Here is a 72,089-nt window from a genome sequence, read left to right as displayed (position 1 = left end):
ATTATTCTTATTATTATTAATATTATTTTGATGTTATTATTATTAACATTATTATTACTTCTAGCACTATTATGTGTATTATTTTTATTGATATTATTAATTAGTTTTATCAATTACTATTTTCTATTACTATTATTATCAGTATTTTTATTATTATTAATATTCAGTATTATTATTAATATATTTTATAATTATAATTATTAATATAAATTATTTAAGAATTATGAAATCAGATGAATGAATAGGTATACATCACTTTCTGCTTTTTAATCTTTTTCTGCATCTCCTGTGCAAAATTTTGTTTATTGTCGATATCATTTCACAACATAACAAGAATCAATTAAAGATTGACATCAACCTCTTATATTTTTTTTTAGTTTCTTCTGTCCTTGTGGTCTTTTTTTTCCTGTCGACTCTATTCGCCATAGAACAATCAAGTTCACCAATGATATGGATAAGGTTAATCAATTCTATATCTTCAATAGTAATTATATCAACTAGTATCTGTTTAGGTCGATGAAATTAAACAGAAACAAGGCAGAAGTACGATACCCCTGTTCTTGCTTCATTTTTACAAAACCACGATTTCGAAAACCATTACAAAAAGTAAAAATCTAGTTTTGTTAAGATTATATTACAAATAATAGCTTTTAATTCCTCTTAATGAATCAGAATTTCGAAGTCAAAGTTTGAATTTTAAAAAGTCAAAAGATTGTTCTTCGCAAAAATTTGAATTACTTTTGATGTTTCTGATAAAATTTATGATCTATAAAGTTTACCTGAGGGATTTAATACCTTTTTCATGTTGTAATATTTGCTTAAAACGGTCTTAAATACAAAGTTTGATGTTGGAGTTCATCGTGTACTAGTGAGCTGCTGCTATTGCCTTTTTTTTTCTTTCTTTCTATTTCTGTTCTAATTAAATCAAAAACTCAATCTGGGTCATTCCTGTTTCTAGTATATGTCATAAAACAAACAACTAATTTGAAGTTAGAGAGGTTCCTAATCGATTGGGTTTTAATGTAGAAGAAATGGAAACAGAAGGGAGCAGAGTATATATTTTTAGTATAGATTCAATTCAGAAAAGCTGATACGGTTCCATGGTTATGAGTGAGGTTGTGTGAGCGAGAGGTTGGGAGTTCGAGTCCTGTCGGGAACATTTCTTTTTACTCAAAGCTCTTAAGGGTATATCCTCTTAACTTTATTTCTATTATTATTATTATTATTACTAGTAAATTACTATAATTATTATTATTAATGTTATGATTATTATGATTATAAATATTAATATTATTATTATTAGGATTGTTATTATTGTTATTATTATTATTAACTAGTATTATTGTTAAATGTGAGTATTATTATCATTATTTCAAATATTATCATTAACTTAGTTATTATTAATAGAATGTATTATTATTATTATTATTATTATTATTATTATTATTATTATTATTATTATGATTGTTATTATTAGTGTTATTATGAAAGATAACACAAGTTATTATTATTTTCATTAATAGTAGTGTTAATATCATCTTATAAGTATTAGTATTATTAGTATTATTATTATTAAGTGTTATAAATATATTGGTTATTATTATTATTATTATTATTATCACTAATAGTTGTATTATTATTATTATCATTATGATTAGGATTATTAATATGAAAATAATACAAGTTATCATTATTTTAGTATTAGTATCACTTTTGTAACTATTAGTATAATTATCATTATTATTAAACAAAAGTATCGTTATTAACAATATCATTATTATTATTAATATTATCATTTTAATAAAGTTATTATTAATATTATTAGTAAATTATTAATATCAAAACTATCATTTTTAAACAGATAAATATTTTGTACCTAAAATATACTTACTACATATACTAAAATTATATTAAAATTTCATATAACTAAATATATCAATTTTTTTAACATTAGTTACATAAATACATACAAATAACAAAACTATCGATTTTTAAGTATAACATTTAAACAACCACGTATATAAATATGGATATATTAATACAACTATATAAATAATAACCATTTTGAATATAAACACAAATTAAATATATATAACATATAAATTAAGATATATATTTGTTCGATTAAAATTATGTGTGTTAATATATATACAAATGATATAGGTTCGTGAATCTAAGGCCAACCCTACATTTGTTCAATATAGTCATATGTATTTTTACTACAAAATACATTAGGTGAGTTTCATTTGCCTTTTTACCTTTTATATTTTTGGGCTGAGAATACATGCGCTGCTTTTATAACTGTTTTACGAAATAGACACATGTACTTAAAACTACATTCTATGGCTGGATTATTAAACCGAATATGCCCCTTTTTAGTCTGGTTATCTAAGAATTAGGGAACATACACCCTAATTGACGCAAATCCTAAAGATAGATCTATTGGGCCCAACAAGCCCCATCCAAAGTACTGGATGCTTTAGTACTTCGAATTTATCATGTTCGAAGGGAGTCCCGGAATGATGGGGATATTCTATATGCATCTTGTTAAGGTCGGTTACCAGGTGTTCAATCCATATGAATGATTTTTGTCTCTATGCATGGGACGTATATTTATGAGTATCTTGTGGTCTATTATATTATTGAAAATAATTGTTTATGATAAACTAATGAACTCACCAACCTTTTGGTTGATACTTTAAAGCATGTTTATTCTCAGGTATGAAAGAAATCTTCCGCTGTGCATTTGCTCATTTTAGAGATATTACTTGGAGTCATTCATGACATAATTCAAAAGACGTTGCATTCGAGTCGTTGAGTTCATCAAGATTATTATTAAGTCATTCAGAGTTTGGATATATTATGAAAGGATATGCATATCTGTCAACTTTCGATGAAATGGAGTTTGTCTTTTAAAAACGAATGCAATGTTTGTAAAATGTATCATATAGAGCTCAAATACCTCGCGATGTAATCATATGTTATTGTATTCATTCTTATGGATTAGGACGGGTCGCTTCATATGCCTCGCCTAAATCCGATATACGGTTTAGGATTTATAGCCTTCCGAAAGTCACTACGCCCTTGTAACGTTGTGCTGAAATTTCTTACCTACTTGCACTTAAACCCTCTCCACGGTCAAACGAAGATGAATTAGGTTCTGAAAATTGGTCATCGGTTAGAGGACTCACATACGGAGCTATGGCCACTAGCCTCACATCATTTCAGTTTGTATAGAGGTCGTAGCAGCTGAACGAATTCAGCCTTTGTTTCGGTCTCTATCCTTGATTGAAAACTTACTTTACTTTTTATGTATGATGTTGATGATGATGATGATGATACTTAAGACTTAACTTATGTACTTTTAAACCTTTGGGAATGATTTACTGACTTAGTAACTTTTGACCTACGTTGAGGACCTTTCGGACCGACTTACTTGCTTACTTTTCTCGTATCGACTTTTACCGCACTTTCACTGTGAGTTATAGCTTCCCTTTTTACTTATACTATTTTTGGGACTGAGAATACATGCGCTTTTTATGTTTTACTTACTAGGCACGAGTACTTAAACTTTATATATGTTTGGGTTATATAGCGGTATAAACTTTCCCCTTAGCTCGGTAACGTTTAGTCATTGGTTTTTGAACCAGTGAACGCGAATCTTAGATATGGATCCATAGGGTTTGACATGCCCACTCGGGCTAGTCGCGCTAGCATTTAATGGGTGTTTAATACTTTGTAGACTTACGCACTAGCCAAGTGTACTTTTAGGGGGTGATATTATGTTAAGTTAGTTACCAAGTGCCCACGGATAAACATATACTTTTCATACTGTTTTGAAATACGAAATCTCGTGGCCTACCTCACATTACTGTTACAATTAAACTATAGCTTACCAACATTCATGTTGACTTTTAAGCATGTTATTTCTCAGGTGCTTAGACGTTTGATGCTTCCGCTGTAGTAGTCTCGCTGTTAGACTTGCCGTGTAGACTCCCGCTGCTTGTTTAGAGATGTCTCTGCATGAAGCATTTACTTTGCATTCACAATCTATGTTACTTTTGAACAATGAATTTGTAATGACCTTTGAGTCTCGTACTTATTTTATTGCTTCCTATTCGTAGAAGCACACTATCGTTTGTAAAACATTTGACGTCGGTAAAGACGTTACCCCTTTTTATGAATGCAAACTTATTTTAAAACAGCATATAGTGTTTGACCTTGTAATGATCCTGTTGTTGATGATCCGTACACGTTAATTTTGTACGGGGCGTCACATCTTCAATCATTACAACAAAACCCAAATTTAAATGAAAAAGCAAAAACAAAAATTATACAAACTGCAAACAAAATGTTATTGCAAAGTTTCCTAAACTTATAGGGGAAGAAAATGGATATACAAGAGGTTTTGTTACAAGATGCATCCAGTTCTAACTTAATGTCTTTTCAATAAACAATCATCACCATTCCCTTTTTTTTCTTTAACCTTAAACTAACAACTGTACTCGTTAATCAAATCGAAACCGGTACTCTAAATCAACTTCTGGTACTCGAAACCTTAAGATGGCAACTGTACTCGTTAAAATAACAAACATCCAGTTCTGATCTGACCTCCGTCACTTCGATCTGGACTTCTGGTACTCGAAACCGAAAGCACTATGATTATGATGAATCTTGTGATGACGATGATGAATCTAGCGATGATGATGGATCTGGCAATGATGATGAATATGGCGGTTAGTACACCCTAATATTTATTGTACAAAAGTGTAAATAAGGTGCATGAAGTGTGGGAAGCTGTGTGTAATTAAACTATGAGTAGAGACAGTTTAGATCATTGTGCGCACCGAACACATGTATGGGAGCACATCACGCACCCTTTCCAGCTGGCAGTTTCTATTTCTTTTAAATGGATATTTTAGAAGGGCTTTTTGGTAAATCACTTGTGGACGAGTTTAAGGCCACTAGATCAGATCTTGGGGTGACATTTACTCCACTTCCAACAACCTCATCCCTTCCACTTAAATTTTAGAGAGAGAGAGAGAGATTCCTAGTGTGAGAAAGCTCAAGCAAAGGAAGAAGAAGTTAGTTTCGGGTCCTAGCTTGAGTTATAAAGTTTTTCATCTCATCACTAGCTACGTTTTGATTGTGGTGGTAAGTACTAATCTTGATTTTCCTTAGATTAATTGTTTAAGGGTTAGGGTTTTTGGGATAGTGATGAATATAAAACCCATTGTTGGTGATTTTGGGGGGGTTTTTGGGTAAGATCGAGTCATGAGGACTCAAGAATGACTAACCTAGGGTTTCAAAGTAATAAACGGTTAGTTGAATCACTAGCTCACTTGTATTGTTAGTGAAAAGTGTTTCTAGGGTTCATAGTAGACTTGAAATGGGTCAAATGGTTAAGTTTGACCTAGCAGGATAAATTGGGTATGAAAACACCCTAGATGTGTATTGATGGGAGTCTTAGAACCTTAATCACTAGCTATTAGTGATTAGTTGGGGATTTGGACCTTGATTGTGTGATTCTAGTGCAATGAGGTCATAAATGCACTAGTGAATTTAACGGATGTATAATACGTGAATTAATTGGGCATTAAATTGTATTAGGTGACTCGCATTGAAGGTTACAAGTATTGTTGGAAATCTCACCAAGACGATAAGGTGAGTGGAATACTTATGTATGTATGTATATGATTTATGTACCCTTGTTATTTGTGTACATAGCCGTTTTGTGCACATGGTTGTGAGTATTGGCCATTATTAAGTGATGCCAAAGCCGTTTTGGAACACTTTGGGGTAATACCATAGCCGTTTTGAGATACCTCGGGGTTAGCATACCATAGCCGTTTTTGGGAGCTAATTGAATAGCCGGTTCTTACTCACACGTGATTCAAGTGATGCCATAGCCATTTTGGAACACTTAGGGGTAATATCATAGCCGTTTTGGGATACCTCGAGGTTAGCATACCATAACCATTTTTGGGAGCTAATTGAATAGCCGGTTCTTACTCACACGTGATTCAAGTGATGCCATAGCCGTTTTGGAACACTTGGGGGTGATGCCATAACCGTTTTGGGCATACCATAGCCATTTTTGGGAGCTAACGGTTGTTATGAACACCGATGACTTGTTCGCGAGGTCATTCCCTTGCGATATTGGTTAACCATGGTTGTTATTTGTTGATGTTAGCATTTAATTATTATTATGATTATACATGCTATTGATGTCGCTAGTTGTACGAATTAATGATACTAGCCTTGTTACGAGATGATATGCGATTATATGCATTATATGATGTTGTGGATGCGAGTAGGTAAGTTGTATATGCATGTATATATTTATTCTACTCACTAAGCGTTAGCTTACCCACTCGTTGTTTACCTTTTTAGGCTCTGGCTTGGATAAGGGCAAAGGTATTCGCTTGGATTAATGGCTCACGGGGGGTTTTAGCTTTTGGAAGTTCGACCAAGATATTGGTAGTTTAACCTCAAACACCATGCTCTAAGTGTCGTTTGGAAATTAAAATTTTTGTGGTCGAAACTCGTACTTCGTACTTAAGGGTATTTTGGGCGTATGTGGGCCCCGCGTTGTAAAACTCGTTTTATTATTGGAATGTGTTAGTTTTACTTGATATAACATGTTGTAAAAAGCGTTTCGTCTAAAAGTGCCGGGAAGTGGGAGATCTTTAAAAGAAAATCACGAAATTTGGACAACGGGCTGTCAGCCATGCTGCGCACCGCGAACAGACTGGGCTACGCGTCGCGCACCCAGTCTGGGAGGAACTGTTTGAAATTTTTTTTTATGGTTCATTTTTTGTTGGTTAATGGGTTGGGTCGTTACAAAAGCCTTTTGATTTTATGAAATGGTTATGTTTTTGAAACCCCTAGAATTTGGGGATTTTCTGCAAGTTTCAGATCTAAGAAAGGAGGAGAAGAAAAAGAAACCCTAACTGTGCTCTATGACGATGATGATGAATTTGGAGATGATGATGATGATGATGATGATGAATCTAGTTTGGTTTATGTTTTTGAAGTGAGGAGAAGAAAACTGTGATGCCCCGTACAAAATTAACGTGTACGGATCATCAACAACAGAATCATTACAAGGTCAAACACTATATGCTGTTTTAAAATAAGTTTGCATTCATAAAAAGGGGTAACGTCTTTACCGACGTTAAATGTTTTTACAAACGATAGTGTGCATCTACGAATAGGAAGTAATAACATAAGTACGAGACTCAAAGGTCATTACAAATTCATTGTTCAAAAGTAACATAGATTGTGAATGCAAAGTAAATGTTTCATGTAGAGACATCTCTAAACAAGCAGCGGGAGTCTACACAACAAGTCTAACAGTGAGACTACTACAGCGGAAGCATCAAACGTCTAAGCACCTGAGAAATAACATGCTTAAAATTCAACACGAATGTTGGTGAGCTATAGTTTAATTGTAACAGTAATGTGAGGTAGGCCACGAGATTTCGTATTTCAAAACAGTATGAAAAGTATATGTTTATCCGTGGGCACTTGGTAACTAACTTAACGTAATATCACCCTCTAAAAGTACACTTGGAGAGTGCGTAAGTCTACGAAGTATTAAACACCCGTTAAATGCTAGCGCGACTAGCCCGAGTGGGGATGTCAAACCCTATGGATCCATATCTAAGATTCGAATTCACCAGTTCAAAAACCAATGACTAAACGTTACCGAGCTAAGGGGAAAGTTTATGCCGTTATATAAACCACACATATATAAAGTTTAAGTACTCGTGCCTAGTAAGTAAAATATAAAAAGCGCATGTATTCTCAGTCCCAAAAATAGTTGAAGTAAAAAGAGATGCTATAACTCACAGTGAAAGTGCGGTAAAAGTCGATACGAGAAAAGTAAGCAAGTAAGTCGGTCCGAAAGGTCCTCAACCGAGGTCAAAAGTTACTAAGTCAGTAAATCATCCCAAAAGGGTTTAAAATTACGTAAGTTAAGTCTTAAGTATCATCATCAACAACATCATACGTAAAAAGTAAAGTAAGTTTTCAATCGAGGATAGAGACCTAAACAAAGGCTGATTTTGTTCAGCTGTTACGACCTCTATACAAACTGAAATGATGTGAGGCCAGTGGCCATGGCTCCATATGTGAGTCCTATAGCCGCTGACCAATTTTTAGAACCTAACTCGTCTTTGTTTGATCGTGGCGACGGTTTAAGTGCGAGTAGGTAAGAAATTTCAGCACAACGTTACAAGGGCGTAGTGACTTTCGGAAGGCTATAAATCCTAAACTGTACATCGGATTTAGGAGAGGCCTAAACGAAAAGTCATCTAATCGAACCAAACTATCTGGAAATAAAATTTTCCAGTAGCCTGATCAGACCTTGAAAACAGAAAGCAAGTGCTCCGGTGGGTTTTCCGGTGTTTGATGCTCATCACGATTCTCATCCTGGATGCGTATAAGCCTCAAGTATACAACTCTTAATGTTTTAGCATCACTTTAACCAAGGTTTAACCATAAACACACAAAGTTAAGACTAGGAAACAAATAACAACTCATGTACGAGTTTGAGCAAGATGATGAACCAAAGTTACATCAATTCCTAGTTTTAACTCAATCACAAGTTCTATTAAGCTATAAACTTTGAATCAAACTAAATAAGCAAGACCTTAAGCTATAGAGCTTAGATCTTAGCTAAATATTAAAGACCTTAGACTACAAAGTCTAGATCTCATGTTCTTGGTGAAACCCTAAGTCATAACACTTAGACTTTCAACTTTTACATAACTATAAGTTAGGAAACTTAGATCTTGTAAAGTAAGTGATCATAAGCTAATAAGCTTTCTCTTAAACAAAGTAGAAGATCATAAGTTACACAACTTAGATCAACCACAAAAATGAAACCCTAAGCTAGAGAGCTTGGATTCCTAACAACACTTATGAGATCTCAAGCTAGTAAACTTGCATCTTTTGTTTCTTGAAAACATAAGTCACAAATCTAAACTACAACAAACAAAAGAAGATCATAAGTTAACAAACTTTGATCTTATCTTAACTTTTTGTAGAAACATCAAGCTAGTAAGCTTGTATTTCAAACTTTCTTGAAGATCCATAAAGTAAAGTGTTGGATCTTCAAGTTACATGAAGATCATAAACATGGGTTTTGATCTTTAAACATAAATAAAGAGATCTTAAGTAAATAGACTTAGATCTAGCAAGATTATGAAGATTCAAAGCTAAGAAGCTTTAATCCATCATGTTCTTGAAAGCTTTTCAAAACAAAGTTTAAATCAACAAAAGTTATGAAAATTCAAGTTATAAAACTTGAATCTTTGCTCATGATGATGATGATTTATGAATTAAAGTTAAGAAAAGAAAGAAAAGAAGTAAGTTTTCAAACTTACAATTTGAGAGAGAATTCTAGAGTGAGAAAGTAGAGAGAAGTATGTGTTTGAGAAAATGAATGAAGAATGAGAGAAGTGGATGAAGTGTTGGTATTTATCAAAGAAAGAAAAAGAAAAAAAAATAAAAATAGGTGGGGATGGGGGTGGTGGCCAACGGTCATGGGGGGAAAGGGTGGGGGACCATCTTGGCCTTATGTGGTGTGGTGCATGGTGGTAGTACATGGTGATGGTGACATGTTAGGTAGTTTGAGACATCATGCAAGCTTTGGTACATAAGCATGCATAATACTTGTCTTATGGTTTCATGGGCTAAATCTTAATCACATGGGTTAATTAGTCCACTAACTAGCCCACTAAGTTGGGTGGGTTAGGCCATGGAAGTCCATTAAGGTGTTAAGTCCAATAAGGTAACTAGTAAGCCTTAGTAAACACTTAAGTATAATTAAGGTTGAAGCGACCCGTCCTAATCTATAAGGACGAATACAATAACATATGGTTACATTGCGAGGTTCTGACCTCTATATGGTACATTTTACAAACATTGCATTCGTTTTTGAAAGACAAACTTTCATTACATTGAAAGTTGACAGGTATGCATACCATTTCATAATATTCAACTATAAATGACCTAATCTGCTATTTACTTAATAATAATCTTTATTGGATTCAATGACTTAAATGCAACGTCTTTTGAAATATGCCATGAATGACTCCATATAATATCTTTAAAATGAGCAAATGCACATCGGAAGATTTCTTTCATACCTGAGAATAAACATGCTTTAAAGTGTCAACCAAAAGGTTGGTGAGTTTATTAGTTTATCGTAATCAATAATTTCCACAATTTTAATAGACCACAAGATTTCTATTTTCATTTTTCATAAACATCATCTCATATCAGGCATTTCGCACAAACTGCATAGAGATAAAAATCATTCATATGGTGAACACCTGGTAATCGACATTAACAAAACGCGTCTAGAATATCCCCATCATTCCGGGACTCTCATCGAACATGATAAAATTGAAGTACTAAAGCATCCGTAACCCGGATGTGGTTTGTTAGGCCCAATAGATCTATCTTTAGGATTCGCATCAATTAGGGTTTCTGTTCCCTAATTCTTAGATTACCAGACTAAAAAGGGTTATATTCGATTCGATAATCCAACCATAGAATGTGGTTTTGATTACTTGTGTCTATTCCGTAAAACATTTATAATAGTAGCGCATGTATTCTCAGTCCCAAAAATATATATTGCAAAAGTATTTAAAAAGGGAGCAAATGAGACTCACCAAACTGTATTTCGTAGCAATAATGCATATGACGGCACTGAACAAGTGCAAGGTTGGCCTCGGATTCACGAACCTATATTAAGTATATATATATTTATATGTGTTGGTCAATATCTGTTTAACAATTTAGGTCAAGTCGTAGTGTATCACAATCTTAATGCTCGAGACTGATATGCAAAAGTCAATAAAAGTCAACTTGACCCAGAATAACTTCTAAAATCTATACATGATTATTATATAACTTAAATATAGTCGTCTTATATATTTAAATATATTTAACAGATTTTATTAGAGTAAATAAAATAAATCATTTATTAATAAATAAAAATTTATATTAAAACTTATATATAATAAAAATATACTTTTATATATCTTAAGTAATAAAATTTATAAAGTTCTCTTAATATCATAAAAAGATAATGGTATGTATTACTAATGTAATTATATTACATGTGGTAAAATATCTTTGTATCATATATTCATTTAATAAAATAATATTGATAATAAGTAAAGTTGCACAATTTCATAATAATATTATTAATTATTTTTAATAATAATAAAATAATAATAATAATAATAATAATAATAATAATAATCTTTATATTTACTAATGATGATATTAATTATGATAAAATGGTAATTCTAATCATGATAATCTTAATATTAACGATATTTTTTTAATATTAACTGTAATAATAATAATATTTTATAAAAGTAATAATTCTATTCAAAATGATAAATTTTTAATAATGATAATACTAAAATGATAATAATAATAATGATATTTTATAGTAACAATGATATTTTTATTAAAAAAATATGATAATTTTAATAAAAATGACAGTTTTAATATTAATGATACTTTTAATAATAAGAATGATGATAAAAATAATAAAAGGATAGTTTTGATAAAAAAAATTAATTATTTTAAAAATATTAATAATAATAATAATAATAATAATAATAATAATAATAATAATAATAATAATAATAATAATAATAATAATAATATTGATTATTAGATAATAAAAAAATAATAACGATAATAACGACGATAACGATAACGATAACGATAACGTTAACGATGACGATAACGATAACGATGACGATAACGATAACGATAACAATAATCATTTTAACAATAATACTTTAAAATTATAGATAATTCAATTGACGATATGTTATAATCCATTCATCGAAATTATACACTATCTAAATGAAAAGTTATTAATTTTTTGCTAGTTTTCCAACGACATGCATATCTCATACCTTATCTCAACCGCATACGTAACTGATTCAGGATTCAACATAACCTATCTAATGAAAATATCAAAAATACAAGCGTGCATAATCCTATATATTCGAGCACTAGTCAGGGATACACTATTAATATATAAAAGTTAAGTTATGAGTGCTCACGTATCAATATTGAGATTCAATATTTCAGGAAAGTACGTAGACGCGACGGAGATGATAAACACTAGGTTGGCCTCACGAGCATACCCCCGAACCATACCCATAACCTCCATAGCTATAAATCATAATTTCCTTAGCCCTATCCCACTCGAAAAACTTGTCTTGAAATAATTCGCTCATGACCTCGTCGTAGTATTTTATGTATAATACTAATAATAATAATAAGATTAATGATAATATTAATCTTAATAATAATAATAATAATAATAATAATAATAATAATAATAATAATAATAATAATAATAATAATAATAATTATATATTTATATAGAGAGATTGAGACGAGTGAAGATGGATGAATGAATTTAGTCGACCAAAAAAACGCGTTTTAAAGCATTTGAGCTCACCAAACCCCCCATGCGATCGCATGGGGTTTGAATGGTTTGGCCATGCGATCGCATGGGACACCATGCCATCCCACATTTGTTTGTTTGCACTCTGCCGACACTCGTATATTTTATTTAATATATATTTATTTAATTTATATAATTAATTATATATTATATTATATTTACGTGCGTAGTAAAAATGTAATTTTTGTTCTGAAGTCTCGTACGTTGTCACTCGACTAGTGTCTCGGTTTCGGTTTCTCGAGCGCATGTTCGTACGTGTACCTGTAACAATAATTAGATTTACACTTTGATAAATTATTTTGTAATAAAAGTAACTTGTAAAATTGAGCGTTGTGGTCATTTGCTTTTATAAATCAGTGGCTCGTTGTTTATCAAAATATATTATTTTAAATCAAGACGTTTTATGACTAAGTTAAAATATATATATATATATATATATATATTTTTATTTAGAATAGTAAATTTATACGTAATATATATGTTTGAAATATTTATCTAATGATATAATATTTAGTCTTTCAAAACTAATTATGTTTCAAAGTTCATTTTAAGTTTCGTTTATAAAATATTATAATACGTATCGTTTATACTTTAAAACTTAAATAGATACAATTCATTTATGCACTAACGTTTTAAATATCAATCGCATCAGTAAGTGAGTGTTACTATCGTGTACTTAATTAATTTGAAAACATATATATTTAATGAACATGTTTTAAATACAAGCTGCAAGTTTTCTATATTTAACAATCAATATTCCAGCTTACATTTATTTAATCAAAGACATTTTAAATAATCAAGTTCTATTATATCGAAAAGCATTTTCGTATATTTGAAAATAGATCAATTGAGTATTATGAAATTCAATCTTCCACTAACCTTTGTCTAACTCTCGAAACTTGACAATTTGTTCTTACTTGTAAATCACTTTACCATTTTCCGAATATTGTTAAAATGGGAAGATTTCTCAAATCAATGTGGACCTCTCAACAGGGACTCGTAATCATGACTCAATGTATCTGATTATCCTTTAATTCCGTAGATAATTATTTTAAATATATTTTGAAACAAATACGTTCATGTAAGATATTATACGTCTAATACTTTGTTAACGTTTTCAAGTTATAATATATACACGTATACATATATAATCATATCTGTTCATATAATGGTTCGTGAATCATTGGAATTTGGTCGAGGTTAAATGAATGTATGAACATATTTTAAAATTCTTGAGATTTAACTTAACAAACTTCGCATATCATGTCGGAATAATATAAAGATAAAATTTTAAATTTGTTCGAAAATTTTAGGGTCGTCACAGTACCTACCCGTTAAAGAAATTTCGTCCCCGAAATTTGATCGAAGTCATCATGACTAACAGTAAGAATGTTATTATGACGAATGTAAGCTGATACATAGAGTTTTATCATGATTATGAAATACAGATAAAATAATTCAATTTCTCGAAGCGTATGAATGAAGCTATTGTAAAAGAGTGAAATGAGAAAATAGAGATTTGCCTTATCTTTTGACGTCATCACGCTTGATCTCCGGATTAAAGAAAATCTTTGTAATCTATATAGGATTTGATTCTTCAGCGATTAAAGAAATTATGTTCCTCTTCAATTTAATGCGATAATCCATCTTGATTTCTCTGTCAGATATTTCACTATAAATCCACCTCCTTCATTTACTTTTAACTCACACCTTCTACTCTTTCCCCCTCAACTCATATTTTAAAGTATTCGTCAATATGCTCCATCCAGTACTGATTCTTGATATACTCCTAACTTTCATATCTGTCATTTTTCTCTTTCATCTACCACTGGAGGATTTTATTTACTTTTACTATTACCTTGGGGTTATAGTGTTTTTAATTCTCCCGTGCCTTTATGTGGTAATACGTATTGATATGCACGGTTTGTAATTTATGTGTTGTTGTCGAGCTTTACATCTTCTTTTATATTCAAGAGTTCCATACTTTTGTCTCCTCTTCCCAGCTTCAAGTCAAGCGATTAATGGTCCAGAATTTGTAGGTATGGATTTCGGAATGAACATAATTAATGTTCTAAGAAAGAAATTGTAATGACAAAATCTTGATTGGTCAAATTACTAGAATACCTCGAAAAAGACCGAGTCATCAAGAAAATATTTTCTTGATATTTTGTTAGATTAAATAGAATACAAGAGTCGTGTAACATGGCACATGATGACGTTATGATCTGTGAATTATCACGTTTCATTTAGAAACTCAGCATGAATTACTGTAATATAATCACGTTGATCAAGTGTCATTATATTATACTAACTCATGCTTCAGTTCCCAACACTACTTCAAAAACATTCATACTTCAAACTCGAAGGTTTCAAAATTTAGAAACTAAAATAGTTTCTATTATGATGTAACACATATAGCGCGAAAAGATAAATGATTTCAGATAAGAATAGTTATGAAAATATCTTCAGAAATATCGAGGATATTTATAATGAAAGATATGATGATATCTTAGAATATTTAAGATAAGAGGATGATGAAGAATATTGTCCGCAAGGGTTTTAGAGTAAGGAGCAAGGTATTCATTTAAGGCTTCAGCAGACACTGAATCATTTGGATTCTTTGAAGGTAGATTTCGTCCTTGTGATTTATCCACAGCCTCTTTCATACCTGGCTCAATCCGTTTTCCAGTTCCAAACCTTCTCTTTTTCTGAGCTTTGCCAACACACTATTCTTTAACATCAAACTTTTTACTGTTAAGGTCGTTTACAGTTTTTGCTGCTTTATCAGCATTTTTCAAAATTTCGAGAACTAGTTCACAGTTTAGGGTGTTTTTTCAGAAACTTCACATTCGAAGTATGTAAGTCCAGGAGATAGATGTTATATGTACACATATAACTGTTGGCGTAGACATGCTGCGAGATTTCAAAATACTGATTGCTAATTCCCGACGATTCGTATGGGAATTCCCGTTACAAGATGCAGATGCGTAAATGATGGGGTTTCAATGAATATAATGATTTTTTTTGAAAATTCAAAGATCAATGAAGTTGTTTGTAAGTTTACTGCTAATGTGGTGGAATATAAACGGTTCCTCGGTAACAATGGCGAAAGGGCAACGTATATATCAAGGTTATAATAAGACTGTTTCGACTGAAATGTCGAAGTTGTCTTGCTGGATCTGTGACAAAACTGTCTATTTTGAAAAGAGATCGAAAAGTTATTTTAGCTAATAAATGCCAAAGGGTCTGACACGGATACGTGTTAAACTATGACTTTGGTTTCGAGAGTTTTTCAGATGCATGACTGTGGTTAACATGTGGTTGGATCATCATCTCGATTGTTCATTATTTGAAGGGTCTTCAGGAATTTCGAAGGGTTTGAACACAGATTGTATTCGTTAATATACACATGATGTTCTAGCACAGTTTTGAAGTCAAAGTATAGCTTTGAAAGATGTAATGTGACGACCCAGAAATTTCCGACTAAATTTAAACTTTATCTTTATATTATTCTGACACGATAAGCAATGTTTGTTAAGTTAAATCTCAAGGATTTTAAACTATGTTTATACATTCATTTAAACCTCGACCAAATTCCAATGATTCACGAACCATTAAATGAACATATATGAATATGTATGTATATGTGTATATGTTATAAATTGAAAATGTCAACAAAGTATTTAAAAGTATAATGCTTTATATGAACGTATTTGTTTCAATATGATTATCGACGAAATTAAAAAATATATATTAAATGATTGAATTATCAGAAACATTGAATTATGATTACAAGTCTCAGTTGAGAGGTCCACTATGATTTGAGAAATCTATTCCTCTTAACGATATTCGGAATAATTTGTAAAGCTATTTATAAATAAAAATAAAAAGTGTCATTTATGAAAGTTAGACAAAAGCTAGTGGAGAATTGGTTTCCATAATATTCTATTAATCTATTTTCAAACGTACAAAAACGTTTTCAGTTTAAAAAAAAACTTTATTATTAAACTTTTATAAATATCTAGAATCACTTTTGACAACTCATTACTTAACCAGTATAATAAATATAACGATATTTATATTTTATTTCATTAAATATATATAACGATTTAAATTAATATTATATATATTTATACGCGTATTATACATACATAGTTTTTATACTTTTACTATACTTTAACTTTACCTTTACTTTACTTTTACTTTACTTTAACTTTAATAATTCACTTTAATAATTCATACTTTAATAATTCACTTTAATAATTCATACTTTAATAATTCACTTTAATAATTCATACTTTAATAATTCACTTTAATAATTCATACTTTAATAATTCACTTTAATAATTCATACTTTAATAATTCACTTTAATAATTCATAATTTAATAATTCACTTTAATAATTCAAAAATCTATTATAAATAGAATTCAATAGGTTTCATTATTTCATAGAAACTTGAAAATATATTTCTCTAAACTCTCTCAATCGATTTACATATATATATATATATATATATATATATATATATATATATATATATATATATTTGCTCTGTATTATTTCAAGATATTATTAGTATACATAAAATATTACGACGGAGTGATGTCCGAGTGATTTCAAAATAGTTTTTTGAATGAGTCGAAGCTAAGGAAATTATGGGTTATAGCTATGGAAGTGATGGGTATGGTTCATGGGTATGCTCGTGAGGTCAATCTAGTGTTTATCATCTCCGTTGCGTCTACGTACTTTCCTGCAATATTGAATCTCAATATTGATACGTGAGCACTCATAACTTAACTTTTATATATCAATAGTGTATCCCTGACTAGTGCTCGAGTATATAGGATTATGCATGCTTGTACATTCGATATTGTCCTTAGATAGGTTTGTTGAATCCTGAATTAGATACATATGCTACTGAGATAGGGTATATGATATGCATGTCATTGGAAAGCTAGCGAAAAATTAAGAACTTTTCATTTAGATATCGAATGGTTTCGATGAACGGATTTGAAGTTATAGTCAACTGAATTTTAGTATTATTGTTAAAATGATTATTATTACTATCGTCGTTATTATTTTAATAGAAATATCATTGTTATTATAAAATATCATTATTACTATTATGTTAGTATTATCATTTTATCATAATAACATTTTTAGTAAATATAAATATTGATATTTTTTTATAGAATAATAATAATTATTATTACAAAATAATACAACTTTTACTTATTATTATTATGGTCAATATTATTTTATCAAATAAATAGGGGATACAAAGATATTTTTCAGCACGCGTAATATAATTACATTAATAATACTTACCACTATAGTTTTAAGATATTAAGTGAACTTTATAAATTTTACTACTTAAGATATATAAAAGTATATTTTATCATATATAAACGTTAATATAAATTTTTATTAATAAATGACTTTTATTATTATAAAATCTAATAAATATATTTAAATATATAAAACGACTATAGTTAAGTTATATAATAAACACGTATAAATTTTAGAAGTCATTTTGGGTCAAGTTGACTTTTGTTGACTTTTGCATATTAGTCTCGAGCATTAGGATTGTAGTACACTATGACTTGACCAAAAATTGTTAGACAAATATTGACCAACATATAAATATATATAATTAATATAGGTTCGTGAATCCGAGGCCAACCTTGCACTTGTTAAATGACGTTATATGTATTTTTACTACGAAATACAGTATGGTGAGTTTCATTTGCTCCCTTTTATATATATTTTTGGGACTGAGAATACATGCACTGTTTTTATAAATGTTTTACGAAATAGGCACAAGTACTAAAACTAATTCTACGTGGGTTTAAACCAGAAATATACCCTTAGCTTGGTAACATTAAACTACTTGTCTATGTATGGTAGGCGCGAATCCTAAAGATAGATCTATTGGGCCTGACAAACCCCATCCTGACTATGGGATGCTTTAGTACTTCGAGGTTATTTTAAACACACCTGATCTGGTGTACTTCAGAGGGTAAAACATGAACGTTAAGGATTGTTACCGGGTGCCTACAACTTATAGAATATTTTTATACGCTTGCGAGTGTACATATATTTATAAACGGAAATCTTGTGGTCTATTAATATATTGAAATGATTGTTATGATAAACCTATGAACTCACCAACCTTTTGGTTGACACTTTAAAGCATGTTTATTCTCAGGTATTAAAGAAATCTTCCGCTGTGCATTAACTCATTTTAAGGATATTACTTGGAGTCATTCATGGCATATTTTGAAAGACGTTGCATTCAAGTCATTGAGTTCATCAAGATTATTATTAAGTCAATTATAGTTGGATGTATTATGAAATGGTGTGCATACCATCAATTTTTGTTATAAAGAAAGTTTGTCTTTTAAAAACGAATGCAATGTTTGTAAAATGTATCATATAGAGGTCAAATACATCGCGATGTAATCAACTATTGTGAATCGTTTATAATGTATATGAACGGGTCCTTTCAGTTGGTATCAGAGCAGTGGTTTTAGCAAACCAGGTCTTGCATTAGTGTGTCTAACTGATAGTTGTTAAGATGCATTAGTGAGTCTGGACTTCGACCGTGTCTGCATGTCAAAATTTTTGCTTATCATTTTTAGTCGGAAATCATCTACTTACCATCCTTAGGAAATTACCTGCTTATCATTCTTAAGTCTAGACGCGTTTTCCTACATTTATTGCATAATAGTGTATAGACGAATTCTTATCTTAGCATATCTGTTACTGTGAACTTTGACTGACATCTTTCAAAGATTCCTCCGTAATTTATGGGATTTTGGTATTATATATACATATGTAAATTATGTATTGAAGAATACCAAATCTAAATTCTACAATCTATTTCATACCAAAAAAATTCTTTCCCTGATCATACAAGATGGATCCCTCAACTAGTTCGAGTTCCTCGAATTCCGACAGCTATGCCGATATGGATTTCCACATGAGCTCCGAAAGCAGCGTGATCGGAATGGATCAACCAATTAGCTATCATCTATTCTGGATGAATTGGGGATGGGTTCGTAATCTACTTAACCATTGGAGACAAGAAGAAGGCGATCCCTTTCATCCACCACATTGCCCTCTTGGCAATGAACCTGAAGCGCTTACCGGCGAACCTGTCCGAAACACCATTTTCTCTCTCATTTTCAGAGTATCTCGTCATGATTATATACTACACCAAATTCTAGATCTTATTTATCCGCTCGTCCGAACCGACAACACCCCGGTGTAATAGAAGAAGTCAACGAGCTTCGCGCTCGGGTAGTGGCTTTGGAGAATATGGTGTAAAGGTTACAAACACCAGCAGTAGCACCAGCAGCATAACCAGTACCACCATCAACAACATCAACAGTACCATTACCACCACCAACAACAACCGCATCGCAAACCTCAACTTCACAATCTGTCTCACGAGCATCGACGTCATACGCCATGTAGATACCAAGGAATACCACAACGATGAAGTATTGATTCATAACTTCATTGGGGAAACATTCTACGGCGATTATGTAATTTCTAAAGTTTAGAAATTATCTATCCTAGCCTTAACCATAAATCAAATGAGTTTAATTTAATATTAACTCATTAAATCAATATTACATCTGAAGAAATATACACATATATATTTTCATAAAGACTGTAATAAAATTCTTTTGTACAAAATATTAATTGTGAATTTTTTTTAACGGGTAGGTAATACCCGAGAGATATATAAATTCACAATTAATATGTTACATTCTTCGAATCTGAATCAGCAAATCATCCATTATACTCCCTACTTTCACAACAATATACATTCTTTTATAGAAATCAAAACAACCATACTCATTCAAAATCTAATTACATATTCTGATTTTTAAATTTCAGAATTCGATTCAAGATATAACCGAAATCATCACTCTTAGATTCCTACATCTTTCAAAACTATACTTTGACTTCAAAACTGTCCTAGAACCTCATTTCTATTCATGGAACTCACAAAAATATTTGTATCATTCAAAATCTTAGAACATCATATGTATATTAACAATTACAATATGTGTTCAAACACTTCGAAATTCCTAAAGACATGCGAGATGATGATCCAACCACATATTACCCACTGTCATGCATCTGAAAAGCTCTCGAAACCAAAGTTATAGTTTAACACGTATCCGTGTCAGATCCTTTGATATTTATTACCAAATATAATTTTTCAATCTCTTTCCAAAATAGACAGTTTTGTCACAGCTCCAGCAAATCACCTTCATTTGTTTATACGAATAAACCTTATTATAACAATTACCCCTTCATCATTGTTACCGGGGAACCTTTCATATCTCGCCACATTAGCAGTAAACTTATTAACAACTTCATTGATCTTTGACTTTCCGAAAAATCTTTATATTTATCAAAATCCCATCATTTACTCATCTGCATCTTGTAACGAGAATTGCCATATGAATCATCAGAAATTAGCAATCAGTATTTTGAAATCTCGCAGCATGTCTACGCCAACAATTATATGTGTCTATCTTCTGGGCTTATATACTTTGAATGTGAAGTTTCTGAAAAACACCTTAAACTGCGAACTAGTTCTCGAAATACTGATGAAGCATCAAAAACTGTAAACGATCTTAACAGTAAAAAGTTTGATGACAAAGAATAGTAAGGTGGAAAAGCTGAGAAAAAGAGAAGGTTTGGAACTGGAAAACGGATTGAACAGACTATGAAGGAGGCTGTTGACAAATCACAAAGACTAAATCTGCCTTCAAAGAATCCAAATGATTCAGTGCCTGCTAAAGTCATTAACGAATACCTTACTCTTTATTCTAAACCTTTACAGACAAATCTTCATCATCATCCATCAATATTAGAAATTCTAAGATATTATCATATCTTTCATTATAAATATCCTCGATATTTCTGAAGATATTTTCATAACTAATCTTATCTGAAGTCATTTATCTCTTTGCGCTATCAGTGTTACATCATATAAGAAACTATTAGTTTCTATATTCTATAAACTTTTGAGTTTAAATTATGAATGTTTTGAAGTAGTGTTGGGAACTGAAGCATGAGTTAGTATAATATAATGACACTTGATCAACGTGATTATATTACAGTAAGTCATGCTGAGTTTCTAATGGGACATGACGATTCACAGACCATGCCGTCATCATGTTCCATGTTACACGACTCTTGTATTCTATTTAATCTCTAAAAATATCAAGAATATATTTTCTTGATGATTCGGTCTTTTCAGGGTATTCTGGTAAATTAACAAATCAAGATCGTGCCATTACCATTTCCTTCTTAGAACATTAACTATGTTCATTCTAAAATTCATATCTGCGAATACTGGACCATTACAAACGTTGCTTAATCGCAAGAAGAAGAAACGAAAGGACAAAACTCCAAAATAGAAATTGGAGTATAAATCGCAGCAAATAGAAGGGAGCATTAACTGTGGATGTCAATGATTATAGAAGACAAAAGCAGGGGCTTTGAAATATAAGGGAAGATATAAAACCCAACAACCACCCAAAAATTATAAACCGTATATATCGATGCATATAGCAATATAAAGACACGGAAGAACTAAAAACACTATAAAACTGAGAGTATAGTGGAAGTAAATAGATTCTTCCGGAGGCAGATGAAAAAGAAGAACGACAGATATGAAAGTGAGGAGTATATCAAGAATCAGTACTGGATGAAGGATATTGACAAATACTTTAAAATATGAGTTGAGGGAGAAAGAATAGAAGGTGTGAGTTGTAAGGAAACGAAGGAGGTGGATTTATAGTGAAATACCTGACAGAGAAATCAAGATGGATTATCGTATTAATTCGAAGAGAATCATAATCTCCTTAATCACCGAAGCATCAAATCCAACATAGATTACAAAGATTTTCTTTAAATTCGGAGATCAATTGTGATGACGTCAAAAGATATGACGAATCACTATAATCTTATTTCCTTCATTTACGATAACTTCCCTCATACGCTTTGAGTAATCGAATTATTTTATCCATACTTCTTAGACATGATAAAACTTCATAATCGTCATAATAACATTTTCATTGTTAGCCATAACGACCTCTATCAAATTTCGGGGACGAAATTTCTTTAACGGGTAGGTACTGTGACGACCCAGAAATTTCCGACTAAATTTAAACTTTATCTTTATATTATTCTGACACGATAAGCAATGTTTGTTAAGTTAAATCTCAAGGATTTTAAACTATGTTTATACATTCATTTAAACCTCGACCAAATTCCAATGATTCACGAACCATTAAATGAACATATATGAATATGTATGTATATGTGTATATGTTATAAATTGAAAATGTCAAAAAGTATTTAAAAGTATAATGCTTTATATGAACGTATTTGTTTCAATATGATTATCGACGAAATTAAAAAATATATATTAAATGATTGAATTATCAGAAACATTGAATTATGATTACAAGTCTCAGTTGAGAGGTCCACTATGATTTGAGAAATCTATTCCTCTTAACGATATTCGGAATAATTTGTAAAGCTATTTATAAATAAAAATAAAAAGTGTCATTTACGAAAGTTAGACAAAAGCTAGTGGAGAATTGGTTTCCATAATATTCTATTAATCTATTTTCAAACGTACAAAAACGTTTTCAGTTTAAAAAAAAACTTTATTATTAAACTTTTATAAATATCTAGAATCACTTTTGACAACTCATTACTTAACCAGTATAATAAATATAACGATATTTATATTTTATTTCATTAAATATATATAACGATTTAAATTAATATTATATATATTTATACGCGTATTATACATACATAGTTTTTATACTTTTACTATACTTTAACTTTACCTTTACTTTACTTTTATTTTACTTTAACTTTAATAATTCACTTTAATAATTCATACTTTAATAATTCACTTTAATAATTCATACTTTAATAATTCACTTTAATAATTCATACTTTAATAATTCACTTTAATAATTCATACTTTAATAATTCACTTTAATAATTCATACTTTAATAATTCACTTTAATAATTCATACTTTAATAATTCACTTTAATAATTCATAATTTAATAATTCACTTTAATAATTCAAAAATCTATTATAAATAGAATTCAATAGGTTTCATTATTTCATAGAAACTTGAAAATATATTTTTCTAAACTCTCTCAATCGATTTACATATATATATATATATATATATATATATATATATATATATATATATATATATATATATATATATATATATATATATATATATATATATATATATATATATATATATTTGCTCTGTATTATTTCAATATATTATTAGTATACATAAAATATTACGACGGAGTGATGTCCGAGTGATTTCAAAATAGTTTTTTGAATGAGTCGAAGCTAAGGAAATTATGGGTTATAGCTATGGAAGTGATGGGTATGGTTCATGGGTATGCTCGTGAGGTCAATCTAGTGTTTATCATCTCCGTTGCGTCTACGTACTTTCCTGCAATATTGAATCTCAATATTGATACGTGAGCACTCATAACTTAACTTTTATATATCAATAGTGTATCCCTGACTAGTGCTCGAGTATATAGGATTATGCATGCTTGTACATTCGATATTGTCCTTAGATAGGTTTGTTGAATCCTGAATTAGATACATATGCTACTGAGATAGGGTATATGATATGCATGTCATTGGAAAGCTAGCGAAAAATTAAGAACTTTTCATTTAGATATCGAATGGTTTCAATGAACGGATTTGAAGTTATAGTCAACTGAATTTTAGTATTATTGTTAAAATGATTATTATTACTATCGTCGTTATTATTTTAATAGAAATATCATTGTTATTATAAAATATCATTATTACTATTATGTTAGTATTATCATTTTATCATAATAACATTTTTAGTAAATATAAATATTGATATTTTTTTATAGAATAATAATAATTATTATTACAAAATAATACAACTTTTACTTATTATTATTATGGTCAATATTATTTTATCAAATAAATAGGGGATACAAAGATATTTTTCACCACGCGTAATATAATTACATTAATAATACTTACCACTATAGTTTTAAGATATTAAGTGAACTTTATAAATTTTACTACTTAAGATATATAAAAGTATATTTTATCATATATAAACGTTAATATAAATTTTTATTAATAAATGACTTTTATTATTATAAAATCTAATAAATATATTTAAATATATAAAACGACTATAGTTAAGTTATATAATAAACACGTATAAATTTTAGAAGTCATTTTGGGTCAAGTTGACTTTTGTTGACTTTTGCATATTAGTCTCGAGCATTAGGATTGTGGTACACTATGACTTGACCAAAAATTGTTAGACAAATATTGACCAACATATAAATATATATAATTAATATAGGTTCGTGAATCCGAGGCCAACCTTGCACTTGTTAAATGACGTTATATGTATTTTTACTACGAAATACAGTATGGTGAGTTTCATTTGCTCCCTTATATATATATTTTTGGGACTGAGAATACATGCACTGTTTTTATAAATGTTTTACGAAATAGGCACAAGTACTAAAACTAATTCTACGTGGGTTTAAACCAGAAATATACCCTTAGCTTGGTAACATTAAACTACTTGTCTATGTACGGTAGGTGCGAATCCTAAAGATAGATCTATTGGGCCTGACAAACCCCATCCTGACTATGGGATGCTTTAGTACTTCGAGGTTATTTTAAACACACCTGATCTGGTGTACTTCAGAGGGTAAAACATGAACGTTAAGGATTGTTACCGGGTGCCTACAACTTATAGAATATTTTTATACGCTTGCGAGTGTACATATATTTATAAACGGAAATCTTGTGGTCTATTAATATATTGAAATGATTGTTATGATAAACCTATGAACTCACCAACCTTTTGGTTGACACTTTAAAGCATGTTTATTCTCAGGTATTAAAGAAATCTTCCGCTGTGCATTAACTCATTTTAAGGATATTACTTGGAGTCATTCATGGCATATTTTGAAAGACGTTGCATTCAAGTCATTGAGTTCATCAAGATTATTATTAAGTCAATTATAGTTGGATGTATTATGAAATGGTGTGCATACCGTCAATTTTTGTTATAAAGAAAGTTTGTCTTTTAAAAACGAATGCAATGTTTGTAAAATGTATCATATAGAGGTCAAATACATCGCGATGTAATCAACCATTGTGAATCGTTTATAATGTATATGAACGGGTCCTTTCATGTAAGGATCTAAGAGTGATGATACTGGTTATATCTCAAATTGAAATTTCAAAATCAGTAATTGGAGTTGAATGAATACTGTTGTTTTGATTTCTATTAAAAGAATGTATACTGTTGTGAAAGTAGTGAGTATAGTTGATGATTGTGGAATCAGATTCGAATAATGTAACATATAAATTGTGAATTTATATATCTCTCGGGTATTACCTACCCGTTAAACAAAAATTTCACAATTAATATTTTGTACAAAAGAATTTTATTACAGTCTTTATGAAAATATATATGTGTATATTTTCTTTAGATGTAATATAGATTTAATGAGTTAATATTAAATTGAACTCATTTGATTTACGGTTGAAACTAGAATTGAATGATTCCTAAAACTTTAGAAATTACATAACTTTTACGGAGTATTTCTTCAATATAATTGAAATTATGAATCAATACTTCGTTATTTGTTGATGCATGATGTTGGTGTTTGTGGAATTCTTGTGAACTTCGCAAGGTACGAATGATGTTGTCTAGAAAGTTCCGAGTACAGTGAAAATGAAAGTGTAATATCAAACATGTATTTAAATAGTACACCTAGTTTATTATGACATGAAATTTATTGAATTGAGATAGAGATTGTAGTTAACGGTGGTTAAATTGCTGGTAAAGGATGTACATCATAGCATATTAGTAATATGAATTAACCGAGTAGTTAAGATTCACACATAATAGCTTAGTACGAAAAGATTCATTATGGTTTAAAAATTTATATATATAAGATATACATATAAATCCTTCATTGGAATTGAGTTAATACTTCATAACTAATTATTTCGATATACCTACTGGTGAATGTGTTGTTAATATCGTTAGTGGTTATGTAATTGATGGAGCTTATAGTGTTACAGATGTTGCTGGTGTTGGTAATACTGACGGTGATGCTGGCGGTACTGTTGATGCTGCTGGTAAACAAGTCTAGCTTGTAATTCGTGCACTATCCTTGTCAGGGTTTCTATTCTTCCCTGTATCACTTCTATCCATCCATTCATCTTGGTTTACGGCTATGACTTGAATAAATAATCTCTAAAACTTTAGAGATTACATAATCACCGTAGAATATTTCTCCGATGAAGTTATGAATCAATAATTCATCGTTGGTTGTTGTTGGTACTCCTTGGTATCTATGGTGCGTGTGACGTTGATGCTCAAGGGACGGATTGTGAAGTTGAGGTTTGTGATGCAGTTATTGTTGGTGGTGGTAATGGTACTGTTGGTATTGTTAATGGTGGTACTGTTGATGCCGATGGTGCTGCTGGTGCTTGTAACCTTTGCACCATATTCTCTAAAGCCACTATCCGAGCGCGAAGCTCGTTGACTTCTTCTATTACACCGGGATGATTGTCGATTCGGACGAGTGGATGAATAAGATCTAGGATTTGAGATAGTATATAATCATGACAAGATACCCTGGAAATGAGAGAGAAAATGGTGTCTCGAACAGGTTCGCCGGTAAGTGCTTCAGGTTTTTCACCAAGAGGGCAATGTGGTGGATGGAAAGGATCGCCTTCTTCTTGTCTCCAATGATTAAGGAGACTACGAACCCATCCCCAATTCATCCAAAATAGATGATGGCAGATTAGTTGATCCATTCCAGTCACACTGCTTTCGGAGCTTGAGTGGGATTCCATTTCGAAATCCGAGGGACTTGAACTAATGAAGAATTCCATTTCGTACGATTGAATAAAGGATTTTTCGATATGAAATGATTTTCAGCTATCAGATGATATTCTAATTACACAGAATATCTATATATATAGAGCAAAAGATTTTGTAGATTACGGAGGAATTTACGGAATATGTCAGGCAAAGTTTACAGTAATGGATACGCTAAGATATGAATTTTGTGTATACACTATTCATGCAATCAATGCAGTAAGATGTGTCTAGACTAAGAATGATAAGCAAGTAATTTTCGACAAGAAATGATAAGCAAAACTTTTTGACATGCAGACACGGTCGAAGTCCAGACTCACTAATGCATCTTAACAACTATCAGTTAGACACACTAATGCAAGACCTTGTTCGCTAAGACCACCGCTCTGATACCACATGAAGTGACCCATCCTAATCCATAAGGATGAATACAATAACATATGGTTACATTGCGAGGTTCTGACCTCTATATGGTACATTTTACAAACATTGCATTCGTTTTTGAAAGACAAACTTTCATTACATTGAAAGTTGACAGGTATGCATACCATTTCATAATATTCAACTATAAATGACCTAATCTGCCATTTACTTAATAATAATCTTTATTGGACTTAATGACTTGAATGCAACGTCTTTTGAAATATGCCATGAATGACTCCAGATAATATCTTTAAAATAAGCAAATGCACAGCGAAAGATTTCTTTCATACCTGAGAATAAACATGCTTTAAAGTGTCAACCAAAAGGTTGGTGAGTTCATTAGTTTATCGTATTCAATCATTTCCACAATTTTAATAGACCACAAGATTTCTATTTTCATTTTTCTTAAACATCATCTCATATCAGGCATTTCGCACAAACTGCATAGAGATAAAAATAATTCATATGGTGAACACCTGGTAATCGACATTAACAAAATGCGTCTAGAATATCCCCATCATTCTGGGACTCTCATCGGACATGATAAAATCGAAGTACTAAAGCATCCGTAACCCGGATGGGGTTTGTTAGGCCCAATAGATCTATCTTTAGGATTCGCATCAATTAGGGTTTCTGTTCCCTAATTCTTAGATTACCAGACTAAAAAGGGTGATATTTGATTCGATAATCCAACCATAGCATGTAGTTTCGATTACTTGTGTCTATTTCGTAAAACATTTATAAAAGCAGCGCATGTATTCTCAGTCCCAAAAATATATATTGCAAAAGCATTTAAAAAGGGAGCAAATGAAACTCACCAAACTGTATTTCGTAGCAATAATGCATATGACGGCACTGAACATATATTAAGTATATGTGTGTATATATATATATATATATATATATATATATGTGTGTGTGTGTGTGTGTGTGTGTGTGTGTGTGTGTTGGTCAATATCTGTTTAACAATTTAGGTCAAGTCGTAGTGTATCACAATCCTAATGCTCGAGACTAATATGCAAAAGTCAACAAAAGTCAACTTGACCCAGAATAACTTCCAAAATCTATACATGATTATTATATAACTTAAATATAGACGTCTTATATATTTAAATATATTTAACAAATTTTATTAGAGTAAATAAAATAAATCATTTATTAATAAATAAAAATTTATATTAAAAATTATATATAATAAAAAAATACTTTTATATATCTTAAGTAATAAAATTTATAAAGTTCTCTTAATATCATAAAAAGATAATGGTATGTATTATTAATGTAATTATATTACATGTGGTAAAATATCTTTGTATCATATATTCATTTGATAAAATAATATTGATAATAATAATAATAAGTAAAGTTGCACTATTTCATAATAATAATATTAATTATTTTTAATAATAATAATAATAATAATAATAATAATAATAATAATAATATTTATATTTACTAATGATGATATTAATTATGATAAAATTGTAATTATAATCATGATAATCTTAATATTAACGATACTTTTTAATATTAACTGTAATAATAATAATAATATTTTATAAAAGTAATAATTCTATTCAAAATGATAAATTTTTAATAATGATAATACTAAAATGATAATAATAATGATATTTTATAGTAACAATGATATTTCTATTTAAAAATGATAATTTTAATAAAAATGATAGTTTTAATATTAATGATACTTTTAATAATAATAATGATGATAAAAATAATAAAAAGATAGTTTTGATAAAAAAAATTAATTATTTTAAAAATATTAATAATAATAATAATAATAGTATTGATTATTAGATAATAAAAAAATAATAACGATAATAACGACGATAACGATAACGATAACGATAACGTTAACGATAACGATAACGATAACGATAACGATAACGATAACGATAACGATAACGATAACGATAACAATAATCATTTTAACAATAATACTTTAAAATTATAGATAATTCAATTGACGATATCTTTTAATCCATTCATCGAAATCATACACTTTCTAAATGAAAAGTTATTAATTTTTCGCTAGTTTTCCAACGACATGCATATCTCATACCTTATCTCTACCGCATACGTAACTGATTCAGGATTCAACATAACCTATCTAACGACAATATCAAAAATACAAGCGTGCATAATCCTATATACTCGAGCACTAGTCAGGGATACACTATTAATATATAAAAGTTAAGTTATGAGTGCTCACGTATCAATATTGAGATTCAATGTTTCAGGAAAGTACGTAGACGCGACGGAGATGATAAACACTAGGTTGGCCTCACGAGCATACCCCGAAACCATACCCATAACCTCCATAGTAATAACCCATAATTTCCTTAGCCCTATCCCACTTGAAAAACTTGTCTTGAAATAATTCGCTCATGACCTCGTCGTAGTATTTTATGTATAATACTAATAATAATAATAAGATTAATGATAATATTAATCTTAATAATAATAATAATAATAATAATAATAATAATAATAATAATAATAATAATAATAATAATAATAATAATAATAATAATAATAATAATAATTATATATTTATATAGAGAGATTGAGACGAGTGAAGATGGATGAATGAATTCAGTCGACCAAAAAAATGCGTTTTAAAGCATTTGAGCTCACCAAACCCCCCATGCGATCGCACGGGGTTTGAATGGTTTGGCCATGAGATCGTATGGGACACCATCCCATCCCACATTTGTTTGTTTGCACTCTGCCGACACTCATATATTTTATTTAATATATATTTATTTAATTTGTATAATTAATTATATATTATATTATATTTACGTGCGTAGTAAAAATGTAATTTTTGTTCCGAAGTCTCGTACGTTGTCACTCGACTAGTGTCTCGGTTTCGGTTTCTCGAGCGCATGTTCGTACGTTTAGAAAAATAATATTTTACGTTACGCGACGTGTACCTGTAACAATAATTAGATTTACACTTCGCTAAATTATTTTGTAATAAAAGTAACTTGTAAAATTGAGTGTTGTGATCATTTTCTTCTATAAATCAGTGGCTCGTTGTTTATCAAAATATATTATTTTAAATCAGGATGTTCTATGACTAAGTTAATATATATATATATATATATATATATATATATATATATATATATATATATATATATATATATATATATATATATATATATATATTATTTATAGTAAATTTATACGTAATATATATGTTTGAAATATTTATCTAATGATATAATATTTAGTCTTTCAAAACTAATTATGTTTCAAAGTTCATTTTAAGTTTCGTTTAGAAAATATTATAATACGTATCGTTTATACTTTAAAACTTAAATAGATACAATTCATTTATGCACTAACATTTTAAATATCAAACGCATCACTAAGTGAGTGTTACTATCGTGTACTTAATTAATTTGAAAACATATATATATATATAATGAACATGTTTTAAATACAAGTTGCAAGTTTTCTATATTTAATAATCAATATTCCAGCTTACATTTATTTAATCAAAGACATTTTAAATAATCAAGTTCTATTATATCGAAAAGCGTTTTCGTATATTTGAAAATAGATCAATCGAGTATTATGAAATTCAATCTTCCACTAACCTTTGTCTAACTCTCAAAACTTGACAATTTGTTCTTACTTGTAAATCACTTTACCATTTTCCGAATATTGTTAAAATGGAAAGATTTCTCAAATCAATGTGGACCTCTCAACAGGGACTCGTAATCATGATTCAATGTATCTGATTATCCTTTAATTCCGTAGATAATTATTTTAAATATATTTTGAAACAAATACGTTCATGTAAGATATTATACGTCTAATACTTTGTTAACGTTTTCAAGTTATAATATATACACGTATACATATATAATCATATCTGTTCATATAATGGTTCGTGAATCATTGGAATTTGGTCGAGGTTAAATGAATGTATGAACATATTTTAAAATTCTTGAGATTTAACTTAACAAACTTTGCTTATCGTGTCGGAATAATATAAAGATGAAAGTTTAAATTTGTTCGAAAATTTTCGGGTCGTCACAAAGGAACCATAAAACTAAGTAATTGCCATTAATAAGTAATAATTACTTTTACGTAGCCATAATATCCCAATTATGGCAAAAGTTTAACTTGTACCAAGTTCGTAGCTCGCTTTAATCAATAAGTGACACTAACGGTCGTAAATGCAATCAAGGATCACGTTAAGTCACTAAGTACCTAAAAACATTTTGTAAGGCATTACGAATGTAATTAACATAACTAATGATCCCAGAATATAATCTATCTTAGTACACACAAGTACGCAGTTTCGTGAAAGAAATAAACATAATTAAAAGTCGAAAAAGTCGGGTCGTTACATTACCCACCTGTTAAAGAAAATTTCGTCCCGAAATTTAAGCTGAGGTAGATGGTGGAGTCGGGAAAAGGTGAGGATACTTCTGCATCATTTGATCCTCTCATTCCCAGGTAAACTCAGGTCCTCGTTTGGCATTCCATCGGACTCGGACAATTGGAATCTTGTTACGTTTCAAGGACTTGACCTCACAGTCTATAAGTTCAACGGGTTCTTCCACGAAGTGGAGTTTGTCATCAATCGTAAGTTCTTCTAGTGGTATGACAAGTTCCAGTTCAGCAAGACACTTCTTCAGATTCGATACGTGAAAGGTAGGATGAACGGAGCTCAATTATGTCAGAAGATCCAAACAGTAAGCAACGGGTCCAATACACCCCTAGATTTCAAAAGGACCAATGTATCGCGGATTTAACTTTCCACACTTTCCGAAACGGATTACACCTTTCCAAGGTGTTACTTTCAACATCACGCGGTCGCCCACTTGGAATTCGAAATCTTTACGTTTAAGGTCGGCATAGCTCTTTTGACAATCACGGGTCGTCTTGAGTCTCGCTTGAATTTGAACAATCTTCTCGGTGGTTTCATGAACGAGTTCGAGTCCGGTGATTTGCTTCTCACCCACTTCAGCCCAACAAATAGGAGAATGGCAATTACGGCCATACAATGCTTCGAAAGGTACGACATTAATACTCGAATGATAGCTGTTGTTGTAAGAAAATTCGGCTAGCGGCAAATGTTTTTCCCAAACTTTTCCGAAATCAATAACACAAGCACGCAACATGTCCTCCAAAGTTTGAATCGTGCGTTCACTTTGTCCGTCGGTTTGCGGGTGGTATGCGGTACTCATGTCCGCCAAAATCTAGAAGCAAAACGGGCATCTCAGTTTGAAATAATCGATAAGGGCACACCATGACGAGATACAATTTCCTTTATGTATAGTTGAGCGAGTTTCTCCATTGTATCAGTTTCTTTCATGGCTAGGAAGTGTGCAGATTTGGTAAGACGGTCAATGATAACCCAGATGGTATCGTATCCGCCCACCGTCTTTGGTAGTTTCGTAATGAAGTTCATCGTTATCCTTTCTCACTTCCATTGCGGGATTTCGGGTTGCTGAAGTAACCCGGATGGCCTTTGATGTTTGGCCTTAACCTTTGAACAAGTTAAACACTTCCCAACATAAGTAGCAACATCCTTCTTAAGATTAGGCCACCAATATTGTTCCTTGATATCGTGGTACATCTTACCGGCTCCTGGATTAATCGAATATCTTGACTTGTGGGCTTCGTCTAAAATGAGGCTTCGTAAATCCCCATAACTAGGCACCCAGATTCTTCCAGCAAAGTACCGGAGTCCAATCTCCTTGACCTCAAATCGAGAAACGAGGATGTTCAAATGTTCTTGAGAAATATTCTCCTCTTTGAGAGCCTCATCTTGGGCTACTCGAATCTGGCTATTGAGATTCGAATGAATGGTGATGTTCAAGGTTTGGACACGAAGAGGTACCATTCTTTCCTTTCGGCTCAAAGCATCGGCTACAACATTTGCCTTGCCAGGATGGTAACAAAGTTCACAATCATAGTCGTTCAACGTCTCGATCCATCGTCGCTGTCTCATGTTTAGTTGCTTCTGATCAAGGATGTGTTGGAGGCTTTTGTGGTTGGTGAAGATGGTACTCTTTGTTCCATAAAGATAGTGTCTCCATAGTTTTAATGCAAAGACAACGGCTCCAAGTTCGAGATCGTGAGGCGTGTAGTTTCGCTAGTGAATTTTTAGTCAACGAGAGGCATAAGCAATAACTTTCGTTCGTTGCATTAGTACACACCCAAAACCATTTTTCGAGGCATCGCAATAAACAACAAAATCATCACTACCTTCGGGGAGGGATAGGATAGGTGCGGTGGTTAACTTCTACTTCAAGGTTTGAAATGCTGACTCTTACTCGGTTGCCCAAACGAATTTCTTCCCTTTGTGAGTCAGTGCGGTTAATGGGCGTGCAATCAGAGAGAAACCTTTAATGAACCTTCAGTAATAACCGACGAGGCCTAGAAATTGGCAGATATGAGTTGGAGTAGTGGGGGTTTCCCACTTGCTGATAGCTTCGATCTTTGTGGGATCAACTTTGATACCCTGATCGCTCACGATATGACTGAGAAATTGAACTTCCTTCATCCAAAATTCGCACTTAGAGAATTTGGCATAAAGTTGCTCTTGTCTCAAGAGTTCCAGTACGAGTAGGAGATGTTGCTCATGTTCTGCTTCGCTTTTGGAGTAGATGAGGATATCATCTATGAAGACGATAACAAACTTGTCCAGGTATGGTTTGCATATGCGATTCATGAGATTCCATGAACATGACCGTAACGGGTTCTGAATGCAGTCTTCATTACATCGATCTCCTTCACCCTCAACTGGTGGTAACCGGATTGCAAATCGATCTTAGAGTAAACGCTTGATCCTTACAACTGATCGAAAAGATCGTCAATCCTGGGAAGGGGATACCGATTCTTGATTGTCACTTTGTTGAGTTCGCGGTAGTCAATACACATGCGGAAAGATCCGTCCTTCTTCTTTACGAACAAAACAGGAGTGCCCCAAGGCAAAGAGCTTGGTTGGATAAATCCACGGTCTAACAATTCCTGTAGTTGACTCTACAACTCTTGCATTTCGGAAGGTACAATTCGATAAGGTGCGCGAGCTACAGGTGCAGCTCCTGGTACTAGATCAATCTGGAATTCCACTGATCGTGGCGGCGGTAATCCAGGTAACTCTTCTGAAAAGACGTCGGGAAATTCATTCACAATTCGTACATCATTAATGCTATTCTCCTCGGTTTCTAACCTCTTCACATGTGCTAAAATAGCAAAACGTCCTTTCCTCATTACTTTCTGTACCTTCATACAACTAATAAGGTTCAGTTTTGGGCTACCTTTCTCTCTGTATACAATTAATGGCACACCGTCCTCGTGAGGTATACGGATAATCTTCTCTCCACAAACAACTTCTGCTCTTACTTTGGACAACCAATCCATACCAACTATCACATCGAAACTTCCCAACTTGATGGGTATCAAATCAATCTCAAAGTTCACACCAGCTAGGTTTATTATACCTCCTCGGCCAATTTGGTCAGCTTTCTCAAGTTTCCCATTGGCTACTTCAACAAGAATAATCTCGTCTAAAGGTACTAACGACCAGTCTATCTTAGAACAAAAATGTCTACATACATAACTCCTATCGGCACCGGTATCAAATAAAACAGAAGTAAATAGTTTATTGATAGTGAATGTACCTGTGACCAAGTCAGGATCCTCACGGGCATCCCTGGCGTTCATGTTGAAAACCCTTCCACGTGCCGGTCCACCGTCCTTCTTCTTGTTCGGGCATTCATTCCTGAAGTGGCCCTGTTGACCGCACTCAAAACACTTTCTTGGTCCAGTAGGGTTTGTCTTCACAGCTGGGGTAGTGATCTTGCAATATTTGCCAATGTGCCTAGTCCTCTTACACACATACCACGTTGCAGTACCCAGTATGATGCTTGTAGCATCTCTTGCACTGCGGGAGACTACCCTTGTAGTTAGGGTACGAGCTAGGGTTCGGGTTGGGATTCCTCCAGTCGTTGTTTCCCTTAAAACTCTCATGCCTCTTAGCTGAGTTTTGATCAAAGACCTTTCCTTTGTTGCTTTCTCACTTACGCTTCTCATTACTAGCTCTTGATTCTGATTTCACTTTCTCTGGTTCCTTGCGGGTGATCTGGTTCATCAGGGTGTGCGCCATGAGAAATAGCTTCCGGGGCATCTGCCGGTTTCGAAGAGGTAACATTTCCCTGAATGGTCTTGGGAAGTCCCCACAAATACCGTTCCATTCGCTTAAATTCAGGGGTAACCATCGTGGGCACATCAAAGCTAACTCCAAGTACCTACGGTTATAGCCATAAAGATCAGTCCCTACAACTTTCAGTTCCCAAAACTCCGCTTCCATCTTCTGAATTTCGGTTCTGGGGCAGTACTCCTCGATCATAGCACTTTTAAACTCCTCTCATGGTGTAGCATAAGCCTCGTCAATTCCCTTAGCCTGAGCAAGTGTGTTCCACCAGGTTAAAGTGCCGCCCGACAACGTGCAGGAGGCATACTTAGTTTTGTTTGCTTCGGAACAGTTACTCACGCGAAAAACAGCTTCCAACTTTTCAAACCATCTCGTTAATCCAACCGGCCCCTCAGTACCACTGAAATTGTGGAGCTTGCAGCTCTGAAATTCCTTATAGGTGCACCCGTTCTGAATGTTCTGGTTAGCCGGTGGAGCTTGGGGGTTGACATTCGCCATTTCCGCGGCTACTCGAGCAGTTATCATTTCCTCAATCTGTGCCGCTATGGGCGTTTCCCTTGAAACTCTTCCGTTTGCCATTGATCTTCTAAACAAAATTTCGACTTAATTCAAAATTCAGCATTCAATAAGTCATAATATTATAGCATGTGGTAACCAATATGGAATCAACACAAAACACGACAACTAAGCATGGCAAACAGCAGCAGATTGCACAAAAGCCAACATGCAATAACTTAAATAAACATCGTACAATAATTAAACAACATTAAGTTCCATTCATTAATAAGAAAGTTGCATACATCCGCATAAGGTTCGTACAATACATGAGTAAAACATGAAACTACCAACGAGATTACATAATGAAATCTAATACAACAGCCCTATGGTGATGGTGGGTAAATGATGTCCATCAGGTGGGTCATCTGGTCCTTGAGCTCAGTCACCCGAGCACGGAGGGTATGCACTTCCCTCGTTAGCTCCTCGACGGTGGGAGACGCTGGTGGGGCAGGTGGTGCAGATGGTGCAGATGGTGCAGGTGGCGCCGGTGGTGCAGACAGTGCAGTGCCATAAGTAGAAGGCGCATAACGAGCAGCCTTACGCACGAATGGATCGGCAGGATATGGCACAACCCGCTTACGGGCGGTAACCCTAACCAACTGTCCACGTGCGTCCACGAAAGGTCTACCTCCGTTAATCCCTGGGATAATAGTACCATCGAAATGATATCGCTTCTTCGGCGGGGTAGAGGACGGCTGCAAGGGCTCCTCCTCAGGGTCCTCCTCGGAATCGTCCTCCGAATCCTCCTCGTAATCCTCCTCGCTGGTGTCATCGGATGATGAACCGTCTGAATCATCTGAAGGTGGATCTGCCCGGTCGGTGTTCATAAGTCGATATCTGCCAGGTGGGATCGTCATGACACGTCCATCAGCAAGGCGTCTAGCCCAATGTCTATGCTCATTACGGAAAGGACCATCCCCATTTCCCCCAGGAATTACAGTACTACCAGAATGGTGCTGTGGCTCCGGGAGTCAAAGGCTGGGTGGAGCTGGAATCTCCGCGGGATCCTCGTCTCCGTCTGAGACGTCCATAAGGTCAAGCACAAGTCCATTGGAAGGTGAATCACCAGCGTCATCGGAGGGTAGCGGTGACAGGATCTGTGAGTCAGCAACAATGGTAGGCGATGCAGCGGACGAATCGGAGTCACTCTCCAAATCAACGATAATGGGATGTATGTTCGATATCTGAACAAGGAAAAATAACTTTTTCCATGTCAGTAAGACAAACAGCAAGCACGTAATTAGGCACTACAACATCCTAGCAGTACATAGCATGGCAATATTAACAGTATTAAACAAAAGTAACATGCAATCAAAGGCAGATAGTAACATGCAGTAATGAGAATGAACAGTAGCATATGGTAAGTACTCATAGCAGTAAAAGTAAGCAGTAGCATGAAGTAAGTTCCGCAGAACAGGTAAACAAGAAAGTTGTAGATTAGTCCTATTAGTGAATCCTACTTGGCTCGGTCTAGACTCACTAATGCAACCTAATTCCCTACAACCAATGCTCTGATACCAAATGTGATGCCCCGTATAAAATTAACGTGTACGGATCATCAACAACATGATCATTACAAGGTCAAACACTATAAGCTGTTTTAAAATACGTTTGCATTCATAAAAAGGGGTAACGTCTTTACTGACGTCAAATGTTTTATAAACGATAGTGTGCTTCTACGAATAGGAAGCAATAACATAAGTACGAGACTCAAAGGTCATTACAAATTCATTGTTCAAAAGTAACATAGATTGTGAATGCAAAGTAAATGTTTCATGCAGAAACATCTCTAAACAAGCAGCGAGAGTCTACACAGCAAGTCTAACAGCGAGACTACTACAGTGGAAGCATCAAACGTCTAAGCTCCTGAGAAATAACATGCTTAAAAGTCAACACGAATGTTGGTGAGCTATAGTTTAATTGTAATAGTAATGTGAGGTAGGCCACGAGATTTCGTATTTCAAAACAGTATGAAAAATATATGTTTATCCTTGGGCACTTGGTAACTAACTTAACGTAATATCACCCCCTAAAAGTACACTTGGAGAGTGTGTAAGTATACAAAGTATTAAATACCCATTAAATGCTAGCGCGACTAGCCCGAGTGGGGATGTCAAACCCTATGGATCCATATCTAAGATTCGCGTTCAGCGGTTCAAAAACCAATGACTAAACGTTACCGAGCTAAGGGAAAAGTTTATGCCGTTATATAACCCACACATATATAAAGTTTAAGTACTCGTGCATAGTAAGTAAAACATAAAAAGCGCATGTATTCTCAGTCCCAAAAATAGTTGAAGTAAAAAGGGATGCTATAACTCACAGTGAAAGTGCGGTAAAAGTCGATACGAGAAAAGTAAGCAAGTAAGTCGGTCCGAAAGGTCCTCAACCTAGGTCAAAAGTTACTAAGTCAGTAAATCGTCCCAAAAGGGTTTAAAAGTATGTAAGTTAAGTCTTAAGTATCATCATCATCAACATCAAACGTAAAAAGTAAAGTAAGTTTTCAATCAAGGATAGAGACCGAAACAAAGGCTGATTTCGTTCAGATGCTACGACCTCTATACAAACTGAAATGATGAGAGGCCAGTGGCCATGGCTCCATATGTGAGTCGTCTAACCACTGACCAATTTTCAGAACCTAACTCATCTTCTTTTGACCGTGGTGACAGTTTAAGTGCGAGTAGGTCAGAAATTTCAGCACAACGTTACAAGGGCGTAGTGACTTTCGGAAGGCTATAAATCCTAAACCGTACATCGGATTTAGACGAGCCCTAAACAAAAAGTCATCTAATCGAACCGAACTATCTGGAAATCAACTTTTCCAGTAGCCCAGGAGCCTGATCAGACCTTGAAAATAGAAAGTAAATGCTCTGGTGAGTTTCTCGGTGTTTGATGCTCATCACGATTCTCATCCTTGATGCGTATAAGCCTCAAGTGTACAACTCTTGATGTTTTAGCATCACTTTAACCAAGGTTTAACCATCAACACACAAAGTTAAGACTAGGAAACAAATAACAACTCATGTACGAGTTTGAGCAAGATGATGAACCAAAGTTACATCAATTCTTAGTTTCAACTCAATCACAAGTTCTATTAAGCTATAAACTTTGAATCAAACTAAATAAGCAAGACCTTAAGCTAGAGAGCTTAGATCTTAGCTAAATATTAAAACCTTAGACTACAAAGTCTAGATCTCATGTTCTTGGTGAAACCCTAAGTCATAACACTTAGACTTTCAACTTTTACACAACCATAAGTTAGGAAACTTAGATCTTGTAAAGTAAGTGATCATAAGCTAGTAAGCTTTTTCTTAAACAAAGTAGAAGATAATAAGTTACTCAACTTAGATCAACCAAAAAAATGAAACCCTAAGCTAGAGAGCTTGGATTCCTAACAACACTTATGAGATCTCAAGCTAGTAAGTTTGCATCTTTTGTTTCTTGAAAACACAAGTCACAAATATAAACTACAACAAACAAAAGAAGATCATATGTTAACAAACTTTGATCTTATCTTAACTTTTTGTAGAAACATCAAGCTAGTAAGCTTGTATTTCAAACTTTCTTAAAGATCCATAAAGTAAAGTGTTGGATCTTCAAGTTACATGAAGACCATAAACATGAGTTTTGATCTTTAAACATAAATAAAGAGATCTTAAGTAAATAGACTTAGATCTAGCAAGATTATGAAGATTCAAAGCTAAGAAGCTTTAATCCATCATGTTCTTGGAAGCTTTTCAAAATAAAGTTTAAATCAACAAAAGTTATGAAGATTCAAGTTATAAAACTTGGATCTTTATTCATGATGATGATGATTTATGAATTAAAGTTAAGAAAAGAAAGAAAAGAAGTAAGTTTTTAAACTTACAATTTGACAGAGAATTCTAGAGTGAGAAAGTAGAGATAAGTGTGTGTTTGAGAAAATGAATGAAGAATGAGAGAAGTGGATGAAGTGTTGGTATTTATCAAAGAAAGAAAAAGAAAAAAAATAAATATTGGTGGGGATGGGGGTGGTGGCCGACGGTCATGGGGGCAAGGGTGGGGGGACCATCTTGACCTTATGTGGTGTGGTGCATGGTGGTAGTACATGGTGATGGTGACATGTTGGGTGGTTTGAGACATCCTGCAAGTCTTGGTACATAAGCATGCATAATACTTGTCTTATGCTTTTGTGGGCTAAATCTTAATTACATGGGTTAATTAGTCCACTAACTAGCCCACTAAGTTAGGTGGGTTGGGCCATGGAAGTCCATTAAGGTGTTAAGTCCAATAAGGTAACTAGTAAGCCTTAGTAAACACTTAAGTATAATTAAGGAACGGTAAGTAACTAGAGGGGGGTGAATAGTTACTTAATACGTTTTTAACATTTTTTTAATTGATCACCAAATTCGATTTAACTTTGATCAACCAACTCAACTCAAACTTGACGTGTGTAGTGTATATGTTCAAAATGATAAATGAAGTAATGTAAAGAACATAGACACAAGGATTTATAGTGGTTCGAGTGGATGTTAACTAGTCCACCTTAATCCACTCCCCGATCACACTAATCGGGATTTGTTGCTTCACTAAGCACTTTTCTTCAAACACGGTGGAGATCTGATTTACAAGTCTTCAATCTTCTTTAGTAGACAACAAACCTAATCTTTTTTTCTCTTTGAAAGATCAACTCTAACCTAGATCAACTTGTCTTCACCTTGGACAAGTACTAATCTCCACATGAGATTAATCAACTTCCTAAGTCCCTTTAAGGAAGTAGATCACTAAGCTAGCCTATGCTTCTACTAATTGAAGTTACAAGACTCATACATTCTGCAATGATGACCCTAACACAATACTAGGACATACATTACATTAATTAAAATCACAAGATAAATGGATTTAATTAGTAAGTTTACAACAACCCAATTCTATATCTATAAGATCATAGAATCTTCTCTTGCTTGATCACATTTGAGTAGTAATTGATGCACTTATGGTCACTGGAGATAAGCCTTTTAAATGTGCAAGAGGGTCAGCTTCAAATGCTCTTAAATGTTTGCCTTTTATAGTGGGATTCAAAAAATAGCCGTTGACACATAATTGTCTGCACGGTCAACCGTGGTGCGACCGTGCGTGCTCCAGTCCAAAATTGGTATCCGTTGTATAGCCTTTTGACTCAGATTTGAACACTACATTTTGGCACCTTTACTCCTCCTAGCACCTGCAAAAGAAATCAAACATCCTATACAAGTACTATATGCATTAAGTGTGTGAGATTTGGTCTTATTGCATGAAAGTGACTAATCATTCCAAAAGTGGCAAACCCAACATTCTTGGAGAAGTGTCTTGATTGATATTTAGGAATATTTCAGATTGGTCAAGACTTAGTTAGTCACTTTAATGCTCTTGGTTCAATTCTAAAGGCTAGTCACTATATCATTAACTCCATAGTTCCAATTAATCACAAGTCATGTTTCATTTGAGTTTAGTTAGGGATTAATTGAATAATGTCTCTATAAGATAATCATGGAGTGTGTAGAGACATTAAGGTTAAGTTATTCTTGATCAAGCAATCATACTTATTTACTTAGACTAGACCAAATAGACAATTGACTATAGTTTCATTGTGAACCATTTTACGCTTAATCTATTGGAGTAGGTTAGTTACTTGAATCCTACTAATGAGCACATGGCAAACATATTAATTAAGTTGACAAGTTTATGAGTATTAAGCATATTAGCAAGTAGCAAGTAATACTCACATAGCAAGAGATAGTTATTCTAAGATCAATCATGTAGATACTTGTGCAACTTATAATTCAAGTACTTAAAAAGTATAATGTGCAATATAACACATTACATGATTAATGTGTAAGCACACATTAATGTCCAACACATGCACAAGGAAAGAGTAATCTCTAGTTGGGACTTGGTGACCATCCTAAATGTATCTAAGTGTGTTTTAGGATTACAAGTCATTTCTAGTTTAACCTTGAGATCATTGTTCTTTATTTAGCCTTAATTAATCACTAAGTCATTTCTAATAGCAATCATTGTTCTAATGACATTGGTTTAAGTGTGTTGGCACTTGATGATCGTACTAAATATACCTAGATAAGAATTAAGATCACAAGTTATTGATTAACACTTATGTGTTATGCCTAATCTTGGTTAATTTGTCATTAAGATGTCATTAGGCGTAATTAATCATAATTAGTGTTTTTATGACCAAAACTCAATTGAGTATGGAGAGGGCATCTATTCTAAGCATGTTTAGAAAGGTTTCATGAATTATAGATGTCGAAAACTAGTCAAACTTTATTTGGTCAAAATCGGAGACAGAAGAAAATGCGGTCGCACTGCGGTTGACCGTGGTGGCGACCGTGGTGGCGACTTGTTTTCAGAAAACTACATTGCAATTCAGTTTGGGGTTTCACGGTTGACTATGCGGTTGACCGTACCTCGACCGTGTGTTTTCCTGAATTTTAAATTTCATTCTTTAACCTATGTTTGACTTGGTCGTTTGCAAGATAAAGTATGGATTAGTGACCTTACGTGTTTTATGTTAAGATGTCAGTCATCACTTATGCGTATGTGTGTGTGTCATCATCAAAATATATTCTTTGGTTAATCATACTTAAGTTTATCGTTTAGTGTATTAACCCACATTCAACCAACAGGAACCATAAAACTAAGTAATTGCCATTAATAAGTAACAATTACTTTTACGTAGCCATAATATCCCAATTATGGCAAAAGTTTAACGTGTACCAAGTTCGTAGCTCGCTTTAATCAATAAGTGACACTAACGGTCGTAAATGCAATCAAGAATCACGTTAAGTAACTAAGTACCTAAAAACACTTTGTAAGGCATTAACGAATGTAATTAACATAACTAATGATCCCAGAATATAATCTATCTCAGTACGCACAAGTACGCAGTTTCGTGAAAGAAATAAATATAATTAAAAGTCGAAAAAGTCGGGTCGTTACAAAAACAATTGGAGAAGATAGAAAAAAGAAATAGTAACTTATGAATTGGTTTATGTTTTTGATAATATGAAAAAAAAAAGTAAGAGGAATGATAAGAATGATAAGATGTTATTTTTTATTTTCAAGTACATAAAATGAAGTATAGAAGCTTTTTTATTTTTTTGAAAGAAGATGAGGGAGAAATAGGAAAGTTTGAGAAAGATACGCGGTTGGTCCCTGTAATGTTAATAATTGATAAAATAGACGAAAATACCCTCATGTGCCACGCACATGAGTGACTTAATGGATCAATCTTAACAGACGTTTGCATGAGGGACCAAACGGGTTCAAATCTCAAAACACAATGACCAACGAAGTCGATAAAAAAGTTTAGGTCAAAATATGCACTTTTGAACAAACCACAAAGACCAACGGTGCAATTAGGACTTTGAGTGTATGACACCCTAGTTACACAATATGTAACTATAATTTTGCAAAAAAAGTTTAAATTAATCGAATGAATAAGGCAACCTTAATCAACACACGAACCATACATTTACTTGAGATTTATATTGATACTAAATACTAAACAATAATTTTATGAAAATCATAAGTACCTATATGTAACAATTCATTAAGAACGGTGTATGGTTCTAGATATCAAACAAATAGTGATGATTAATTAAATTACTTTACCTTCTCTAGATGTACAATAAGTTTACCTTCTACTTCATGTACAATAACTTCACCTTCTACTTCATTAACAATCAGCAATCAACTAATGGGGAATGATTCTCACACACACTTTTTTGATCCTCACACACCAATTTAAAGAAATGGAGTATTATTAGAAGAGTAAAATGTTAAAATAGGTGTGTAAGGATCAAAAAAGGGTGTGTTAGAATCATCCCCCTCAACTAATAATTGCATCAAAAGATCTACAATAGTAAAATAATACGAGTAGCATAAATTTGAGATTGACCTTAACATACCTAACTCTAATAAGCAATTGAAAAATCAAATCCCAATACCAGATATTTGAGCAAAAAATAATTAAATAAATAATATTAATCAAATTAAATCAATATCATAGCTGAATCAATCGTATGAGACCTAATTTCAATTTTTCAATTTCATATTAAATAAAAAGACAAAAATTGGCGTACCTGATGTAGAATACGGAACCTTAAAAGGATTGAAGAAAATTACTCGTAAGCTGATCTACTAATTTATCGAAAATGAATTATATATAACTTCGTTCAACAACTTCTTCCTATGTAATTAGGTAAATTGAATTAACACTGAGACTTATGCCGACCTTCAGTAGATTGAATCTGTGCAAATTCCTTATACGCAAACGTTTAATCGTATGAGGATCATGATCGATTTTAAGATAATTGATTATTTGGTTTAGGGTTTAACATGTTTGAATGTATGGGTTTTGGAGTAGACGATGAAACATTTGTTGATGATCTAATCGTCAGAGAATAACATGGAAGATCGTCATCTAGGTTTACGATGTATAATTTGTGTAATGAGAAAGATCGTCAAAGTTGTATATTGAAAGATCGATTTGGTTTTCAGATTCAATGTCTGGAGGTTAATTGAGTTGTAGATGTTGTAGATTACAATTAAATAAGAGGGTATTTTAGTCAATTAATTGGATGATTAGCTAATCTAGTTTTTTTTTTGTTAGCTAATAGGCAAAATGGATGGTTGTGATTAAAAGATAGTAATAATCCTATGGTCATAAAGGTGTTAGCTTCTTTAATGATGAGAGATAATGATCCTCTTATAATGTTTAAAAGAGATTTGCTCAAATTAAGCACCTCAAATCAGTTACTACAAATTCACATCTATTCCTAAAATAAATATATTGATTAGAAGAGTGTTTTGGTAATCAAACAATTTATGGTGATGATTATGATGTCATTAGGAAGTTTTTTGAAAATGAATGGTTGAGATTATTTAGGATTAAGTTAATGGAGGGTTAGGATTAGTTGTTGTTATTTAAGATGATCTATTTTCATATTTGTTATTATATATAGTATAGATAGATATAGATATAGATTATTAGTAATGATAAATGCCTTTGAAATTTTTTTAGAAAATTAAAATACAATTATTATATGAAAGTTGTACATTATGCTTTAAAATTTGAATGTTCCGTAGAAGATTTTACAATTTAAGAGAGATTAGTATTTCCTTTTATAAAAGATTTCGTATTATTTTTTAATTAAACTAATATAAAATTATGACTTCATCGTTATGAAAATTAAAGGGTAATTAGCTTAATGATGACATCATCATTTTAGAGCTTTATATAACTATATAGATATATAGATATAGATGATAAATTAATGAGACAAGCCAAACTCTTATTAATCGAAATGTTGTTGCTACCGAATAATGTCAAAGTAACTATCAAAAGAGGATTAGAAGACCATAAGATCGATGTTATACGATAAGGTCTAGTTAAAAGATGGTGACGGTTTAAGCCCAAATGTCACATTTGTTTGAAAATGGGTGAACAAGACGACTATAAATTGATCTGAGTCATAAAAACACTTGTCATAAAAACACTTGAATTGCTACAACTTTGTTAAAGTTTGATAGCGTAGCATTTTGTTTGTATTGGTAATGAGTCCTACCATTTTTTGAAATTGACAAGATATTAGAGGTAGAAGAGTGTTTGTGCTTGTTATAATTCAGTAGGCTTATAACTACCTTTAGTGGTTTGATTCTTGATGTTATAATTCAGTAGGCTTATAACTACCTTTAGTGATTTGATTCTTGATTTAGAATACTAATAATGAAGTGTAAGAACAAAGATGATAATGGAGAGAAAGAAAGAAACACTTTGTAAGTGTGAGAAATGGTGCAAGTTTAATGCTTGCATTCATGAGTATTTATAGCCTAAAATCTCAATATAAAAATACATACTTTGTGTACCAAAATTGACTATATGTATACACCAAAATTGACTATCCATATCTATATTATTATTATTATTATAACACTCCCCCTTGGATAGCAATTTTATTTTGTTGAAGATCAACTATAAATTACTGCCTCGTTAAAAACCTTGCTAAAGAAAACCCAGTGGGAAAAAACTTTAGCTAAGGGAAAAAGAGTGCAGCATGGAGTTGACTCCCCCTCAAGTAGACATCGCTTTAGCTGTTACATCTTTTGAACATGTCTCATGCCAATGTTATGAACGTGTGTTCTGAAAATAGCAGTTGGAAGTGCTTTCGTGAAAAGATCAGCAGAGTTTTTGCTAGATTGCACATATCTCATTTCAATCTGGTTGTCCTTAATGAGATTTTGAGTGTATGAGAAGAATCTAGGTGGTATGTGTTTTGTTCGGTCACTTTTGATATACCCTTCTTTCATCTGTGCTATGCAAGCTGCATTATCTTCATAGATAGTTGTTGGACTTTTATCGCGTTCTAGTCCACAAGAATCAGTAATGAGTTGTGTCATTGATCTCAACCAAAAACATTCTCGAGTAGCTTCATGTAATGCAATCACTTCGGCATGATTTGACGATGTAGCAACAAGTGTTTGTTTTTGAGAACGCCATGATATTGCAGTACCTCCATTTAGGAATACATATCCAGTTTGAGATTTAGCTTTATGTGGATCAGATAAATAACCTGCATCTGCATAACCAACCAAATCTTGTTTTGATTCGTTAGAATAAAATAATCCTAAATCAGTAGTTCCTCGAAGGTATCGAAATATGTGTTTGATCCCATTCCAGTGTCTTTTGGTAGGAGCAGAGCTGAACCTTGCCAACAAATTAACTGCAAAAGAAATGTCAGGTCTTGTACAATTTGTAAGATACATAAGAGCTCCAATTGCACTAAGATATGGTACTTCTGGTCCAAGAATGTCTTCTTGATCTTCACATGGACGAAATGGATCAGCTTCAACATTGAGTGATCTAACAACCATAGGAGTACTTAATGGTTTTGCCTTGTCCATATTGAAACGTTTCAAAATCTTTTCAGTATATGTTGTTTGATGTACAAGTAAACCATTAGGCATATGCTCAATTTGTAAACCAAGGCAATACTTGGTTTTTCCGAGATCTTTCATTTCAAATTCTTTCTTTAGAAGTTGAATGGCTTCATGGATCTCTTTATTTGTACCTATGATGTTAAGATCATCAACATAAACAGCTATGATCACATATCCGGATGTTGTTTTCTTAATGAAAACACAAGGGCAAGTAAGATTATTTGTATACCCTTTGCTTATCAAGTAATCACTTAATCGGTTATACCACATACGTCCCGATTGTTTTAACCCATATAAAGATCTTTGTAATTTAATCGAATACATTTCTTTGGGTTTTGCATTTGATGCTTCTGGTACCTTAAATCCTTCAGGTATCTTCATATATATATCACTATCAAGTGATCCATATAGATAAGCAGTCACAACATCCATGAGATGCATTTCTAAATTTTTAGAAACTGCCAGACTGATTAAGTACCTAAAAGTAATTGCATCCATAACAGGAGAATAAGTTTCTTCATAATCAATTCCCGGTCTTTGAGAAAAACCTTGAGCTACAAGTCTAGCTTTATACCTTGTAACTTCATTTTTCTCATTTCTTTTTCGGACAAAAATCCATCTGTATCCTACAGGTTTCACATCTTTAGGAGTGAGAATGATGGATCCGAAAACTTTTCTTTTATTGAGTGATTCTAATTCAGCTCGTATTGCTTCTTTCCATTGAGCCCAATCATGTCTATTTTGACATTCAACCATAGATGTTGGTTCTGGATCATCATCATTATTCATGATGTCATATGCAACATTAAATGAAAATTTCTCATTAAGATTTTTCATTTCATTTCGGTTCCATAATATTTTTGAATATGCATAATTGATTGCAATTTCTGTATTGACATCATCAATCTCCTCTGCAGTAGGAGTACTGATTTGTGGTTCTTCTTGAACACTTTCTTTTACTTCATTATCAGCTGATTTTCTTTTTCGAGGATTTTTATCCTTTGAACCAATTGGTCTTCCACGTTTCTGACGTGGCAAAGATTCACGAGTGACGTTATTGCCAGCTTTTGGAATTTCAATTCGAGCTGGAGTATTTACTGCTGGTATATATGATTTTGTCACCGTTTTTGTATCTGTAAATGCATCAGGCAATTGATTTGCAAGTTCTTGTATATGCATTATTTTTTGAACTTCTGTCTCGCATTCTTTTGTGCGAGGATCAAGATACTTTAATTGAGGTTCACACCATGAAGCATCATTTTCTTTATTTTTCATTTCTCCCCCTAATCTAGGGAACAATGTTTCATTAAAATGACAATCAGCAAAACGTGCTGTAAAAACGTCACCTGTCATAGGTTCAATATACCTTAATATTGAAGATGTTTCATATCCAACATATATTCCCAACCTCCTTTGAGGACCCATTTTTGTACGTTGTGGTGTCGCAATTGGAACATACACTGCACAACCAAATGTTCTAAGATGGGAAATATTTGGCTCTTGACCAAAAGCAAGTTGTAGGGGGGAATATTTATGACTTGCACTTGGTCTGATGCGAATCAATGCAGCAGCATGTAAAATTGCATGACCCCATATAGATACAGGGAGTTTTGTTCTCATTATCAATGGTCTAGCGATTAACTGTAAACGTTTAATCAATGACTCGGCTAAACCATTTTGTGTATGCACATGAGCAACAGAATGTTCAACAACAATTCCTATAGACATGCAATAGTCATTAAATGCTTGAGATGTAAATTCACCGGCATTATCAAGTCTCACCCTTTTAATGGTGTAATCAGGAAAATGAGCTCTCAATTTAATAATTTGGGCAAGAAATTTTGCAAATGCCACATTACGGCTTGATAACAGACAAACATGAGACCATCTGCTAGATGCGTCTATTAGAACCATGAAATATCTAAATGGTCCACATGGTGGATGAATTGGTCCACATATATCACCTTGAATTCTTTCAAGAAACATTGGTGATTCTTTCTCAACCTTAAGTGGTGAGGGTCTAGTTATCAATTTTCCAAGAGAGCAAGATGTACATGGAACCATTGTATCATGATGGATTTTTCTATCCTTTAGTGGATGTCCATGAGTACATTCAATAATCCTTTTCATCATTGTTGATCCTGGATGGCCTAATCTGTTATGCCATAAACTGAATACACCAGGATCAATATATTTTTCGTTAACTACCATATGTATTTCTGGTACATTTATATGTGTATAATGTAATCCAGAACTAAGTCTTGGCAGTTTTTCAACCACATGACTCTTGTCAGTGATACTTAAATATTTCTCATTTTCTGTTGTCACTGACTGATAATCATACCCGTTAAGGTATATGTCGGAGAAACTCAATAAATTTCTGCTTGACTTGGGAGAAAATAAGGCATCATTTATTAAAAATTTTGTACCATTTGGTAGTATGAAATTTGCCTTTCCTATCCCTTTTATCAAGTTAGCAGGTCCTGATATTGTATGTATAGTTCCTTCCGTTGGTTTTAGATCAATAAAATATTTCTCGGATTTAAGTATAGTGTGTGTAGTTCCACTGTCTGCTATACAGAGATCTCCACCACTTGATTGATGTTGTATTCCAGCAAAATTCATATTGAACTTCATATATAAGAAATAAATAGTGAGTACATTAATATTACACAATATTTTAAACGCAAATAGATAGTACTGAAACATTTAGCAAACATAATGACAAAGACAGACGATATTAAATCGTTTATTTTTCGAAAGACACACAACTTAAACATTCAAGAAATCTTCATATAAATCAGATGGTTTCTCAGTGACTGTTGGATCGACGTTATCCACAAAGTTTACTTCCTTTTCTTTATCTTTCAGCGAATCCTGATACATCTTAACAAGATGTTTAGATGTTCGGCAAGTATTAGCCCAGTGGCCCATTCTACCACATCTGTAGCAAGATTCTTCAGAATTTTTAGAAGAATTTTCTTCAACATCTTGTTTAGTGGGCTTGTTTTGTGGTTGATATTTATATTTTCGTGGATTATTATTTCTTTGACCACCACGGCAACGACCACGACCACGTCCTCGCCCATTACCATTACCATAAGGATGGTTTCTACCATAGTTATGGCTTTTGGCATGATGATGGTGATGGTTATTATAACCACGACCTTGCCCGCGTCCTTGTCCCTGTTTATAATTATTTGCAGTATTTGCTTCAGGGATTGCAAGTGTACCAGTAGGACGGGATTGCTGATTTTTCATTAATAGCTCATCATTTTGCTCTGCAACTAAGAGATATGAATTAAGTTCAGGATATGTTTTGAACTTTAGCATTCTCAAATTTCTTTGCACTGTGATGTTTGCAGCATTCATTGTGGAGAAAGTTTTCTCCATCATGTCTGCATCACTTATTTCATGTCCACAGAATTTAAGTTGTGAACATGTATTATACAGAGCTGAGCTATATTCATTTACTTTCTTAAAGTCTTGGAACCTTAATGTTCTCCATTGTTCCATAGCAGCTGGAAGTAAAATTTCTCTTTGATTATTGAATCTGCTTTTGAGACCTTCCCATAAAACATGGGGATCTTCTACAGTCACATAATTATTTTGTAAGCATTCATCAATATGTTGATGAATAAAGCAACATGCCGTTGCTTGTTCTTTTTCAGAACAAGTGTTGTTTTCATTTATGGTTTCAAGAATGCCCATTGATTTAAGATGCATTTTTACTTTTATAACCCATGGCATGTAGTTGTTTCCAGTTGATTCTAAAGGAGTAAATTTAAGCTTTTCCAGATTCGACATTTTCTATTAAAACAAACAACATGATAAATTATAGTCACTTTATATTCATAAGTATATAAAAATTAAACATAAATTTAATATAACATAAATGATAAGTAGGTGACAGTGTCGACCATATGTAAGCAATCATTAATAAATGTTATATAACATAAATATAAATATTAGTAAACATAAATGATAATTAGGCGACAGTGTCGGCCATATAAATGTTAGATAATAGAAATATAAATGTTAGTAACATAAATGATAATTAGGCGACAGTGTCGGCCATATAAATGTTAGATAATTGAAATATAAATGTTAGTAACATAAATGATAATTAGACGACAGTGTCGACCATATATTATTCAGGTGGTATAACCGACCATATATCATTTTGGTGGTATAACCAACCATATATCATTTTGGTGGCAGAGCCAACCATATTTAGTATTAAGATTATCGTGCTGATAACGTGTTATAATTCAGTAGGCTTATAACTACCTTTAGTGGTTTGATTCTTGATGTTATAATTCAGTAGGCTTATAACTACCTTTAGTGATTTGATTCTTGATTTAGAATACTAATAATGAAGTGTAAGAACAAAGATGATAATGGAGAGAAAGAAAGAAACACTTTGTAAGTGTGAGAAATGGTGCAAGTTTAATGCTTGCATTCATGAGTATTTATAGCCTAAAATCTCAATATAAAAATACATACTTTGTGTACCAAAATTGACTATATGTATACACCAAAATTGACTATCCATATCTATATTATTATTATTATTATAACAGTGCTATCTTAGTTCGTTTATATTTACCTTAAGGTAGCCACCAAGTTGGACTTCCATAAATGAGCATTATTGTATATGGAACTATATTGTTTCAATCCTTTTGTTTCTAGTTTAGTTCAATTTGTTGAGTAGAGTATAGTATATGATAATAACACGAGTCATCAACATCACAAAGTTTTATATCATTTATAACAAGTAAAACGGTAAACGAATAAGTTTTTCCTGTTCAGGCAATTAGAAATTTTACTAAGACGTACGTGGGTTAAGTAGATTATCATATAAACCATTTTCGACCATTTCTCCAGCTATTTTAAAATTACTCCAAGTGAGATTGCAAATAAAATACTTATCTTTTATAATTGGGTTAAGAATATCAAATAGCTTTATACTTTTATTTTTGTTCTAATGTAGGGTATATACCCAGAAAAATACCAATATATGTCACATACTTTCGAAAAATGTTATAATGTAGGCTATTGGTGACCGGTTACCCGTAGTGTACAATCCCTGAAGCTAACGGACGTTGACAAAGTTGAGATTTAGGTGTTTTTAGGATACAATTTCTTCAAGAAAGCTGTTCTAATTCCATCACCTAACACTCGTGAACTAAAATCAAGACCTGAAAATTCGAGAAACGATACAACTGAATTCTTGACCAAAATCTCATAAACATTGACTTTTCGATCTGCTGTTCAGAGATGAATTTTAACACAATCTGATGCAACACGAAGCTTGAAGGAGTAATCAAGAACCTGAAACCTTAATCAATTCGATCTATGAATGCTTCTTGTTAACGTCTGGTAGCCTCAGAGACTGCACACGCATGTAACCGGTCACCAATAGCCCACATTAGAACACTTTCAGAAAGTATGGAACGTACACTGGTATTTTTCTGAGTATATAGCCTATAGTGAAATAAATATAAAAGTACAAAGCTATTTGGTATCCTTAACCCTTTATGATTCTTACCCATTAGCATTCACATTGGTGCAGATGCAACACTTTTTTTTTTTTTTTTTTTTTTTTACTTTAAAAACCGAAGGCTTGTTCAAATTTATTTCGGCCAACACATAATTTTGTCATATGTACATTAGGAATAACCATTAAAATCGGTATGACGTTATGTTGTATGCATATAACTTACCAGCTGTAACTACAAACATGTAGACATCAATACTTGTTGACCAAGACATATGCAAATGCTAACTTTATTATTTCTTCCTATAAAACACTCTTAAATTGTTCCTCTAAACACAATTGCCCCTATCTAAGACTCCTAGCTACTCTTAAACATGGCTGAACCAAAGGTGAAGTGTCTTCTCTTACTCTGTTCTCTCTGTTTGTTCTGTTTTTTCATTTTTTATATGAGATCTCACAAACTACTCGGACCATTTTAAAATAGCTGAGTGGTTTGAGGTCCAATTGATATCTATTTCAAGTTCAAACCTCACCATCAATATATCTTGTCGTGACCTGAGAAATGGTCGGAAACGGTCACGGGATAACCCGGTCGGTTATGCCGCGTGTATCCGAGTAAAAAACACTTTTCCCCGGATAGAATGAACATAGAAAACCTTATTAGTTTAACAGTTTGTTCACACACAGCATGCACACAAAACTGTGCACACTTATGCCTACAACACAAACTTTTTAAATTTGATACTTACAATGTCATTATGATTGCAAATAATTGGAAATAATAAGGTGCATGTGCATCAAAACGCATAATTTCCTTCACTAGTTTTTGAAAGAAAGCTAAACTAAATTTGATATAAATATATTTGAGAGCAGAAAGTGATATATGAAGTAAGCATACATGACCTTAAAGGTAAAAGGAAGGTTATGAAGGCATTTTCAAGGATCAAAGGTGAGTCTTTAATAATCATATGTTCATTCTAAAATTATAAATTTCAATTCATAACAAGAATGAACAGCAAATCTTGTACGTGTGTAGGGGTTGATTCCTTAGATATAGACTTGAATGGACAGAAACTAACGGTGGTCGGGATCTTTGATGAGATACAAGGATACGATAAACTCGCAAAGGTTTGTGATGCGAAACTCGAATTCGTGGAGATAGTGAAAAAAGAGGAACCAAAGAAGGAAGAACCGAAGAAGGAAGAAGCCAAAAAAGAAGATGACAAAAAGGAAAATGAAAGTTACAAACCCTGGTCTTATTATGAACCACATTTTAATCCTTATTTGACAGAACGTTATTGTGTTATCATGGAGGAAAATCCCAAGTGTTGTGTTATTTCTTGACGTTTTGGGAATACGGCGACGATAAAATTGCCAAAATCAAGTATCGTTTGTGAGTACAATACAACTTAAAAATGCACGATATTGATGATCAAAACTGATGATGAAGTTATCATTGCTTTTTTGAGATATTTTGATTATGTGTACTATGATATATAAGATATAAAATGCTTGTGGTACGTGTGGATATATGTTAAATCATTCTGTTTGTGCATTTGAGCATATCTTAACTTATATATGTGTCTCTTTTAAGTAATACGGGGTATATGTGAAATGAACATGATATTTAATAGAACCCTACTCTAAAGTTTTAACGACATTGTTTGAAAATATGGTGAGAATACCATTGGTCTCTTTCTATTTTGATATCAAAAAAAGAATCTATTATACATGTCTTGCTAATTCATAAATTCTTGTTCGAGACATAAAAATATTTTCTTATATATATTTAACATTTTAATAAATATAAGCAGATAATACTATTAGAAGATTATCGGTATAATTTCTGCCCTCATAAAAAGTTGACCCTTATAAATGTTTGATACTTTATGAAAAAACATATATAAATGATGAGTTATTATATAAGTTTTTCACACTTTTGGAGCTTTTCAAATTTTAGGTCATGAATTATTATTATTATTATTATTATTATTATTATTATTATTATTATTATTATTATTATTATTATTATTATTACTACTACTACTACTACTACTACTACTACTACTACTAGCTTAACACCCGCGAAATTCGCGGGATTTTTTCAAGGACGAATCAAAAATTGAATAGTCAAAATAATTATATTTTATATAGTATTTTTGTTAGATTGTTAAGAAATCAGAACAGTTTTAAATATCTTTAACAATAAGATGACTATCTACAAAACATTAAGATATTATCAACTGTATATTCTCGCAATTGTTAAGAAACTGCAAAGTTTCGCCATATTTCTAAAAAAAATTAAAAAATCAAAACATTATATTATCATAATCTTGAACTTAAGCTTTAAGATATCTTAATAAGTAACTAACAAAGGTTTATCAAAAGCAATGACACGGCCATCAGTTAACGAATAAAATGATTTAGCATCAACCTGGGATAAATATCATAATTATAAAGAAATCTACAATGAAGAAACATAAAAATAAAGTACAAGAAACTTAGAAACGACCTTTGACGGGTCAAGCCATCAGTTGGCAAAACTATATTACTTTTGTCCACATTGAGGAGCAATCTTCTCTCCCAAGTACCTACTCATAACTAACACTAAACCATATAACATAAGAAAATAATATACATGTTACTTCTTTATTTTACATTCTAATAACATTACATGAATACATATTACAGAGTACATGGTTCCAAATTACTACATGGCTTCAAGGAAACTACATTATTCTGGTTGCAATTAACTTAGTCAAATAACAATTAACTTAAAAATGGACAATTTGGGTTAAATGTGTTCAGGTAAATCCAACTTGAGTTGGCCCATTTCAATACATACCAAATATTATATATTTGACCTGTTACATTGCCCGCCCAACCCGCCCATTTTTCTACCTCTAGAATTAGTGTTACAAATCCAATGGCGATACGATGAGTGATTCAAACACCAGTGGTAAGATTAAGAAGTGAGACGTTGTTTATGAGAACACCGAAAGATGACCCACCATCAGCATACTCAACCTCATAATCACACTGACCCGGGTCATCGCATCTATGATCTCCTGGGGGAGTGATGCACAAAGCGGATCTTTAGAGGGCACCCGGTCATCGTTTGATCAACAATAAGGATGAGGTGCCTATAATAACACAAACACAAACCATAAACAAAAGAAAAATATCATAATACCCATGTAAAACCAACAAAACAAACAAATAGGAAGTAAAAAGGTTTCTTTACGTTTTTGATGTTTTACATGATCATGATTATGCATGAATGAAAAAGAGTAACTGGTTATACCATGAACAACAACCTGAGTGCAATGTACACATGAGGCATCACATTGCAGCCACGTTAGACCGCTACCTGTACCAGGATAGACAAAATATGGTCGTGGAGGATGTCCTATGTTTATGTAAGCATAATAATACCTGTTTTCAACCATAATTCACATTACAAACTTATGAAATCACATCTACTTTAAAGGAAATTATGCGTGCCCTTGTATTTTCTGGTTAGGTGTTATAATCTGAAATGCACACATTAAAATCGTATTTGGTTTCTAAAGAAACACAAATATAACTTTTATGAAGTAGTGTTGTTTTTTTTTTTTTTTTTTTTTTTTTTTTTTGTTTTTTGCTTCTTGATTGAATCAGGTCATTTGATTCAATCTACACACATTACAATCTGAAATGCACAAATTAACACATTTATGAAGTAGTGTTATTTTTTGTGTTTCTTAATTGTAAAGCTTTGCCATATTGAATTACTTAATCCACACATCAGCCATCAATTCAAGAAGCAATTGAAATTATAAATGTTTACCTTACTTTTCAAGGCAAACAAAGAACTAACATCGCAATTAATGACTCACCCACGCTCACAACTAACAATTTGCAAATCTCTCAAATGAAATACTGACGCACCATAACTGCAAACATTCGAACAAACAAAAGTCAGAAAACGGCAAAACTTTCTGTAATCTGTTCACACAAAACAAATTAAAAGAAACACAGAAAACAACACTACTTCATAAAATAGAACTATAATATAACTCCATGTATATTAAGATAATCTTAAAATCAAACTATACCCACATCAAATGAGAGCTTTCAGTGTGTATTAAACCTTGAATAAAATGGAGAAATCTTACAGCTACACAAACAGAACTTACTGAATACAAATCAAGCCATTAAAGATGAAGACTTTTGAACAACAAAAGTCAAACTCCACATGCCTTTAAAGCCTCGAATAACACATAACACACAAATATATTATACATTATACATATATAATATATTAAACCAAGAGACAATCCAGTTCCTTGATTGAAACATCGCATCACTGTCTGAGAGAAAATAGCCAACTTTCAGTATAGGAAAATGAGATGTAGATATATTTGCCGCCAACACATAAATTCAATTTCCCTATATGCAATATATTTACTTGCATCAACTATTTTTTAATCCTCGGTATTTAAGGCAACAAAAATGATAAATTATGCTAAAAGAATTTTTCTAATAAAGGTTAGCTAACGGTCAAGAAATAGACCATTATAGATACGAAGGCTTCATACTAAAGGTCCCCACCTAACACCTATCTATCTGCCTCTTGAAAGAAATTACATTAAAATCACTTCCTTTCAAGCAAATACATGATATACCAAGTAAGCTAGTGCTTCAGTTAATTAGTGGACTTAGTTCTAAGTGTAGATAACATTTTACAAACGGTCATCAACCTCTACAAAAGGAAAATATACGAAGCCAAAATATATGAACATCGGAGCAGTTATTATCTTTTATAGATGAAGTATTCAATGCGCAAAAGAAAACTTCTATCAAACAGTCTTGGCAGTAGATCTAAACACTCCACCAAGATTTTGTCTTTTAAGCTGTTAAAGTAACTTCTATATCAATAATTCAATATCAAGCACTCCACCGATATATATGATTTTGACTAAAATTCAAACATTAGCATTCATGTAAGCATTTAAATTAGGGTCATTATTGTATAGAAATATGCCCATTAGTTAAGTCGATTATTTTGTCTGGCTGGGCATTAGTGTCATTATTGTATAGAAATATGCTCATAAGTGTATGTAAATATCTAATTAGTTTCTAGTATTTGCCATCGTGAAAACTTGTGTGGTTTTGTAGTTGTACCAAAACTTAATTCTTGTCCAAAAAACTTAATTCTTTTCCAAACAACTTAATTATTGTCTAAACAACTTAATATCTAATTATCACAACTTCAAACATGATAAGAAAAAAAATGTTATGATTTTGAATATGTTAATGTCAAACAGCCTTGAAATATGTATGTGGATATCGTTGAGTATGATTAGGTCACTCCCTATCGTAACTAAACTATTCATCCTCTTAACCTTCCACATCAGCGCTACATCAACACCAATATTCTATAACTAACCCATAACTAAAGACTCCCTATAATGGCTAAAACAATACTCCTCTTAATATACAATGTACAAGCAATAAAGCATCAAGTCCAAACAATAAAAAGCCATTGGGACACATAATTGTTATAACTAACATATATACTTCCATTAAATCCATGGTGAGTGCGGGTAACTAAGGCGTATAACTAATCCGCGCCTATGGTTCATTACGGGTAATGACGGATAACTAGCGGGTAATGAGCGGGTAATTGACTATAGGGAGTGGTCTTATTACCTTCCCTTTGAGAGTAAAAAGGAGCCCCTCCCATTATCTAAACAAAATACCCGTATTGATTTTGAATTGTATCTTCGATTTTCGAGTTAGCAAAAATAGATCTAAACCACGCTTCAACATTATCATCATCATCTTAAAGCCTGATTTGTTAGATTTAAAGAAAGAGCTACAAATAAGTAAAAATCAAATCAGTCCAAAAAATACTTAAATTGAAACTTGGAATATGATACCGAAATCTTCAAATCATACGAATACGAAACCCTAATTTGCTAATCTTTGCTAAAAACCCTTATTGAAATAAGATGAAGTTACCTGATTCAGTCGATATATCATCTTTTATATGTCGATGTTTTGAATCAGAATCTCCAAGTCTCCGATTGATAATTTGTTTAATTGAAATCAAAATTAAACCATATTATCTTATGCTTGTGCTATTATGGTATGCGAATTCGATCTAGGTGAATGAAGATGTAATCTCGATTTTGATGATAGCCGTGTGATTTTTGAGAGTAAATTAGGGTGGTTTGCTTTTGATCTTGAATGAATTATATTTTGCAGAACCCTATTTTTCAATTTTTCTCCCGTCTTTTTTTCGATGATTGACGATCAATTTGGATTATGGAGATTTTTATCCTTGAGAGAGAAAAATAGGGTATTTGTGATGTATTGTGTTTGTTAATGAAAAGCTTACTTCAGAACCCCTATGTTGTGAAATTAGTTCCGTGTTTTTTTTTTTAAATGAAGGGTATTTTAGACTGTTTTATGCTAATTATTGAAATTATGAGGTCATAATCATAACATAAAAATTTTAAGGGTTTAGATTAGAGAGATGATTCTTGTTGGATGGCTAGGATTAGTGGTTTGAATTTTAGATGATCTATTTTTTGCTTTGTTATGATTATTATTATTATTATTATTATTATTATTATTATTATTATTATTATTATTATTATTATTATTATTATTATTATTATTATTATTATTATTATTATTATTATTATTATTATTACTATTATTACAGCTCTATTGAGTCGACAACAATCGTCGATTTATTGGCGACTTGACTGAATCTTAGAGCCTAAATTAAATTTCAGGCAGGATTTAAAACCTATGAAAATTTTGATTCTACCATTTTCATGGCGTCTATTATTATTTTTATTGTGTATTTTTAATTTATTTAAAAAAAAAACTTTTTCCTACTTAAAGGCCGGAGGTTCTCTCAGAAGCAATCTCTTTATCCGTCGAATAAAGAGAGGGGTGACTTTTTCTACTCTTGAGAGTGTTTCACTCTGGGTGGAGAAATGACTTGTCTTTATTTCTCAGATAGGGGAAGGATTGTCTACATCTCACCTCCCCCATACACCACTCATGTGATATTGGATTTTATTGTTATTGTTGTATTATTACTATTATTATTAATAGTATTAATTAGTACTATTATTATCATCATTATTATTATATTATTATCAGTGCCACCCAGTTATCAAATAAAAACTTAATAATTTTTCTTTAATCAGATCTTCAATTTCAACAAATCAATATTGATTAATTGATTATTAGTTAAAAACAATATTGTAATTAAATAAACTTGAATTTATCATATTTCATTATTTGAAGTTTATTTATCTTTTCAAATTAAGCATTAGTGATCAGGGGTGGTATTTGATTGAGACAGGTGGGGGTACCAGTCTCATCCGGATTTTTTTTTAAAAAAAAGAAATTTTACATTAAAATCCTTTATTTTTATTAAATACTAAGATTTTTATTAGTATTTACCTCCTGTTAATGAATTTTTTTTATGTTTGGACAACTACCCCATCTATAGTTCGAGTCAAGTTCCGTCACTGTTGGTGATATAAGGAATTTGGTGATAACGACTAAAGATCATAAGATGTTGACGTATATCCATTCTTAAATAAACGGGTAAGCATTTTTACTAAAATGTACGTAATCTAATCAAGTTATCTCAATACCATTTTAAACCATTTCCCTAACCACCTCAAACAAAACATATGTTTATATCATAACTTTTAAATTTTGGGGATCTCGGCATCTCGGAATAATCTCGGGGAGATCTCGGACTTTGACTTACGGTGACTTTATAGTTTTTTAATAAAAATATACATAAAAACATAAATATATGTATATTTATACACTTTTTTACGAGATTTTACAAAAATATCCGTGAAATGGGCGAGAAAATCTTAGAAATTACGAATTTTACAAGAAAATCTTACAAATTAGCAAGAAAATCCGAAAAATCGTGGCTTAACTAAGTTTGACCCCGCTGACCGAGAAATCTTGGGAGATTAACATCTCGTTTCAGTTGCCTTCTAAAAATGAGATCTTGGGGGAGATCTCGGGGAGATCACGGGAGATTTACAACACTGCATGTATGCAAACTTTGAAAAGTAAATTCTGGTATTGTCGTTTATGTAGATGTTATCCTTCTCACAAGTCCTAACCCAAGCCTTCTTACAATTTTATCGATGTTTACCGGTTCTCTCTCAAGGACATTAGCAAATTATCGTACTTCTTAGGAGTGGAATGAAATGCCCCGTTCATATACATTATAAACGATTTACAATAGTTGATTACATCGCGAGGTATTTGACCTCTATATGATACATTTTTCAAACATTGCATTCATTTTTAAATGACAAACTTTCTTTGCATTGAAAGTTGACGGCATGCATACCATTTCATAATACATCCAACTATATTTGACTTAATAATAATCTTAATGAACTCAACGACTCGAATGCAACGTCTTTCGAAATATGCCATGAATGACTCCAAGTAATATCCTTACAATGAGCTAATGCACAGCGGAAGATTTCTTTAATACCTGAGAACAAACATGCTTTAAAGTGTCAACCAAAAGATTGGTGAGTTCATTAGTTTATCATAAATAATCATTTCCAATATTTTAATAGACCACAAGATACTCGTATTTAGAAAACAATCTGTGCAGGTCTGCTCACTGCTGTAAAAATCATTCATATGAAGAACACCGAAACCTTTCAAACAAATCACCAACGGTAGCTAATGCATAGTGCAATGACAAAATCATCTCACTGTGGTAGTTAATATAATATAATTTTACAACGGTAGCTAGTGCGTAGTGCAATGCAAAATCATCTCACCGAGGGTAGTTAAAATGGTAGCTAGTGCGTAGTGCAATGCAAAATCATCTCACCGTAACTAACTACTAAATCGAATACAATACAATACAATACAATACATCGGTAGCTAGTGCGTAGTGCAATGCAAAATCATCTCACCGATGGTAGCGAAAACGGTAGCTAGTGCGTAGTGCAATGCAAAATCATCTCACCGTTACTAACTACTAAATCGAACCATTTCGGTAGCTAATGCGTAGTGCAATGAAAAAATATCTCACCGATGGTCGATAATACAATCCCATAAAAATCGAACCTCTGAAACCAAATAATTCTATCATAGAATGTAGTTTTGAATATTTGTGTCTATTTCGTCAAACGTTTATAGAAGCAGTTCATGTATTCTTAGTTCAAAAATATGTATCTCAAAAGTATTTAGTAAAACAGTTATAAAACAGCGCATGTATTCTCAGTCCCAAAAATGTAAAGAAAAAAAGGGAATCAAATGAACTCACAATATTGTATTTCGTAGTAACTAAGCATATGATGGCATTGAACAAGTGCAAGGTTGACCTCGGATTCACGAACCTATATTAATTATATATATTTATATGTCGATCAATATCTGTCTAACAATTTAGGTCAAGTCATAGTGTACCACAATCCTAATGCTCGAGACTAATATGCAAAAGTCAACAAAAGTCATTTTGACCAAAATGACTTCCAAAATCTATACATGATTATTATATAACTTAAATATAGTCGTTTTATATATTTAAATATTTTTAACATATTTTATTAGAGTAAATAATATAATTCATCTATTAATAAATAAAATTTTATATTAAAATTTATATAATAAAATATACTTTTATATATCTTAAGTAAAAAAATTTATAAAGTTTATTTAATATCATAAAAACAATATGATAGGTTTTATTAATGTAATTATATTACACGTAGTAAAATATCTTTGTATCGTATATTTATTTGATAAAATAATATCGATAATAACAATAGTACGTAAAAATTGTATTATTTTGTAATAATAATTACTATTATTCTAATAATAATAATAATATGTATATTTACTAAAAATGATATTATGATAAAATGATAATTTTTATTAAAATGATAATAATAATGATATTTTATATTAACAATGATATTCCTATAAATAATAATTTTTGTAAAAATGATAGTTTTAATATTAATAATAATTTTAATAATAATAATAATGATAAAAATAATGAAAACGATATTTTTATCTAAATCAATACCTTTCAAATTTTAATTTCATTATGATACATATACTCATTATTTCCTAATCAATTTGTTAATAGCTTTTAGTCGTCTTTATATCGCGTTCATATTAATGATAATGATAGTATTCATAATAATTAGATATTACTAGTATTAGTTTTAATTATAATAATACTAATAATATTAAACATTATGATAATATTAATGATAGTGCTAATAACTATGATAATAATAATAATAATACTAATTATAACTTTAGCGATTTATAACGATAGTAATAATATTAAAAATATTTTTTTTTAATGATAATACTTTTTATTAATAACGATAATGATAATAATAAATATAATAATAATAATAATAATAATAATAATAATAATAATAATAATAATAATAATTAGATAATAATTATAATGACGATAATAACGACGATAATAATAATCATTTTTAATAATAATACAAAAATTAACTTGACTATAACTTCTAATCCGTTCATCGAAACCATTCAAAATCTAAATAAAAAGTTCTTAATTTTTTTCACTAGCTTTCCAACGACATGCATATCATATACCTTATCTCAACCGCATATGTAACTAATTCAGGATTCAACATAACCTATCTAACGACAATAGCAAACGTACAAGCATGCATAATCCTACATACTCGAGCACCAGTCAAGGATACACTAAGAATATATAAAAGTTAAGTTATGAGTGCTCACGTATGAATATTGAGATTCAATATTGCAGGAAAGGTACGTAGACGCAATGGAGATGATAAACACTAATTTGACCTCACGAGCATACCCATGAACCATACCCATCATCTCCATAGCTATAACCCATAATTTCCTTAGCCCTGCCCTACTCATAAAATCCATTTTTGAAATAACCCGCTCATGACTCCGTCGTAGTATTTTATGTATAAATACTAATAATAACACTAATAATAATAATAATAATAATAATAATAATAATAATAATAATAATAATAATAATAATAATAATAATAATAATAATAATAATAATAATAATATTAATCTTGATAATAATAATAATAATAATAATAATATATAATATATACTCTGTATATGTGTGTGAGATCGAGAGATAGATAGGATAAACTGGAACCAAAATCGAGTTTATATCTAAACTTTGCCCACCTAACCCACCCATGCGTTCGCATGGGTTTTAGTTGGTTAGGCCATGCGATCGCATGGTGATCTTTGCCAGCCCACATCCATTACTTTTTGGCTGCCGACACTCGTAATATATATATTAATATATATTTAATCTATATAATTATTTATATAATATATTGTGATGACCCGAAAATTTTTGACTTATTTAAATCAATTCTCTATACGATTTATTATTTTAACACGCTAAACAAAGTCTGTTAGATTGAGTCTCAAAATTTTAGAACTGTTTCATATATACAATTACCTTTGATTACTCTCGACGATTCATGAACAATTATATGTATGTATATATATATGTACAAGTAAAAACGACTTTCCTACAGTAAAACCCTATTTGCTACAGTAAAAATTACTTTGCTACAGTAAAACACAATTTGCTACAGTAAAACACTATTTGCTACAGTGAAACCGTATTTTGCTACAGTGCTACAGTGATTTGCTACAGTGAAACACTATTTTGCTACAGTAAACACTATTTGCTACAGTACACTATTTGCTACAGTAAACACTATTTGATGTCGACGAACTAGCAAACAAAAACAGAAAAGGCGGCCATGCGATCGCATGGCAAAAACACTGAAAACTCATGCGATCGCATGAGCTACAGTAAATCGAAAAGTACTATAAAAGGTCAGTTTTGCTCGACGAAATTTTTCATAATTATTTCTGTAACTTAAATTTTAATTTATAATTATAATTATAATTTAAGTTTAATAATAATAAAGTATATTCGAGGGTGTTTTAATTCGGGTTTCAAACTGCTTTAAGCTAAGGAAATATTGGGTATTGTTCGGGGTATTGTTCTTGAATCCAAGGCCAACCATACAGTCGTCTACCATCATTACGTCTACACAATTTGCCAACAATATTGAGTCTCAATATTGAACTGTGAGTTATAGATCCCTTTTTAAATACTTTAAATATTTTTGGGCTAAGAATACATGCAATTTATTTTAAACGCGATAAGACACAAGTACATACTAAATTCTACACTGAGTTAAACCGGAAATCCCTTAGCTTTGGTAACTAATAGCTGCCAGTACATAGGATATGGACTGGTGGGCGCGAATAATTGTATATGGATCCATAGGGCTTGACATCCCCGTCCGAGCTAGAGCGCTAGCCTTTTAACGGACGTATGTTATTTGAGTTTAAGACACGTTGGTTTGCGTGTATTAAAACGAATGGGGTAATTATCACTATAGCGTTAAGTTTAGTTACCAGGGTGCTCTGTTACGTAGAATCTATTGATAAACTTTTGATGAAATCTTGTGGTCTATCTTTATACATGTTTATGACTCGAGCAATTAAACCTATAACTCACCAACATTCGTGTTGACTTTTTAGCATGTTTTATTCTCAGGTCCTTAGAATGCTTCCGCTGTGATGTGCTTGTTGCCTGCATGGAGTCTCTCATGCTTTGTACAAAGTTTATTGCATTAAAAATAAAACTGCGTTGTGTAATAAATAATTGGACTGTGATGTCAACCTGTAAATTAAAGACTTATGTATTTCGGGGTTTTGCTTAAACCTAAGCACTCGCCCACATGTTTATAACTTTCTATGTTTAGAAAGTCACTTATTTTAATGAATGCAATATTTTATCAAAACGTATCATATAGAGGTCAAAACCTCACTGTGGAATCAATGATTAACGTGCCGCGTCAATAGCGATTTTGACGGGTCGTTACATATATTATATTTACGAGCATGGTAAAAATGTAATTTTTGTTCAAATGACTCGTACGTTGTCACTCAACTAATGTCTCAGTTTCGGTTTCTCGAATGGCTTTTCGTACACTCAGGAAACTAGCGTTTTACATTTCATGATACGTACCTTTAACAAGAATATGGACTTAACTATCGATAAACTAAATAACTTGAAGTATAATCTATACATTTGAATGTTGTGGTCATTTGCTTCTATAAATCCATGTTTCGTTGTTTGTCAAAATGTATTTTTTAAATCAAACGTTTTATGACTAAGTTAATATTGTATCAATCACTTTGTAATATATATATATATACATATTTATATATTCATTAAAAACATAAATTGTACGTATTGTATGTAGTTGAAATATTTATTTAATAATATAATATTTAGTTTTTCAAAACTAATTATAATTTAAAGTTTGTTTTAAAATTGTTTAGAAAAATATTATAACACGTAACGTTTTCATTTTAAACTTAAATAGATACCATTCATTTATGTACTAACTTTTTAAATATCAATCTCATCACTAAGCGAGTGTTACTATCGTGTACGTAACTAATTGGAAAACATAAATATTTAATGAACACGTTTTAAATACAAGTTGCAAGTTATCTATATATTTAACAACCAATATTCCAACTTAAGTTTATTTAATCAAAGACATTTTAAATAATCAAGTTCTATTATATCGAAAAGCGTTTTCGTACATTTGGAAACTAAGTCAATTGATTAATATGCAATTTAGTCTTCCACTAACCTTTGTCTAATTTTCGATATTTGACACTTTTGTTCTTATTTATAAATCACTTTACTAAATATTCCGAATACCGTTAAAAAGGAACAGATTTCCTTAAATCTTAGTGGACTTCTTAACAGAGACTTGTAATCATACAATGTATCTGATAATTCAATCATTTGATATTATCTTCTAATTCTATCGATAAATATATTAAACCAAATACGTTCATATAAAGTATTATACTTAATACTTGGTTAACGTTTTCAAGTTATAATATATACACATATTCATGTATAATCATATCCGTTCATTTAATGGTTCGTGAATCGTCGAAATCCGGTCAAGGTTAAATGAATGTATGAACATAGTTTAAAATCCTTGAGATTTAACTTAACAAACTTTGCTTATCGTGTCGGAAACATATAAAGATTAAAGTTTAAATTTGGTCGGAAATTTCCGGGTTGTCACAGTACCTACCCGTTAAAGAAATTTCGTCCCCGAAATTTGATCGAGGTTGTCATGTTTAATAGTAAGAATGTTATTATGACGAATATAAGCTAATACATAGAATTTTATCATGATTAAGAAATATGGATAAAATAATTCGATTTCTCGAAGTGTATGAGTGAAGCTGTCGTAAAAGAGTAAAATGAGAAAATAAAGATTTGCCTTATCTTTTGACGTCATCACGGTTGATCTTCGGATTAAAGAAAATCTTTGTAATCTATATAGGATTTGATTCTTCGGCGATTAAGGAGATTATGATTCTCTTCGATTTAATGCGATAATCCATCTTGATTTCTCTGTCGAATATTTCACTATAAATTCACCTTATTTGTTTTCTTACAACTCACACCTTCTATTCTTTCTCCCTCAACTCATATTTTAAAGTATTTATCAATATGCTCCATCCAGTACTAATTTTGGATATACTCCTAACTTTCATATCTGTCATTCTTCTTTTTCATCTACCACCGGAGGGTTTTATTTATTTCTACTATTACCTTGGGGTTATAGTAATTTTAATTCTCCCGTGCCTTTACGTGGCAATACGTATTGATATGCATGGTTTGTAATTTATGTGTTGTTATCGAGCTTTATATTTTCTTTTATATTTAAGAGTTCCATACTTTTGTCTCCTCTTCCCGACTTCAAGTCAAGCGAATAATGGTCCATAATTTGTAGGTATGAATTTCGGAGTGAACATAGTTAATGCTCTAAGAAGAAAATTTTAATGGCACGATCTTAATTTGTCAAATTACCAGAATACCTCGGAAAAGACCGAATCATCAAGGAAAAATATTTTCTTGATAGGTTTAGAGGTTAAGTAGAATATAAGAGTCGTGTAACATAGCACATGGTGATGTTATGATCTGTGAATCATCACATTCCATTTAAAAACTCAGCATGAATTACTGTAATATAATCACGTTGATCAAGTGTCTTATATTATGCTAACTCATGCTTCAGCTCCCAACACTACTTCGAAAACATTCATAGTTCAAACTCGAAGGTTTCAGAGTTTAGAAAACTAAACAGTTTCCTTTATGATGTAATAAAAATAACGCGAAGAGATAAACGATTTCAGATAAGAATAGTTATGAAAATATCTTCAGAAATATAGAGGATATTTATAATGAAAGGTACGATGATATCTTAGAATCTCTAATATCAAAGGATGATGAAGAATATTGTTCGCATGGGTTTAAAGTCAGGAGCAAGGTATTCGTTAATGACTTCAGCATATACTGAATCATTTGGATTCTTTGAAGGCAGGTTCAGCCTTTGTGATTTGTCCAAAGCCTCCTTCATACCTTGCTCAATCCGTTTTCCAGTTCCAAAACTTCTCTTTTTTTGAGGTTTGCCAATACACTATTCTTTATCATTAAACTTTTTACTGTTAAGGTCGTTTACAGTTTTTACTGCTTCATCAGCCTTTTTCAAAATTTCGAGAACTAGTTCGCAGTTTAGGGTGTTTTTCAGAAACTTCACATTCGAAGTATGTAAGCCCAGAAGATAGACGTTATATGTACACATATAATTGTTGGCGTAGACATGCTGTGAGATTTCAAAATACTGATTGCTGATTCCCAGTAATTGGCATGATAATTCTTGTTACAAGATGCGGATGAGTAAATGATGGGGTTTTGATAATTATAATGATTTTTTGGAAAGTCAAAGATCAGTGCAGTTGTTGGTAAGTTTATTGCTAATGTGGTGGACATAAACGGTTCTCCGGTAACAATGGCGAAAGGGCATCATATATATCAAGTTTATAATAAGGCTGTTTCGACTGAAAAGTCGAAGTTTACTTGCTGGAGCTGTGACAAAACTGACTACTTTGGAAAGGAATTGAAAAGTTATTTTAGCTAATAAATGCCAAAGAGTCTGACACCGATACGTGTCGAATTACAACTTTAGTTTCGAGAGCTTTTTAGGTACATAACTTTGGGTAATATGTGGTTGGATCATCATCTCGATTGCTCATTATTTGTAGTGTCTTCGGGAATTTCGGAGGGTTTGAACACAGATTGTAATCGTTAATATACATATGATGTTCTAACACAGTTTTGAAGTCAAAGTATAGCTTTGAAAGATGTAGGAATCTAAGAGTGATGTCTTCTGTTAAATCATGACTTGGATTTTGATTTGTCAAAATCAGAATGCATAATCAAATTTGGGTGAGAATGGTTGTTCTGATTTCTATACAAGAATATATATTGTTGTGAAAGAAGTGAGTATAGTTGATGGTTGCTAAATCAGATTCGAAGAATGTAACATATAAATTGTGAATTTATATATCTCTCGAGTATTACCTACCCGTTAAAAAAATTTTTACAATTAATATTTTGTACAAAAGAATTTTATTAAAGTCTTTCTGAAAATATATTTGTGTATATTTTCTTCAGATGTAACATAGATGTAATGAGTTAATATTAAACTCATTTGATTTACGGTTGAAACTAGAATTGAATAATCCTTACCAATTTAGTATTTCTTCAATGTAATTGAAATTATGAATCAATACTTTGCATGATATTGGTGTTCATGGAACTCTTGTGAACTTCGCAAGGTACGAATGATGTTATCGGAAAAGTTTCGAGTACATCGATGATGAAAGTGTAAAATCAAACATATATTTGAATAATATACTTGTTTTATTATGAGATGAAATTCATTGAATTAAAACAGAGATTGTAATTAACGATGGTTAAGTTGCTGACGAAGGACGTACATCATTGCATATTTGTAATATGAATTAACCGAGTAGTTAAGATTCACACACAATAGCTTAGTACGGAAAAATTTATTTTGATCTCAAAACTTATATATATATATATATATATATATATATATATATATATATATAATACATATAATTTCTTCAGAGGGAATGAGTTAATACTTCATAATTCGTTGATACAATATACCCGTTATTGATTCGTAATGATGTCCACAATGATTCTTGAACTGACGGAGTTTGTGATGTTATAGGCGCTGCTGATTCTGATGATGCTGACGGCACTGACTGTGCTGGTGATGCTGATGGTACTGTTAATGTTGTTGGTAAAACAAGTCTAGCTTGTAAATCATGCACCATTCATGTCAGGATTTCTATTCTTCCTCCTATCATTTTGATTTATTTATCTGATTTATGGTTAGGGTTAGAATAGATAATCTCTAAGACTTTGTAGATTACATAATCGCCACGGAGTGTTTCTCCAATGAAGTTATGAATTGAAACTTCATCGTTTGTTGTTGTTGGTATTCCTTGGTATCTATAGAGCGTATGACATTGGTGCTTGTGGGATATAGGTTGTGATGTTGAAGTGTGGGATGCGGATGTTACTATTGTTGGTGGTGATGGTATTGTTGGTGTTGCTGATGGTGGTACTGGTTATGCTGCTGGTGCTGCTGCTGGTGTTTGTAACCTTTGCACCATATTCTCTAAAGCCACTACCCGAGCGCGAAGCTCGTTGACTTTTTCTATTACACCGGGGTGATTGTCGGTTCGGACGAGCGGATAAATAAAATCTAGAATTTGATGTAGTATATAATCGTGACGAGATACTCTGGAAATGAGAGAGAAAATGGTGTTTCGAACAGGTTCGCCGGTAAGTGCTTCCGGTTCTTCACCAAGAGGGCAATGTGGTGGATGGAAGGGATCACCTTTTTCTTGTCTCCAATGATTGAGGAGACTACGAACCCATCCCCAATTCATCCAGAATAGATGATGACTGATTGGTTGATCCATTCTGGTCACACTGCTTTCGAAGCTTGAGTGGGATTCCATTTCGGAATCCGAGGGACTTGAACTGATGACGAATTCCATTTCGTACCATTAAAGGATTTTTCGATACAAAATGATTTTTCGAATATCGGGTGGTATTCTAATTACATAGAATATCTATATACATATAGATCAAAAGATTTCGTAGATTACAGAGGAATTTACGGGATATGTCAGGCAAAGTTTACAGTAACAGATGCGCTAAGATATGAATTAGTAGATACGCTAAGATATGAATTTTGTCTATACACTATTCATGCAATCAATGCAATAAGATGTGTCTAGACTAAGAATGATAAGCAGGCAATTTTTCGACAAAAATGATAAGCAAAACTTTTGACATGCAGACACGGTCGAAGTCCAGACTCACTAATGCATCCTAATGACTATCAGTTAGACACACTAATGTAGACCTGGTTCGCTAAGACCACCGCTATGAAACCAACTGAAATGCCCCGTTCATATACATTATAAATGATTCACAATAGTTGATTACATCGCGAGGTATTTGACCTCTATATGATATATTTTTCAAACATTGCATTCGTTTTTAAAATACAAACTTTCTTTGCATTGAAAGTTGACGGCATGCATACCATTTCATAATACATCCAACTATATTTGACTTAATAATAATCTTGATGAACTCAATGACTCGAATGCAACGTCTTTCGAAATATGCCATGAATGACTCCAAGTAATATCCTTACAATGAGCTAATTCACAACGGAAGATTTCTTTAATACCTGAGAACAAACATGCTTTAAAGTGTCAACCAAAAAGTTGGTGAGTTCATTAGTTTATCATAAATAATCATTTCCAATATTTTAATAGACCACAAGATACTCGTATTTAGAAAACAATATGTGCAGGTCTGCTCACTGC

General features: G+C 32.0%; 1 protein-coding gene across 1 annotated transcript; it reads left to right on the top strand.

Moving 5' to 3' along the window:
• Nucleotides 1–53,491: 53,491 nt before the first annotated feature.
• LOC139847814 (heavy metal-associated isoprenylated plant protein 14-like) lies at nucleotides 53,492–54,716 on the top strand. Its single transcript, XM_071837537.1, has 3 exons — nucleotides 53,492–53,566; nucleotides 54,051–54,126; nucleotides 54,214–54,716. Exons 1-3 carry the CDS (start codon nucleotides 53,552–53,554, stop codon nucleotides 54,519–54,521), a joined length of 399 nt encoding a protein of 132 aa, XP_071693638.1. The 5' UTR covers nucleotides 53,492–53,551; the 3' UTR covers nucleotides 54,522–54,716.
• Nucleotides 54,717–72,089: the final 17,373 nt, after the last annotated feature.

This window comes from Rutidosis leptorrhynchoides, chromosome 5, assembly GCF_046630445.1.
Source record: "Rutidosis leptorrhynchoides isolate AG116_Rl617_1_P2 chromosome 5, CSIRO_AGI_Rlap_v1, whole genome shotgun sequence".
Taxonomy (NCBI): Eukaryota; Viridiplantae; Streptophyta; class Magnoliopsida; order Asterales; family Asteraceae; genus Rutidosis; species Rutidosis leptorrhynchoides.
The sequence above is the reverse complement of the archived record's forward strand: the minus strand, read 5'-3'. Positions and strand labels throughout refer to the sequence as shown.

Coding starts and splice junctions, on each gene's coding strand:
- LOC139847814 (XM_071837537.1), top strand. Junction 54,127..54,213: donor GGCATTTTCAAGGATCAAAG/GTGAGTCTTTAA, acceptor GTACGTGTGTAG/GGGTTGATTCCTTAGATATA.